This window comes from Schistocerca americana, chromosome 1 (assembly GCF_021461395.2).
Source record: "Schistocerca americana isolate TAMUIC-IGC-003095 chromosome 1, iqSchAmer2.1, whole genome shotgun sequence".
NCBI lineage: Eukaryota > Metazoa > Arthropoda > Insecta > Orthoptera > Acrididae > Schistocerca > Schistocerca americana.
Genome location: NC_060119.1, coordinates 1,170,055,148 through 1,170,127,236, shown reverse-complemented (window position 1 = coordinate 1,170,127,236; position 72,089 = coordinate 1,170,055,148).

Genomic DNA, 72,089 nt, shown 5'->3' with positions numbered 1-72,089 from the left:
AACTCATATATGAAGGTCATCTAATTTCTGAGAACACAGTGCTTCGGAAAGGCTCAAAATTTTGCAAGTAAATAAGAACTGAATTCGCTGAAAGTGTTTGGTCATTAGACTGAAAAATGAGTTCCTTAATACGCTAGTACGCAGATGAAGCAGATTTATCACGAGAGAACATTGTCATGAGAAGTTGAAAAAATTAATACAACTGGATAATCACTAGGGGAGTTCACAAAGAATTCCACACTAAGGAGAAGGGAAAGAATACATTGTCCCAACGACTCAGATGAAAGTTTGTTAGGTTTTATAGAAAAACTGCATCAGGCAATGTGCTGTAGGGAGCTGGGGAAACAGAATCAAACTAACAGACAGAGAAATCAGCAACATAACAAAAATCATAGGAAATGGGGTAATAGTCAGCAGAATCGAAGTAGAATTGGGGATCAGGATGAGAATAAGAGAGTAAACAGAGGAAGATTTAATAATGTGAATCAAGACCAGAGGGACCTATGGGAGAATAATTAAGACCTATGCAAGACTCAGGGCAAGGATAGTGTAACTAAATAGAGGAGGAAAGCATGGACGTAATTTGGGAAACCAAAATATGTTGCAACTGCGTCCCATTTGGGACATAGTCGCAATAGCAGTGCGTTTTACAATAATAAGTTGAGAAGAAAGAAAATGTAGAATGGAGGCAAGTCTGGGGAATAACCATTTATAGGGAAGCTGATTTAAGGAGCATGGTAGGACGAAATTAAATGAGGGAAAATGTTATGAAGAAACAAAGCATCTTGGGGAGGAAATGAATATGGGCGTTTATTTGATGCAGATGATGGCATTGTTAGTAAAGTTTGGTATCTTTGATAAATAATGAGTCAGCATCAGTATCAACTATGGAGCATGAGAGAACAAATATGTGCTGTAGTGGTGTAAGTAAGAGTGTGAATAGGAACAGTAATGATAATGAATCAGGTGATATGAAAGCTACCTTAGTGTAATTTGATGTGAAACATGTCCATGCAGTAATGCCTGAATCTAGTATTTTCATTGGTGGAGAGGTTATGAGAAGGTACAAGCTCCAGTAATGTGGGTGAGATTAATTGTGAGAAGGCAGTTGTTCCTGTGACAGGTGTTATAGGTGATAGGAACATTCAGAATGTAGATGGAGTTGATGTTTTTTAGTAGAAGCTGCGAATACTAATGAAGTGAGTAAACGAATGAGTGAAGAAGTTGTGTGGGCACATTTCTTGGGCCTTGATGATCACCACATGGTTGATGGTAAGGATGATAGCAGTGAACCTTACTAGGACAATATAGAGAGTGATTTTGATGCTAGTAACTGGGCTGCCAGGATTAAATAGTTTCAGAAATGAACAACTGGCGAATGGAAGTTTATTAAGATCAGTATCAGGTTATATAATTTAGTTAAGTACTTTCAAGCCCATATGCAAGTCAATATTACTAATAACTGCTCTCCAGGTACGCCACCTTTTTGTATTTTAGGCAGACCAATATATATATATATATATATATATATATATATAGTTAGTCTGTTTCCTCTTGGTCAGCGCATATACATCGAGAACATGCATGACAGGCACTCACATGCCACGCTGAAATTCACCTGTATAACACCACTGGAGAACAAAAACAAAGGCCCAATTCCTCTATAACTGAGATGCTCCATTTTGTTTGGGGGTCCTCTATGTGTACCACGGCTGCAGACAAATACCTGGAAACAAAAAAGATGCATTAAGAAAGTTTATTTTATCAAATTAATAATTAATACTCTCTGAATACCCTCTTAGATTAAGTAATGGAATCATTATTCTTAAGTAATTTTCATTTGCCCCTCAATCTTTCGCCACGCTGTTGCCAGTTCTATCAAAAGTCTATTTTTCAGTGTACCGTCCTCAGAAGTTCAGAAAACAATTTGAGCTTTGATCCCAGTTTCGCTATATCAAAATATTTCTTTAATAATTGAAAAGACTCTCAAGCATTTTTCCAAGTCAAGAAAATAGTTTCTAATAGCTTTATTTATATAAACTAGGATATAAATATGTGTGTAAGTCCTGCATCTCCTTCTAAACCAGAGGGACAACTTCAACCAAGTTTGGGACACGTATTGCTCGATATATGAGTGTCAGCATTTTGGGAGTCAGAACCTCCTAGCTTCGATGAAAGCAGTAAATTGTTTTCTGCCCCTGACATGGGCTGGCTTAAATGACAGATGTGTTGTGTGAGTAGTATTAGCATACCTTTCAGGGGTTCGTGTGCAGATGGGGACAACTGAGGAGCCGGTCTCTGTAGCCGAGTGGTTCTAGGCGCTTCAGTCAGGAAAAATGCTGCTGCTACAGTCGCATGTTCGAATCCTGCCTCAGGTATGGATGTGTGTGATGTCCTCAGGTTAGTTAGGTTTAAGTAGTTCTAAGTCTAGGAAAGTGATGAACTCAGATATTAAGTCCCATAGTGCTTAGAGCCATTTGAATCATTTGAACAACTGAGTAAAGAGAGAGGAAGGAGAGAAGGTAGACAGTAAATAAAGGGGAGGATGAGATGGTCATGGAAATAGGGGAAGTAGATGAACAGAGAAGGTGGTGAAAGGGATGGAAAGAGAGAGAGAGAGCAGCATGAATACCTTATGCAGCAAACAACATTGATGACCACCTGATTGAAAAACTTAAAGGTAATGGGATTTCGCTATTCAGTTGGATGAAGCTACAGACAACCACAGTGATATTTATCTAATTTGTTACATGTGATTTATACATGATAACAAATTTATTGAAGAACTTTTCTGCAAAATAATAATAGCTGGAACAAAAACAGACGTTTCTGAAATATTACAGTCTTTTATGGAACCAAACCACATTAAATGGTACAATTTGTAAGTAGGCTGTTTATGTTTTCTTATTGGCAACGTTACGTAGCGCTCAATATGAAAATCACTGGCTGTGCTGTGTGCAGTCTGTCGCTAGTTTGCATTGTTGTCTGCCATTGTAGTGTTGGGCAGCGGCAGCTGGAGGTGAACAGCGCGTAGCGTTGCGCAGTTGGAGGTGAGCCGCCAGCAGTGGTGGATGTGGGGAGAGAGATGGCGGAGTTTTGTAATTTTTCATGAACTGATATATTTACATATGATGATATCAAGGTAAATACATTGTTTGTTCTCTATTAATATCTTTCATTTGCTAACTATCCCTATCAGTAGTTAGTGCCTTCAGTAGTTTGAATCTTTTATTTAGCTGGCAGTAGTGGCGCTCGCTGTATTGCAGTAGCTTGAGCAGCGAAGATTTTGTGAGGTAAGTGATTTGTGAAAGGTATAGTTTAATGCTAGTCAGGGCCATTCTTTTGTAGGGAATTTTGAAAGTCAGATTGCGTTGCGCTAACAAAATATTGTGTGTCAGTTTAAGGTCAGTCGTGTATAATTGTTCAAAGGGGACGTTTCATATGTCGACCCTTAGCCTAGGATACCTCACTGGAATCTTCTGATTTTTTCTTGTAGTTTGTGTGCAGTCTTTCATTGTTGTATAGTAAAACAGTTGTGGCATGCATGTAGATTTGCACCAAGTATTTCGCAGCTGCGATTGCAATTAACTAGATATTATTTTCAGTGCTATGTTAATGTGTTCTTTTATTTTTGATCTTCAAATTGTGTTTTTCTGTGTTGTCGTGTGAAATACTGTGACAATAATGGCGTGTGAAAAACGTAACACTAGGCTCCAAACTAAACTGAGAAATAATAGTGATGACGAGCGTAGCTTATCAGCGCCGCCGAGTAATGAATTTACTAATGTTCAAAGTAGTAATTTGGTAACTGTGCACAGGGAAATGGAGCGGGCGTCAAACAATGGCGTGGACAGTGAAACAATTAGTGAAGAGGGAAGTATTATCGATCGACCGGTCGGCAATAGCTCGCCTCAGGAAGCCGAAATGACACGACACGATCTCGCAAATACTGTAGATTCAGGTTTTGGATCCTCACCGTTTTCTCAAATAAGTCAAGACACATTTTCTGCTTGTCAAAATGTGAATGTTTCCGGTGTAAATTCACTGCCGAAAAGCACTGAGGAACATGTTTCAGACACCAATGCATTGTTATTACAATTAATACAACAAATGGGACAGACACAGCAAAAGCTTCAAAAGTTAGACACAGTGGAACAAAATCTTAAAAAGTTAGACACAATGGAACAACACCAGAGACAAACACAGCAACAGTTAGACACAGTGGAACAAAATCTCAAAAAGTTAGACACAATGGAACAAAATCTTCAAAAGTTAGACACTACACTTAAACAAACACGTGAAGATTTAACCACTGAGTTACATAACATTGAATCGAAATGTCAAAAAGTCTGTAATGACGTAAAAACACAAATTTGTGAGCATTTTCAACCTATTTTTTCGCGGCATGAAAATGCATTACAGAATCACGAAGCAGCCATAAAAGAACTGCAAGCCATTGTTCATGAAAATCATGAGACCTTGTGGGCTAAAATTGACTCAGTTGCATCTACCGATTCGGTTACGCAACTTGCAAAAACTCAGGAAAACTTAAAGGACACAGTAGATACTCTGAAACTTGGTTCAGAAAAACACACTGAGGAAATGTGTTCACTATCGGAGAAAGTAGCCGAACTTTCGGATCAGGTCACTAACTTATCTACAAAGGTAGATGATGATCTGAATGACACAAGACCTGTAGCCTTCACTGACACTGAAGAGTGCGAACAAATTAGGAAATTCAAACAAAATCAGAATCAGATTAATACGCAACACCAAAGAGAAATCCGGGAAGTACAAGATCAGCTGACACAGTTAATACAAGAATTACGTATTTCAGAGGATACTCGTGCCCCAACTTGGGAAGAGGGACTTAGAAACACGGAAAAGCCGCAAAATAATAACACAGGGCATTTCGGAAGTTATGAAAGAAATTGGCAATGTGCACCGAATTTTGAGATGGAACGGCCGACACGACCTAACAATGACCGATATGCGACTCGCCGACATGATGATTTTGACTATAAGCTGTTCATTACTACGCGTAAATTCAAAACGTTTAAGAATTCTGCCAACGACATTCATCCACAAGCGTGGCACCATCAATTCTCTCATTGTTTCCCTCCCAACTGGTCATTGGAGCACAGGTTAGAATTTATGTGTGGCTACTTAGAGAATGAACCAGCTGTAAGAATGCGATCGGTCATTCACGATTGCCACAGTGAAGGAGAATTTTACCATGCCTTCCTCTCAGCATATTGGTCTCAAGCCACACAAGACCGGGTAAAACATGGTATCATAATGATGAAACATTTCGAACAATCTGAATTTTCCAGTCTTGTGAAATATTTTGAAGACATGTTGCACAAGAATCAATACCTGTCAAACCCATACAGCCCCTCAGAACTCATCCGCATTTGCTTAATCAAACTGCCTAAACATTTACGACATATTATTTTAGCAGGACGTTGCAAAGACGACATTGAAGCTTTTCAGGGACTGTTACAAGAATTAGAAATTGACACTGACAATCGCGGAACGCGAAACCAGGAACACAACAATTACAGGTCACATCCGTCGCAAATCCGCGATGAAAGAAGTAATAACTGGACACGACAAGGCTATTCTCACAACACAAATCGTGACCAAAATAGACACCACCCGTATGACAACCGTTGGCAGAGTAGTAATAACTACAGGGAAAGATCACCTCTCCGTGGTAATGACTATCACAGAGACAATCAGAGAAACAGACAATATGGGAATCAAAACAAGTATTATCAAGGGAGGCAGAATAACTTCAGACGCAACAGTTCGGCGCAGAGTTACGATTCAGGGAGAAATTCTCCACCACATGACCGACAAACAAGAAACTATGTAAACTACCGACAAAACGACAGACGTCAATTGCATCAGAACTGGCGGGATTCAAACAGAGCAGGGCACTTTCGACAACGTGAATTTGTAGAAGCTAGGTCTCCTAATCCCAATAACGACGCGCGCCAACAAAGGGACAGACAATGACTTGCACCGCAGGCAGCCACGTTCGCCGGCTGGCTGGGAGAAAAATAACATAGTTAACCTTGAGAAAAATTCCAGTATTCTTTACCGATGTATACGACATGATAATTCCGTTGAAGCTCGAGCTTTGCATAGTAGGAAGAGTAAAGGCTTGCACCACATTTCACATGTAAAACCGTTTATCGAAAGATAATCTGCTTTTTAGCTTTGTCATTGCCATAAAACTTTTCACTTTACATTACTAATATGCTTTGTCAGACTTAGAATCTGTTAACATACAACAATGTTTGAAGTTAAATATCCAATCAAGAACCAAGAGAACTTATTTAAACAGAAATGACGAATGCATTGTTATAGTGAACAGACGTCACAGTGTTATTGTGTGTGTACATTCTTGCTTGTTTGTTGCACGATTACGTAACGACTATAAGGCTCACATACTTAGAACATTTACCAGTACTGCTAATGAGATTTTAATGCAACATTTTGGTTTATTTGAAAATACATTCTGAATTTAAAGTGCTTTCTGAGAGATACCAGATGACACAGAGGTTAGTTTATGTGACAGCTACACGATTTTATCACGACGCTACTAATGAGTGACAATTTACAATGTTGATTTTGCGGTGTTTCTGTTTTATATCTGCACAGTTTTCTGAATTCTTCTGGAAAGAAAAACATGTTTTAGTAGTAACTTTTGTGGTATAGCAACAATGAGACAGCCTTGTTCGTGGCACAACATTACGTTACTGTACAGTGCTTTCTTCATCACGCCAATAAGTATAATAACTACGATATCTATACGCAAAGCATTTCACTTTTATTTATCATGAGGTAAGTACATTGGCTTCTGCAGAACTTAGCTTTCGGAGGAAAATAACTACGACACTTCCACAGAGATTATCTTACAACAAGATGCACATTTAGCGCTACAGGACACGCATTTCAGTGATCAATTTTATACTTAAAACATTTATTTTTAAAGATTTTTGAATTACAAAGAAAGTTTTCCGTGATATATTTCATTCCATTGGTGTAATCTGTAACACCTGAGGGGATAATTACATTAATCCTCAGGGGGGTACACGCCTACTTTGTGTACCATGTGTGTGGCAACCACAAGGAACCCTAGCTAATATGGTATTTGCTTATACAACTTTACACATCGGTACCATATTTCTCTAACACACAAATTACACAGCTATCTGATCATTTAACTGAGAGATAAACATTTTTTTACTACGTCAGTGACAGATATTTACGTAATTACACAGTTGGATAACTTCACACTTATGAAACTGTATTTTGTCTGTACTTTGTAAACTGTTCATATTTTTTCGGAATCACTGTGATACTATGAGAGCTTTGAATGATATATTTGGTATGAGATCATGATTTTTAAAGTACGTTTGAGGTAGATGACACTATTTAAATGAGCAGAGAATTCTTTTTAGGCTTAGAAATTATTGGAGGAAGCTACGACGATTTTGAGATTTGACTGAGGTGTTATGATGTTATTATTACGACGACGATGTGTATTATGTTGTTGAGGAATGTTTATTATGCTACGTATTTCTTATGATGAAATACTGAAGAAGTGTCGACGAATAAGGTAAGGAATAATGAGTAGTGTTTAGGGACTCTGATTTGTGGAAAAGGTTGTTGGAAACCAAGAATCGTACTTTAAGAGTTATGAAATGTGTGTGTATATTCGTGAATGTATTACAATGCAGACGAAAATTTTTTTGGACACTGTTATATCAATAGCATTTTGTTTCTACAGATTTGCAACGCTAATTCTTGACCTGTGAAATATTTCTATGTGAGACGGTAGCAGAAACTGCTGTCGTAAATATTTCCGTACGAAAGTTAAGTGACCACCTGCACGTAATGCGTCGTGGGCACGCAGCTGTGTCAGACGCCGGGAGAACAAGTCATTAGTGAGTGCCTCATCAGAAGCACAGGTAGAAAAAAAAAGGAAAGGGAAGGCCATTGTCCGCGCTACTGACATCTCCTTGTTGAAAGCATACTGTGGAGCTCGTAATTTATGATATTTTACTGAAATGCCTAATGAAACGATGAGAAACATTTCACAGCTATTGTCTTGCTAGTTAAGAAAAATGCCATATGGCTTGCTTTATGTATTTATTTACACATTTTGTTTAATATCAAGTTTCTAGCTGCACTGCAGCATTGGTTAAAATAAAATTTAATATATGTACTAATATAGTTATTTTATGCCTACAGATCCAGTCAATAAGAAATTTATGATCTACTTACAAGAAAACGAGGGCACATAAATAGACATTTCCCTTCACAGGAATTGCATAAATAATTTCTGTACGATTTGGTAACTTATCTGCTAGTGTAAGTTCTCGTGATGCATCACTCTAGTGTTAAGATGTGACATAGGTTTTAGACATGGCCATTTTAGTGTAATATTTTTTCTGCTTGAGCTATGTCATGTCTAGGTATAAGTTGCTGCTGTTTGCCAGGCGTAGTGCTACTGAATTTTAATTTGTGTTACTCTGCTAAGCCAGGTTTAATGCTGCTTGCTTTGCAAATTTGAATTTTTTTCGTCATTGATGTTTGTGTTAATTGTTTTGTGCTGCTGCATTGCCTCGTCCCTTAGTTTAGCATCTGAGCTCAGTAGATTTAAGTTAGCTTAAGAGGGGGTAGACTATAGAAGAGAATGAGTTGCGATGAATTGGAAGAAATGCATTGAGAATCTATACGAAAAACGTACAGAAAGCAGGTATAGGTAGGATTTTCTAGGAAATAAATGATGAGGTAAGATAATGGAAAATAAAAATGAGGTAAGAAATGTGTGAACATATAAATACAGAAAGCATGCTTAGATCGAATTTTTTTGGTGGAAACAAAGGATGAAATAAGAGGAAAGATATATGAAGTTTTGGGTTGGACTGCAGTACCAAATGTTACACTGAAAACGAACCCTGTCCTTTCCTATTGGTGTTATCCCACTATATGTTTGTGTACCCTTGTGTATTTGTTTTCTTCCTGTCTCTGTGTAGTTTCATAGAATTTTTTTCTTCTTTTAATATTAAGCTACATTCACTATGATGAGGAATACTGTTATCCTCAAATATAATTGGCATTAATAATATGTTATTTACCTTATAAATATGCTTACACATTATTTATTCTGTTTAATGCTCATGTGTAAAGTTGATGTTTCAAAAGTTATTGTGATCTTTTATGTATGTACTCATGTCATAATTCCACTGATGTATATGTTAGTTCGATTCTTTTGTAAAGCCTGTACTACAAATGTTATCTGTATTATTATGTTCTTTAATGATGTATTTTGTACCTTTGTAATTGTATTCTTATGTTATAAAATTGTAATTGTCACCAGTTCATGATATTATTAACTTGTAAGTTACATTTCACTGCACACGTTTCTGTTGGTCATAGTATATGGACAATATGTGAGAAGTAGGGACTGTCAGTGTTTGCAAGTGTATTAATAATTCAGCAAGGGACTGGATAACAGCATTGCTGGTTCTAAGGACAATTCCAGAAACTTTGTGAGTGCACAAGTGGTGGTTTATGGACTTGCTACATTATCCGCAAGACTCTTCAGTGGTGATTGTGCACCTGCACAGTCGCAACGGATGGCTGCTGGCCATCTCTACAAGGACTACAGTGGGTCTACATCTTTGATGATCCATCAATACCATTATTTCTACAAGGACTGCAGTGGGTCTGCACCTCTGGTGGCCCACCAGTATCGTAATCTCTACCAGGACTACGGTGGGTCTGCTCTGTGATGACCTACCTCCAATGTTCTTCAAAACGTCGAATGACTCTGCTGTGGGTTTGCTATATTGTGGCCCATTACCTGTCAGCATGTCAAGAGTCAGCACTGTCTTTCCGTTGGAAGGACAACACTGCTTCTTCAAGACTCCATGGAAATCCACTACTTCCGTGTGCATTTTCTTTTACTGCTCAGACTTTGAGAAAAACACTGAAATTTTACAGTGATGAACAATCTGGACTGTCTTTATGGACTGTGACAAAAATTTTAGCTTTTGACCAGAATTGTATAAATAAGTGTGTGCATTTGATATCTTTGTTATTGTAATTATGAAAAATTTTTTCAAATCGTTATTGGCCACTGCCCAAAAAAAATTTGTAAAATTTTTGTGGGGAGCATGGGGGCTATGTAAGTAGGCTGTTTATGTTTTCTTATTGGCAACGTTACGTAGCGCTCAATATGAAAATCACTGGCTGTGCTGTGTGCAGTCTGTCGCTAGTTTGCATTGTTGTCTGCCATTGTAGTGTTGGGCAGCGGCAGCTGGAGGTGAACAGCGCGTAGCGTTGCGCAGTTGGAGGTGAGCCGCCAGCAGTGGTGGATGTGGGGAGAGAGATGGCGGAGTTTTGTAATTTTTCATGAACTGATATATTTACATATGATGATATCAAGGTAAATACATTGTTTGTTCTCTATTAATATCTTTCATTTGCTAACTATCCCTATCAGTAGTTAGTGCCTTCAGTAGTTTGAATCTTTTATTTAGCTGGCAGTAGTGGCGCTCGCTGTATTGCAGTAGCTTGAGCAGCGAAGATTTTGTGAGGTAAGTGATTTGTGAAAGGTATAGTTTAATGCTAGTCAGGGCCATTCTTTTGTAGGGAATTTTGAAAGTCAGATTGCGTTGCGCTAACAAAATATTGTGTGTCAGTTTAAGGTCAGTCGTGTATAATTGTTCAAAGGGGACGTTTCAAATTCTGCAGGTGTGTGTCTGTGTGTGTGTGTGTGTGTGTGTGTGTGTGTGTGTGTGTGTGTGTGTGCTGCAAAATGTTTGTGGTGCTATAGGGACACACTGTTTTATTCACTAAGAATCACTAACATCAAAACACTCAAAACATATGAGCCCTTTCCCTCATAAAACTCCTCAATCAGTGATCGAAGTGGTAATGTTCTTTAATAGTCACTAAAGTCGAGATGTTTTCAACAAATGCATGCCAATATAAGAGGTAGCATATTTCCTTAATTTATTACGGTGACCCTCGCGAGCTTACACGTAGGACTATCTTGAAGAGGATATGAATTCGAAAATGGACTTTACTCTTACCCATTGAAGAGAAACATTCGAGTTCTGAGGGTGTTCGTAGACACTGACTTTGAATTGAAACTAACGTATCTTTCTGACATCTTTGAACAACTCTACTAATCGAAAGTGTCTCTTCAAATTCAAGGAACAACATTCTGCAACGGGCAGACGATATTTCAGCCTTCAGAAAAAAAATATACTATGTGAAAGAGAAAGTTGGATGATAAAGATACACAGGACATAAAAGTTTTTCCTATTCTATGCACGGTTTTAGAAGCCAATGACTTTCCGTCGAATGAAGAAATAAAGTCTGTATTTGTCGATCAATTAACTACAATTAGTGACTGGTGATGCAGGAATGTCTGCCATTAGGCAACAAGATCCCACGAGTTTGTTAGCTTTTGCAACATCCTACATAAGTGAGGTAGGTTTTCCAGAATTGGCAGGCATCAATACGAAATATTTAATTTTTTCTTATTTATTTAGCCTAATCAAATAAGAGCTTTTTGTTTCCTATATCGGACCAGAATTTTACTCATACACTATTCTTTACATTATAAATGCCTAAGAAAAAACAATTTAATATGGCAAATACTAGTAAAATATCATTAAGAGATTTAAAATTGATCGGAATTTATGCAGAAGCAATTTGAATCGACAGTACTGTTTAGGAACTAATAAATTTGATGTTAGAAGTACTTCTTCTACTAATACTATTACTGCTGCTGCGACTTATAGTAATAATAGTACTATTGCTACGACTACTACTAACTATAATAATAATGGCGATAGTGGCGATATAGAGCACGAGTAAAAGTGGAGAGACAGATGCCATTTGCAATTTCCGATCTTGTACCGAGATTTGAAAGGCTAGTGATGAAGAATCAAGGTCATCTTTCATACTAACTTCGTCGCTAGAATAAGATGTAATAGCAAATGAAAAGTGGTATATTGCCCAAGTTCTACAGGGTTAATTTATTGCGTAATCCCGTTTTTAGCAGTTAAAGTCTGATGATGGCCTTGTACACCGAAAACCGGTTAACGCAATAAATTAACCCTGTAGAATTTCAGCATCGTAGTACTTTTAATTTATTATAATATTGTTCTAGCAAGAACCGACGGAAGAAAATGAGCCATGTCTGGTGAGATTCAGGTCATAGGGGCCAAGGGACCCCAAATGTTTGAACACTACTGCTATAAAGGCGTAGTGTGGAAATCTACGTATAAAGGGTAAGTGCCGAAAGAATAAGTCCGAGTTATTCAGTTTTTTTCGACAAAAATATGTTAATGAAAAAACTTTAACAATATTTTATTTTTATTTATTGTGTACAGGTAGAATCACACATTCGTTGCTAACTTTTTTAAGTTAGCTTCTTTTTATGAATCAAAATAAATATTTTATTTTCAAAAACGTAGAGCATGCTAAATGCCTCACAGGTATCAGCAGAATGCCAATGAAAGATATCTCAAGCATTTATCAGTTCTGTTAATAAAAAACATTTCATACAGACACTATCCTGTGATTATATTATTTTTAACCGTTCTTTTAATTTTATAGAGCTAATTTTAATTGATTACCTGTTCGAAATATGATGCACCATATGTTGCAGATCCTTTTGCTTTGCCGGCGATTGTGGCAGTGCGGTTCTAGGCGCTTCAGTCTGGAACCGCGTGACCGCTACTGTCGCAGGTTCGAATCCTGCCTCGGGCATGGATGTGTGTGGTGTCCTTAGGTTAGTTAGGTTTAAGTAGTTCTAAGTTCCAGGGGAGTGATGACCGCAGATGTTAAGTCCCATAGTGCTCAGAGCCATTTGAACCATTTGAACCTTTTGCTTTTCAGTTGACAGAAGTTTTTGTATTGTTGTGGCGGTAAAACAAAGTTCTTTATTATGTCAGTTGTAGTCCCTTTCTTGAAAATCTTGTAGACGCTTCTGTCTTCATGTCTTCTCTGATCTTGACGACACCAGGTGCAATGCTTTTCACTGGAATCCAACTACGTTTGGAAATATTTACTTTCGATGTGATAATATGTGTATCGGCTGCTTTTTTTCTTTTTTTAAAAAAAATGTAGTCAGGTAGAAGCAAGTTTCAACTTAAGCATAGTCTCAGTCACGTTGCAAACAATTACAAAGGTTTGTGGCACTTAGCCCGTCTTAGCCTAACCAGTGAGTGGGCACATACTGCTCATGTTATCTTTCGGGCCCAACATCCACTAGTAGGCATGACTGTAGCGTCTTGCCTGCTTTTCAGTTTGTTAGCAACGTCTCTTTGCTTGATTTTTCGCATCTGGGTATTAAAAAAAAAATTGGCACTTAGCCCATTATTGATTTGCACTCTACAGATATTATTCACATTGGCAGTAGCCGTGGAAACCTACACATTTAAAATATGTAGGTGCAATTATAGCTAAGCTACAGGTAAGAAATAAGTGTACATAGAAGTAGTTCGTCACTACAAGACATTGGTTGTTAAAAACTAAAATGGCAATAAGTAGTTAAGACGTGTTACTCCAATAAAAAGTATTCCAATTTTAGATTTCAGAGACACAACAGTTCATTTTTCTTATAGCGCTCTCTCTGCCAGCGTAAACTACATACATTTGAAGTAGAGCGACCGATGCTCGTTGCTGCATCAGAAAATAAAATTCATTTAATGCATATCGGATTTAATTACCTCCTCTCCTAACGTATTACCATTTACGTCCTCTTTGAAATGAGAGCTCGAGGAGGGAAGCCTTATGTAGCCTTTATGTGACGAATCCTGCAGTCTTATTATCTTTTCTTTGTTATTTATTAGAGGGCTTCCTCATTGTCCGCTGATTAAAGTACTTTTCCACCTACCATCTACCAGGAGCCTCAAAAAATTTCTGCTTAATTTATGACCTCTTCTGTTCAGATTATCTTCTGGTACGTTCATTACCTCCTCTGTTGCTGCCTGTTAAAATAACTTAACGTTTATAAAGGAAAGCACAAAAATTTAGATTAAATAATTTAGTTAATCGGCCATCAACAGGCATCAAAGAGGCTGCAGTACTGAAGAACATCTTTAAAATCTTATTCCTCATGGATAGTGAGGTGCAGTAAGAGAGCAAATGGCATGTCTGACAGTGCAATTGTGACATAAGTATCAATGTTTAAAATAAACAATAAATGAGAACAATATGTATGGGAATACATTAAAGCTAAACATTGAAAAAACGGTATATATGTAAGAGTGAAGGGGAAGAGGGCAATACGAGCAAAAATAAATCATGGAACACCTGAATCTAAAATTGCAGTTGCTATAAGTGCTACGTAAAAGGTACAGTCATATAAATGACTATAAAAAATTACACTCACAAAAATAATATGTACATCTAGTGGAACAAAAGCCTTTGCAGCAGAGTAATTTATACATTCACAGTAAAATACGATAAATACAAGTCAAAGGTATGGAAAAATAACTTGAAATGTTATTACAATTAGAATGTGATGCAGAAAAAGTGACAGTTACAACACAGTTGGACATGTTTATCCTAAACTGTGCATCAGTACATATGACGAATTACACTTTAATGCAGGGAAGAGGTATGCACAGGGTAGTCCATTGATAGTGACCGGGCCAAATATCTCACGAAATAAGCATTAAACGTAAAAACTACAAACAACGAAACTCGTCTAGTTTGAAGGTTGAAACCAGATGGCGTTATGGTGGATCCGCTAGATGGCGCTGCCATAGGTGAAACGGATATCAACTGAGTTTTTTTAAATAGAAATTCCCATTTTTATTACATATTCGTGTAGTACGTACAGAAAATTAATGTTTTAGTTGGACCGCATTTTCGCTTTATGATAGATAGCGCTGTAATAGTCACAAACGTGTAAGTACGTGGTATCACGTAACATTCCGCCAGTGCGGACGGTATTTGCTTCGTGATACATTACCCATTTTAAAATGGACCGTTTACCAATTGCGGAAAAGTTCGATATTGTGTTGATGTATGGTTATTGTGATCAAAATGCCCAACGGGCGTGTGCTATGTATGCGCTCGGTATCCTGGACGACATCATCCGAGTGTCCGGACCGTTCACCAGATAGTTACGTTATTTAAGGGAACAGGAAGTGCTCAGCCACATGTGAAACGTCAACCACGAATGCAACAAATGATGATGCCCAAGTACGTGTTTAAGCTGCTGTCGCGGCTAATCCGCACATCAGTAGCAGACAAATTGCGCGAGAATCGCGAATCTCAATAACGTCGGTGTTGAGAACGCTACATCAACATCGATTGCACCCGTACCATATTTCTATGCACCAGGAATTGCATGGCGACGACTTTGAACGTCGTGTACAATTCTGTCACTAGGCACAAGAGAAATTACGGGATGATGACAGATTTTTGCACGCGTTCTATTTAGCGATGAAGTGCAATTCACCAACAACGTTAACGTAAACCGGCATAATACGCGCTATTGAGCAACTAATAATCCACGATGGCTGCGACAAGTGGAAGATCAGCGACCTTGGCGGGTTAACGTATGGTGCGGCATTATGGGAGGAAGGATACTTGGCCCCCATTTTATCGATGGTTATCTAAATGGCGCAATGTATGCTGATTTCCTACATGTTACTACAAGATGTTTCACTGCATGACAGAATGGCGATGTACTTCCAACATGATGGATGTCCGGCACATAGCTCGCGTGTGGTTGAAGCGATATTGAATAGCATATTTCTTGACAGGTGGATTGGTGGTCGAAGCACCATACCATCATATTTGCTATCGTGATCCACCGACAACTCCTGATAACATGCGTCAGCACATTGTCAATGCATGTTCGAACATTACGGAAGGCGAACTACTCGCTGTTGAGAGAATGTCGTAACACGTATTGCCAAATGCATTGAGGTTGAAGGACATCATTTTGAGCATTTATTGCATTAATGTGGTATTTACAGGTAATCACGCTGTAACAGCATGCGTTCTCAGAAATGATAAGTTCTCAAAGGTACATGTATCACATTGTAACACCCGAAATAAAATGTTCAAACGTACCTACGCTCTGTATTTTAATTTAAAAAACCTACCTGTTGCCAACTGTTCGTCTAAAATTGTGAGCCATATGTTTGTGACTATTACAGCGCCATCTGTCACAAACCAAAAAAAGTGGTCCAACTAAAATATTCATATTTCTTTACGTACTACACGAATATGTAATAAAAATGAGGGTTCCTATTAAAAACAAAAAAGCAGTTGATATATGTTTGACCTATGCCAACGCCACCTAGCGTACCAACCACAGAGCCATCTGGTTTCCCCCCTTCAAGCTAGACAAGTTTCGTTCTTTGTAGTTTTTTCGTTTGACGGTTACTTCGTGAGATATTTGGCCCAGTCACGATCAATGGACCACCCTGTATCGTAAAACAACAGAACATATAACAATTTGGAATACTCTGACAATCACGATAAAAAATAAATACAAAGAAAAGTAGATATATAGAATGATACAGACAGTGTGGAAAGAAACGGAGACATCTGGGGCTAAAGTGATGTTTAGAATACAGGAAGTATGAAGCTTAGTTTGATCATTTCCTTTTAAGTGAGCACTGAGTGCCAGAAGGCGACATCTCCAGCGCCAACAACATTCAGTTTTTGCCCTATGAAGTACATGTGACTTTGGGACTGTGGCTGATAGCTGAGACCCTCTGTACGCTCTCAGTAAGTGTGGAATCAGGGAGAAACATGTTCACCCAGTGGGGTTTCTGTATAGCTGCCAACCTGATGAAGTTAAAAAATTATTACAGTCGAAACAAATATTTTTAAACATTTCAGTGTTATCTATTGTTGTAACTGGTCTTTCTTGTAGACAATATGCTGGTGTTTTCTACACATTGCAGGCAATTTTATAGTTAGACTTCAGTGTTTTTTCTACAGTCTGTGTAGCTAAGTATTTAAGTATACTGGTTTCTGGAAACATTGCAAGTCACAGTAGATAGTGTTCAAAGGAAGAATATGGTTTTCAGTTTTTGTTTCTGTTGTGCTTAGTGAGGATTGAGCTCTAGCCGCTAATGGAGCCAATCGCTTTTACGGTGTTTTGAGCCTGCTTCGAGATTTTCTTTGAACATTGGAACAAATATAAGACGAACCACATTGACTTTACAGCTATAGGTGTATTTGCTATTGGTTGTTGATGGGTGAAAGGTAATACCATGTCAGCAGCACTCTTTTCTATGATTATGTCACAATTTCACAGTCAAAGATATGTCCTCTGTTTTAACACCTCGCACTCTGTGTGTAATATCTTTTCAAAGTTGTTGACTATGTTCATATAAGACGAAAATCAGTTGCCTAAATACATTAATACTATAAAAGATTCATATTACTGCGCTTGTTGTTTATAAAAAATACATTGAATCCGTAATCGACCAATTTTATTTTTTAATTAACGTATGTTCTTAATTTTTGGAAGATCATATCCGACTACCCATTTTCTATTTTCTGGAAATGTGTGGAAGGTTCGTTCACTTATGGCCTAGATGTGAAATTCTGGACCGTCCTCAGTTGAAGACATTGAGCTCTTGGTATTTATAAAAGGTTTAACCCAATTTTCTTTTCAAAACCGAAAATTAGTTATGGCATAATATGATATCTGGGAAAGTATTCCGCACAGGAGTAACAAGTTGTTCTAGGCTTTCCTTTACAGTTCTTAAACTGCCATCTTCTTTGCTTCTCACGCTTCAGACTATGTGCAGTTTCTGGTCATGTCGCATGTCTGGTGTATTATTCCTGGTAAATGAGACGTATTTTTTGGCTCTTCCCTTTCTTGACCCCATTTCTGCAGGTATGTTCTGACAATCAATCTTCTGGATTCATTTACAGAAAGTGAAATATCTTTATTACACCTCTTGAATGCCGGATATGCATTTAAAACAGGCATATCTATCATCCTTGTAAAAAGGCACCAGTACTATTCTTATTGACAACGCAACTGTATGTTTATTAGCCTACCACGAGTATTGACGCCTCTCATTAAAACTTGTATGGCTTCAGTAAATGTGGTTGTGGAACACTAAACTTTTCTTTCTGGGATGAATTCTATAGTTGGACTTTGACGTCCGGCATGATGCCAATATCAGTTGCTTGGGCAACACAAGTGCTATCATTCCATTTTGGGACCAGAACTTCCTTCCCTCTGTCAAAGCTGAACTCAACATACCCCATCGCTTTCTTATTCATTACTCTATCTGGTGATAGGGGGATATTCCTTGTCCAGTTTCCTCTTATGGTTCCACTTGCATGGAATACTAGTTCTTTGAGTCCCACGATCAAGTCACGACTAGTAAAGTAACAATAAAAAAATACTTAGTAAGTGTTCAGCTCATCATTAATGGACATTTTAAATACTAGTTTGGAACTCAGTGGTAGATCCTCATTGTCATCCTTCTAATCGTTCCCACAATGTAGCCTCAGTAACACATAAGGCACATAGTTTATACCCAAAGCACACGGGCATGAGTTTGATAAACTGCTTTATAGGTTGATGTCCATAGTATCTCACAATCATTTTATCAACTGCTAATAGTTGTTTTTTTGGAGATTTGCCACTTTTGCTTTCATTGGCTTTTTTATTATCTTTCAAATTTAATATATATTTCAATTCAAGATACCTCTAATGACTCATTGCATCTTTCGCTATTTCAACATCAAGATCATCATCTTCGCATCGAAAAATCTCTTTTGCCAGACAGTTTACAAAAGCCAGTAAAGATCAACCTCCACCTTCAGAAGACAGGCGAGATATCTACTAAACTAGCTACGAGGATTACCATTGTCCCTCTTGGCACTCGTTATCCTTGTACATCCTCCTTTCCAACCAGATCTTCGTCTACTCCAAGTATTCTTAGCTGATGATGTCTCCTAAAGTTTCCTTTCCCCAGAACTCGCTATATCAGAAACCCTCTCTCGACACTTATAAATTCTTCATATATCTACCACTATCATTATTGTTATTACACTGAAGCGCCAAAGACACTGGTATAGGAATACATATTCAAATGCAGAGATATATAAACAGGCAGAATACGGCGCTGCGGTCGGCAACGCCTATATGCAAGTGCCTGGCGCAGTTGTTAGATCGCTTACTGGTGCTCCAAGGCAGGTTATCAAGATTTAAGTCAGTGGCGATGAAGAGAGGATTTTCCCGTATGACCATTTCACGAGTGAACTGTGAATATCAGGAATCAGGTAAAACATCCAATCTTCGACATCGCTGTGGCCGGAAAAAGATCCTGCTAGAAGGGGACCAACGGCGAGTGAAGAGCATCGATCAACGTGACAGAAGAGTAATCCTTGGGGAAACTGCTGCTCGGCCATCAATAAGCGTCAGCGCACGAACCATTCAACAAAACATCATCGGTATGGGCTTTCAGAGCCAAAGGTCCACTCGTGTACCCTTGATGAGTGCACGACACAAAGCTTTACGCCTCGCCTGGGCCCGTCAACACTGGCATTGGACTGTTGATACTGGAAACATGTTGCCTGGTGGACCAGTCTCGTTTGAAATTGTATCGAGCGGATGGACGTGTACAGATATGGAGATATCCGCATGGATCCTTGGACCCAGCATGCCAGCATGGAACTGTTCAAGCTGGTGCAAACTCTGTGTTGGTATGAGGTGTGTGGATTTGGAGTGACATGGGACCCCTGATACGTTTAGATACGACTCTGGCAGGTGACACGTACGTAAGCATCCTGTCTGATCACCTACATCCATTCATGTCCATTGTGCAGTGTGACGGAGTTGAGCAATTCCAGCAGGACAATGTGACAGTCCAGAAGTGCTACAGGGTGGCTCCACGAACACTCTTCTAAGTTGTAACTTTTCCGTTTATTTCGTGTTGCGGCGATTCTGCCTGCTCGCGGGGGCCCTACACAATATTAGGCAGGTGGACCAGTTTCTTTGGCTCTTCAGTGTATTATTATCACTATTAGTGGTAGCAGCTGCAGTGGTAAAAGTACTGTGAGTATTAAGTTTATTAGTTCATACTCAGTATTATCTACTCACATTGACACTCGGATCATTTGGATAGTGTTTGTCATATTAGAATTGTTACTTCTTAGGAAAATATGTAAGTTTTCTTTGTAGTTTATCTACAAATGAAGTACTGAATATTTTCAAAAACTTTCTGCTCGCATAATGTGTACTTAAAATACCGTATTCAACGGCTGACCAATGCTAACTCTTGGTCGGCCTTGAAGTACGCTTGTCAACTGTGCCGTCAAGCAAAACTTTAGTCATAGTGAAATTCCGAATTTGAAATAATGAAAATGAATCAATTAAATCTCGAAAGAAATTCATTGCGTATTCAGTTAGAACTATGTAACTGAAACTCAATACTGAAACACGTTATAAAAGTTACGGAACACGAATTCGGGAGAACGACGGTTCAATCCCGACTCCGGCCATCCTGATTTAGGTTTCCTGTGATTTCCCTAAATCGCTTCAGGCAAATGCCGGGATGGTTCCTTTGAAAGGGCAAGGCCGATTTCCTTCTCCATCCTTCCCTCACCCGAGCTTGCGCTCCATCTCTAATGACCTCGTTGTCGACGGGACGTTAAACACTAATCTCCATCCTCCTCCTCCACGGAACACGAGGGGCAACGTTCGACTTGAAATATCCAGAAAATAAAATACTGTTTGAAAATACCTTCACTGTTCACTGTAAATTAATCTGTTTACTTAACATAACACCTGAAAATGCTAACTACATACTGTTTGCTCACAAGAATGCAAACTTGAGATGTGTTTTGAATGAAAAGTAACTTACTTATTGTTCAGCATGCTATTTTGTGTCCTGTGTACTGATGTTCTCGAAAGCAAACTGGAATCAGCAAATGTAGCAGTTAATGAAAAATAGTCTAGTCACTGCCTTTTTTTTTTTTTTGCTTCATACACGACAAAATATTTTACCTTAGAGAATAGCATTCTTGAAAACTCGACTCTAGTCATTGTCAAAAAGGACTGTACAACATAAGAAGATTCTAACAATTATAAAACTCACTCAATACAAAAATTACGGTCGTTTATCTCAATTGTATTATTTGTGAAAACGAATAGATCAAATTAACACTAATCATGAATATTATTAGTTAGCTAAGGGACCAAGATTTCCTTCAGTTAATATTTGTGACAAGCATTTCATTCTTATTTGTGCATTGGTTACTTTTAAATGTTCCTTTAAAATTTTCTCCATCCATACAGTAAAGAAAATATCTTTACGAACAAGTTGTCATCTCCACAATAAAATATTTCAGATTCACAACTATCAGATCTCCTTCTCTAAAATTCAACAGATCACTACTATACCTCTAACAAGAATGCCCCAACGCTGCACAGCTGACTCTCGACCTAGGCCACCACAGATTACATTCAATACAGAGTCAAAGATCTTATTCACTATTCGTGCAGTGCTCTCACGCATCTTAGTCGGAGTACAGTAAAGGCGAAATATTTATAACGGCAGAAAACATATGAAAACCTTACAATTGTATTGTAAAAAAGTAATGTATGTGTGAAAACCTGTTCTGAAGTAAGAGAGAGCCTGATGGCCCTAATCAATCGGATCAGGTTAAATAAATGAAATAAATAAATATATACTTCTAGATACGATTGTAGCTGAGTCATGGTGGGCTATCTGGTGACTGATCTGACGTATGCAAGTAATTTTTAATACTTACCTGATTATACCACTGGAAACTACTTTGCCTCTTCAGATCACCGAAGTTAACCAACGTCGGTCGTGCCCAGTACTTGGACAGCTGACCACTTGGGCACGCCATATCCTGTTGGCTTCGGGGTGTGGCGTCAAGTCCCTGATCAAGAGACGCTGCACCAATTACCTTGATCAAACTTTAAACCCCTCCACAGTGTCTCATGGAGTACGGGAATGTGCCTCTGTTGATAGTGATCCATCCCTCAGATGGGGACGTTAACATCGGCGGCCCCCTTGATTCTGTTCGAGAAAAGCACTCCGTCTTCAGGCCACAAGTGGCCCATAGGGACCATCCGACCGCCGTATCAATCTCAATTGAGGATGTGGATAGGAGGGGCACGTTGTCAGCAAACCGCTCTCCCTGTCGTTATTATGGTTTTCTTTGACCGGAGTCGCTACTATTCGGTCGAGTAGCTCCCCAGTTCGCATCACGAGGCTGAGTGCACCCCGAAAAATGGCAGCAGTGCATGGCGGCCCGGATGGTCACCCATCCAAGTGCCGGCCACGCCCGACAGCGCTTAACTTCGGTGATCTGACAGGAACCGGTGTATCCAGTGCGGCAAGGCCGTTTCCTGATCCTGTTCGAGAGGAGTAGCCGAAAACACATTTCACCCTAAAACTTTGAACATAGCTGCTAAGGTTTAGTGACCGTGTCACAATTATATTAGAACAAATTAAGGTTTAGTGACCGTGTCACAATTATATTAGAACAAATGAGCCCTCGGTCACAAATATTAAGTCAAAATTTACCACGTTTGGACGCTACTATGAGCGTCGTCTTCAGAATTAGACTAACTGTTCTAAAGCATATTAAGTATATAATACATTAATAAAATTAAAGTTTGTACTGACTGGAAAAAGATGCAGTACTTACAAGTCACATATTAAAAAAGATCTAAGCCGGAAAGGCGACGTCATGAATAGTTGTAAGTAAGATGGCGAGCCGCTAGGGACTGCTCCTACTTTAGTGAACAAGGGTTGCAACAAGACTGAGGTGCCCGCGTTAGAAAATGTGGGCAAGTAAACATGGTGTTGCTACGAGCCGCAGAAACAACTAGGCTACTGTTCAAAATTAGGCATATGAAATTGTGATGCAGCTGATTCAGGTATAACGTAAGCACTAATAATAATAGGATGAAGTTACATATTTATCTGCTTTAAGCAGAGATACATTTTGTAACGTAAAAAGACGTTAGTTATGACATACAAGAAAACAGCAAAGATCTAACAGGAAAATAACATTTCGGTAAATTGCATGAGGAAATCTGAATCACTGGCCAAGCAATGGCTTTATACAGTCGAAAAAGTTTTTATTTCGCAGCTGCAGCTGTTCGTTGAGAATGAGGCCATCATTGACGAGAGAGATGTTTGAAAATCTCCAATTCCTCTAAAACATCTAACCTGCGCCCCTTCTTTTCGGTATTCAGAATATTGTTATCGCCTATGCTTTAAGCACGTGTTCAGTAATTAAGAGATGATCGGCAAAGGATGAATTTAGGGGACTGGTGCCGTTCTTTCTCAAAAGATGTTCTTTATATCTGATGGTGAAAGCACGTCCAGTTTGCCCTATATAATAGGAGGAGCAGGTATCGCAGATGATCTTATAAACGCCAGAACTTTCTGTAGTGGAGCGAATGGATTTCAAATTATGAATGAAGTTTCTCTTTAGATTATTATTAGTAGAGAAGGCAACATTGCAGTTGTATCTGTTGCGAAGCATGCGCTGAATCTGATAGGAAATGGGTCCTATGAAAGGAATAGAAAAACGTTTTTTTGGGTTAATTCCAGTGCATGAGGTGTTGAGCGTGGTAGTTCTTGCAGTTTTCTTTTTTAGGATATCGTCCATTATTTTAGGCGTAAATTCATTATTGACTGCTATGGTTTTAAGTAAATTAATCTCCTCATTAAACTTTTCTGTTGAAAGTGATATAGAGGTGGCTCGGTGGACGGCAGAGCGAAAAAAGGTCATTTTTTGAGACTGGATGAAAAGAGGAGGCAGGCACGATTTGGTCAGTATACGTTTCTTTTCGAAAAATATTGAAAGTGATGTTATTGTCTTCTATTGTAAGCGTCAAGCCTACATAATGTAACTGGCGGTTTTCGTTTTCGAGTTCGATAGTGAAAGAAATTTCTTCGTGGAGGTCTTTAAAAAGTTTAAATATATGATCAGTTCTATCGGCGGGTCCGTTATAGATGACTAGAATATCATCAGCGTATCTTGTGTAAGAAAGGATACCTAGTGAAGCGGCTGAGACACGGTTAAACAGCTTTTTTTCCAAGGAATTGATAAAGATGTCGGCAAGGATGCCGGCTAAAGGGTTGCCCATAGCGAGCCCATTGCCCATCAGACTGCTGCTACAGTTGTCCGTTGCATTCAGAGTAGTTGTACTTGACAACGACATTAATGAGATTCATAAAATCGGTAATCTGTTCATCTGATAGATCTTTTTTTAAATTGACGTAAATTTTCTTCGACAATGATGAGCGTCTCATGTACCGGGACATTGGTATAAAGATTTTAATATCTAAGGAAAAGAGCTTGGTGTCTGAACTGCATGCTAAGTTTTTAATATTTTGGACCAAAACGTGACTGTTAAGAACGGAATAATTATTTTCGAAAGAGAAAGATTTTTTCAAAGTTTCGTGTAGAAATCGGGCCAAATCGTGATATGCGCTATTCAAGCTGTTGGAGATTGGACGTATTGGCTGATTAGGTTTATGAATTTTGAACTGGGACCGAAGTTTAGGGGCCTGAGGGTTCATATTGATGAGTAGTTTCTTTTGGAAAGGTTTTATAAGAAATTTTGCATTGTTAATGGCTGACCTCACTTCTTTCTGTAATTTAGGAGTCGAATCATCATGCAGCTCCGATATGTTGTTTTCACTGAAGAAATTTTCAGTTTTAGAAATTTTGACTTAATATTTGACTTAATATTTGTGACCGAGGGCTTATTTGTTCTAATACATTTGACCCTCTTCCAGCACAGACATGAAAGGACACTACACACGCCAGTTACAGTCATCTACACTTACCAGATGCGCTTTAACACACAACTCTCGGACTTTACGAAGCAAAGTTGCCGTTGTGCGCAAAGGACAGCAAAGAAACTTGCCGATTAGGTAGCTAATCCCGCCTTTCAGGGTCTCCAAGCCATTATTCCCACACGACTTTACATGTTTTTACTACACCACTGACTGTTTATCTTACTACAGGATTGGAAAGAACCTTTGAAGAGGACTTGAAAGAGCGAGCGGTTGTTGCATCTAAACGACTGTCTTCTGGTACGGTCGTTGTGCAGTAGTTGAACTGCCTCCTATTGTCGTTTCTACTCCGGCGAAAGATCCTGATGTAAAGTATGGAAGAGTCGCTCATCATATGCTCTTCGATTCACAACAATAGTTTCTTCAAGTTATTTGTATAATGTTAAGATACTCAGTCCTGTTGAATATACTGTAAAACTCCTGAAATAGTATAGTACTAATAACATTTTTTATTTAGATCCCTTTTACTAACTGTCATTGATCCTAAAATTTAAAAAAAAAACGGAGAAGGAAACATTTGAGTTCTTCGCTAGGTGTAGCTGACTATCAAATTTCATAACTCCAAAGATGGTATGCTACAAGTATGTGATCCCATTGCGTCTCCTCGTTAACGGGAGAAACACCAACGCCCTACATACAGATGAGTCACGATTTTATTTCTCATTAGAGGTTCAGTAGAGTCATGTCTCGTCCTTCTTGGCTTTACCAGCAAGCGCTAAGTTTTTTTCTTCAGTTCCAGCCTTTCGTTCTCGTGTTAGTGCACGATCCCTAACCTAAAAAGAAAGAAAGTAATAAAACTTGCAAGAAGATGACGCAGTCAGCTGCAGTACGGCGCAGATGCGCCTTCTTTGCTGTTGCTTCGCCTACGTCTTTTCTTTCGAGTACTTCTGCCCAGATAGTCCGACGAATAATTTCGTCTTGCCGCGATTCCCCGCAGATGGAGGGCATCCTAGATTGCACGAACTGCTTTATATGCCGGTACACTTGTCGAAGTTCTTCAAAAGCAGTAAGTGGATCGGAACACGCAGAGAGATTCCAATCGCTGTGAAGTCTCGTCTGCTCCAGTGCTTTCAGAACTTGAGAGTACCGCAGTGTTACACATCAAAAGGTCACTCATTAAATGAATTTTAAAAACCAGTCGGATTTCTCTCTCACAAAAGAAATCAGTGAACGAAAGAGTGTATTTGCTCTGCGCATCTGAAGAGAAATAATGCGTTTTACAGTCACGTGGTATGGTGTCAATCTTGCTGATCATTAACAGTGCCCCATAAGTGTTAATCATTTTCTTATTCTGAAATGACAGAAATTACTACTCTAGGTCCATCAGAGAAATCGAATACGAGATGACAATTGGCGCGAGGTAATGAGCAACCAGAAAGCAAGACAGACAGCGAACCATTAGACGCTGAAGACCACTTAACAAGTAATGACTTAAGGGCAGACCAGTAATACGCTACATAATTCAGACAATCCTGGAAAGTTAAAAAGAATATGGAACGATATATTTAGAAAATGAGTATGGTAAGATTGACCCACAAAGGTAAAGTGCAGTCCATGCGGGCAGAAAATAGCATTTATAGGTTCAGAAATGTATATCAATTATTATTAACTAAATAGCGGATCTGTGGACTACAGTGTTCCCACTAATCAGTTAACGACACCGGCATAAGTCAGCCCTTTCAGGCTTTCACGTTTTCTGCTTTTGGTTTCCTTCTTATAGATTATTCCTAATGTTGATTATATCTATTTACAGCCAGAGCCATGATTTAAGCGCAGTGGGATTATAGATGCTGTGGGGACTGCTTCCATGAGATAATTCCATAAAGTCATGCATTATAGCACAAGCTGGTGTTGGACACACTTTAGAATCAGCCGTTTTGAAACAACTGAGTCACCTCCGTAGAAGAGCAGGGGGTCAAATGGTCTATTCGAACGGCTAATTTCCCGCACAACACGATACTGTAATTAACACGAATTATTTAAAACAGCAGTAAAAAAGTTCCGTTACTTTTCAAATCATTGCTACGCAACATCTGATTCGAGACTCATATTAATGCGTAATTTCCATTCATCTTCCTTTTTTTTTTAATGTTATGCTACTTTTTAAAATGTTTTTGTAGCTCTTCTATCTTCACGACCACCTTATGCCATCGCTGGCTACAAAAATAATTTTTATCTACACGGACCGGATATTGGTGGAGACTCCTATTTTCTTGTGATGAACTTAGCCAAACAAAAAAATTGATTTTCCCTCTCTATCCCACACATAATACAAATGCGAAAGTTTGTATGTATGTTTGTGACTTCTTCACGCTGAAACAGCTGGACGGATTTGGAAGAAATTTGGAGTGTAATCAGCTTATTCCCTGAATTAAGACATAGGCTACTTTTAAATGTGTTATGCAAACTATGGAAGAATAATTACTTTCAGAAAAGGCTATTGACTCTTTTTCTTTTAAACTGTGTCTTATTTGCGAAAATGCTCTTTTGTTTAATACGTTCTATATAATATTATTCAACGTAACGAATGAAATCTTCAAAGTACTAAATTCATACTTCCATACAAGCCCGTTACATTTTAGCCGCCGGAAGGCAGACTTATCCTACAGTTTCTGAGACGTCTAAAAACTTAAAACGACGGTGTCATTTAAATACTCTACCCAGAGAGATGTCGTGCCTTTACACGCAGAATGTGGTTGGCTCTTAGTGAACCTGGATCAGACTATGATATACGAATGTATCCTCTGGTAACAGGCACACATGCGAGGGCAGATGCCGCTGTTGCACGTACAAATATTATAAAATTTGCTCTGTGCACTAGTAAAAAGTCCTTATTTTCTTTCTTCATCGAGTTAGTATGTTTGATATTCCTTCACACTTAACTTGCTAGACGGATTTTGTTGTACTTTAGAATAGAGGTAGCCCATACCCTGAAATTAATACAGAGGCTAGCTTTTATTCCGGTAAAAACTGTTGCCAAGGGATGGTTAACGCGATTATGCTTCTGTGAGATGGATAATGTGATCAAAAAGTCATCCATGAAAATTAACTGTCAAATGAATTCATTAAGTTAAAAAAAAATGGCTCTGAGCACTATGGGACATAACTTCTGAGGTCATCAGACCCCTAGAACTTAGAACTACTTAAATCTAACCTAAGGACATCACACACATCCATGCCCGAGGCAGGATTCGAACCTGCGACCGTAGCGGTCGCGCGGCTCCAGACTGTAGCGCCTAGAACCGCTCGGCCACCCCGGCCGGCATTTAAGTTAACATACAGATATGTTAGTAACTGTTTTGACAAATGGCATAAGTACATATATAAATCTAGGACAGGAGAAATAGCCCTGTAGGATTAAATCAACACTAAACTCCACAACAATGTAACGTGCACGCATGAAAATATTTAGCAGCATGTCGATGTTTGGGATGTGTACTGCATTGTGAACAATTAAGTCTCGGAGTGTTGCATACTGATCCGTATTAGAGCAGATTTCTGAATCTCCATTCACACTAAGCCAAGTGTTATCTTTCCATGCTAAGCATGTTGCAAACAGTTCTGAAATTATTTACTCCATTTCCTGATACATTTTGTAATTCGCTACTCAGTCACTTTTTTCCATAAGTGAACGAGTGAGTTTTGGGCGACCAGTATTTTGCCAGCTCTCCCATAATCTCAAAATTTGATGTTTTTCTACGGCTCGCGCCTCAATACCTCCGATAGATAGCTTTTGTGAAGGCACCAACGTGTGGATAGTGAGTTTCGACATTACAATTTCTTTATAAATATGTATTTAACCAACGCAACACTGTAGGGCGTAGCTAGTTAACAATAATATCCTGAACATCAGCTAAAGTACCATTACTAAGATGCATTGCTCGTTTCATGCTTAATTTTTTTTTCATCAGTCTACTGACTGGTTTGATGCGGCCCGCCACGAATTCCTTTCCTGTGCTAACCTCTTCATCTCAGAGTAGCACTTGCAAACTACGTCCTCAATTATTTGCTTGACGTATTCCAATCTCTGTCTTCCTCTACAGTTTTTGCCCTCTACAGCTCCCTGTAGTACCATGGAAGACATTCCCTTATGTCTTAGCAGATGTCCTATCATCCTGTCCCTTCTCCTTATCAATGTTTTCCACATATTCCTTTCCTCTCCGATTCTGCGTAGAACCTCCTCATTCCTTACCTTATCAGTCCACCTAATTTTCAACATTCGTCTATAGCACCACATCTCAAATGCTTCGACTCTCTTCTGTTCCGGTTTTCCCACAGTCCATGTTTCACTACCATACAATGCTGTACTCCAGACGTACATCCTCAGAAATTTCTTCCTCAAATTAAGGCCGGTATTTGATATTAGTAGACTTCTCTTGGCCAGAAATGCCTTTTTTGCCATAGCGAGTCTGCTTTTGATGTCCTCCTTGCTCCGTCCGTCATTGGTTATTTTACTGCCTAGGTATCAGAATTCCTTAACTTCATTGACTTCGTGACCATCAATCCTGATGTTAAGTTTCTCGCTGTTCTCATTTCTACTGCTTCTAATTACCTTCGTCTTTCTCCGATTTACTCTCAAACCATACTGTGTACTCATTAGACTGTTCATTCCGTTCAGCAGATCATTTAATTCTTCTTCACTTTCACTCAGGATAGCAATGTCATCAGCAAATCGTATCACTGATATCCTTTCACCTTGTATTTTAATTCCACTCCTGAACCTTTCTTTTATTTCCATCATTGCTTCCTCGATGTACAGATTGAAGAGTAGAGGCGAAAGGCTACAGCCTTGTCTTACCCCCTTCTTAATACGAGCACTTCGTTCTTGATCGTCCACTCTTATTATCCCCTCTTGGTTGTTGTACATATTGTATATGACCTGTCTCTCCCTATAGCTTACCCCTAGTTTTTTCAGAATCTCGAACAGCTTGCACCATTTTATATTTTCGAACGCTTTTTCCAGGTCGACAAATCCTATGAAAGTGTCTTGATTTTTCTTTAGCCTTACTTCCATTATTAGCCGTAACGTCAGAATTGCCTCTCTCGTCCCTTTACTTTTCCTAAAGCCAAACTGATCGTCACCTAGCGCATTCTCAATTTTCTTTTCCATTCTTCTGTATATTATTCTTGTAAGCAGCTGCGATGCATGAGCTGTTAAGCTGATTGTGCGATAATTCTCGCACTTGTCAGCTCTTGCCATCTTCGGAATTGTGTGCTTAATAATGACCGCATAATCCACTAACTTAAAAGAAGTTTCCTCACTTGGAGTAAGGCGGTGTGTGAAGGTTAGTGTGAATCATATGGAGATGCACACATGAAGACTAACGTGTTCACATGACATAAGTTGATGATTGTGCCTGCCGGTGTGGCCGAGCGGTTCTAGGCGCTTCAGTCTGGAACCACATGACGGCTACTGTCGCAGGTCGGGCATGGATGTGTGTGACGTCCGTAGGTTAGTTAGGTTTAAGTAGTTGTAAGTTCTAGGGGACTGATGACCTCAGATGTTCAGTCCCATAGTGCTCAGAGCCATTTGAACCATTTCTTGATGATTGTAGAGCGAATTTCACCAGCTTGAATTTTCAGCCTTTGTCATTGTTAGCATTTCTAATGTCATCCATTTAGGGTACGGTGGTAACAGTTGTAAATATTATCGTTATAATTACTTTAGCACACATCAACTAATGTTAGGAACATAATCCTTAAGAACATGTTTCATAAGCAAGCTCTTGTCATCTGGCTGTCTGTGTCGACCCTACAAAAGCATGCACTTACATAGTACCAGTGTCAAAATTAGAAACATGAAGACCTCATCTTACTTTAGAAACTGGCATCACCAGATTCTCTGCTCCATTTATCCATGTCATATTCTATTCAGCAAACGTTCCTTCCACATGATGGTGAACACCAGTCACATAAAATACAAGTTCTATCAACTGCATCACTGTCCACTGGCTAAAAATGTTCACTGAACTAGCTGTTGTGTTTTTAATCCTGGGTTAACATAGGGAGCCAGATGATGGGAGATATACTGTCGAAGTGCACTGCCAAGTATTATGTTCTTAACAGTAGTGGTTGTACACTAAAGTTGCTACAACAATAAATAATCAGCATACAATTAATTTCATAGGTGGGACATTAAATGCTAAGCCTACTTCTCTTTCCAGATGTTTAGAGGATAAAGCTATCTGTGAAAATTGTCGATTAGAAGATCTACAGTTTCTTTCTTTTTTTCTTTATTGTAATTTGAGACCCCTGCTGCATATGGGCAGTGCAGGGCTAGCAGCGGCACAGTCCGCCGTTCTTCAGATGAGTGGCTTTACGCAAAATATAAAAACTCATACATATAAAGGGGGAAAAAGGGGGATATAAAAACACAGTAAATGGAGATAACAGAAGTTAAAATATACACTAACATGGGGACTTTTACTGGGGGACAGTTAATAAAGTAGACATAAAGTTGAAAGAACACAGTTGGCAATTCGTGGGGCACTTAAAACACACTGGAGTCACACACAAGTTAAAAGACGGCCACAGTATAAAAACACACAATGCAAGAGACACTTAAAAAGCCACTGTAAACGACGGAGTAATAAAAACTGCTGGTAGGGACCTGCGGAGGGACAGGAGACCTGGGAGGAGGGAAAAAGGGGGGAAGGTGCAGTGGGGGGGGGGGTGCACTGGAAGGGATGGGAGGAAGAGAAAAAGGGGGGCAGGGGCGCACCACAAGGCAGGAGATGGATGGGGTGGGAGATGAAGAGGGAAGACAAGGCAGGAGGGGGCACACAGACACAGAAGGGGGGCACAGGAGAGGGAGAGGGGTGTATGAGGGGGCTCAGGGGAATGGAACGGGAGGGGAGAGGGAACCCTGAGGAGTAGGGGGGAAGGTGGTTCAAATGGCTCTGAGCACTATGGGACTTAACTTTTGAGGTCATCAGTCCGCTAGAACTTACAACTACTTAAACGTAACTAACCAAAGGACATCACACGCATCCATGCCCGAGGCAGGAGTCGAACCTGCGATGTAGTGGTCACATTGTTCCGGACTGAAGCGCCTAGAACCGCTCGGCCACACTGGCCGGCGAGCAGATTCTTCCTGAATGCAAGTGATGGTCATGTGCGAGTGTGATGTAGACCTGGTGAATGCTGTTTGGTAGAGTGAATTCGTCTAAAACACACAGTCCCCATTCCAGGCCTTATGGACTGGGGTGTGATGAACTAAAACTCGTGTTCACCTTTGGTGTTTCTGGAGGGGACTGTAACCAGTGCTCGATACATGCTGAGTGTTGGGCCTGTTCTTTTGGCGTTGTTGCAACAGAAAGGTGATGTGTTGTTCGAAATGTTTGCCCACACACTGCCCATGAAACACAGCGTGCTCTGCAAGACGAGCAGCAAATTTCCAGTCGACACTATGTGGGACGAGAAGTAACTCGCACTACGCTTCAACCAACAACTCTTACAGAACCATATGAACACATCGAGCAGACGTGGCATAACGCAGCCCAGGACAGTATTCACCATCTGAACGGTCGACTTCATACCTGAGACAGCGACTGCATGCTACACCATAAATTGAGTGTTTTAGCACTGATCGATACCCAGTACATCAGAACCGCTTGTGCTGTTGATCTGTAAATGTAATAATTTCATATACTCCATATGCACTGTTGCCACACAAACCTTGAGTGACCTGGATTCCTCTAAAACGGTGTACTAATTATTCCGGCATTGTTTATGTTGTTTGCAAATATACACTGTGTGATCAAAAGTATCCGGACACCTGGCTGAAAATGTCTTACAAGTACGTTGCACCATCCATCGGTAATGCTGGAATTCAGTATGGTGTTGACCCCTCCTTAGCCTTGATGATAAATTCCACTCTCGTAGGCATACGTTCAATCAGGTGCTGGAAGGTTTCTTGGGGAATGGCAGACCATTCTTCACGGTGTGCTGCACTGAGGTGAGGTATCGACGTCGGCCTGTGAGGCTTGGCAGGAAGTCGGCGTTCCAAATCATCCCAAAGATGTTCTATAGGATTCAGGTCAGGATTCTGCTCAGGCCAGTATATTACAGGGATATTATACTGTAGCGAAATACAGGAAGATCTGCAGCGGATAGGCACTTGGTGCAGGGAGTGGCAACTGACCCTTAACATAGACAAATGTAATGTATTGCGAATACATAGAAAGAAGGATCCTTTATTGTATGATTATATGATAGCGGAACAAACACTGGTAGCAGTTACTTCTGTAAAATATCTGGGAGTATGCGTACGGAACGATTTGAAGTGGAATGATCATATAAAATTAATTGTTGGTAAGGCGGGTACCAGGTTGAGATTCATTGGGAGAGTGCTTAGAAAATGTAGTCCATCAACAAAGGAGGTGGCTTACAAAACACTCGTTCGACCTATACTTGAGTATTGCTCATCAGTGTGGGATCCGTACCAGGTTGGGTTGACGGAGGAGATAGAGAAGATCCAAAGAAGAGCGGCGCGTTTCGTCACCGGGTTATTTGGTAACCGTGATAGCGTTACGGAGATGTTTAATAAACTCAAGTGGCAGACTCTGCAAGAGAGGCGCTCTGCATCGCGGTGTAGCTTGCTCGCCAGGTTTCGAGAGGGTGCGTTTCTGGATGAGGTATCGAATATATTGCTTCACCCTACTTATACTTCCCGAGGAGATCACGAATGTAAAATTAGAGAGGTTAGAGCGCGCACGGAGGCTTTCAGACAGTCGCTCTTCCCGCGAACCATACGCGACTGGAACAGGAAAGGGAGGTAATGACAGTGGCACGTAAAGTGCCCTCCGCCACACACCGTTGGGTGGCTTGCGGAGTATCAATGTAGATGTAGATGTAGATATTATTGTCCTGTAACCACTCTGCCACAGGCCGTGTAATTTGAACAGGTGCTCGATCGTGTTGAAAAATGCAGTCGCCATCTCCAAATTGCTCTTCAACAGTGGCAAGCAAGAAGGTGCTTAAAACATCGGTGTAGATCTGTGATGCGATAGAGCCACGCAAAATAACAAGGGGTGCAAGCCCCCTCCATGAAAAACACACCACCGCCTCCGAAATTTACTGTTGGTACTACACGCGGTGGAAAATGACGTTCACCGGGCATTCGCCATACCCACACCCTGCCATCGGATCGCCACATTGTGTACCTTGATTCGTCACTCCACACAACGTTTTTCCACTGTTCAATCGTCCACTGTTTACGGTCCTTAGACATTTTTTTTTTACTACAGTAAGGTTATGTGCTGTTCCAGCAGCGTAATGCTCATCCACACGTTGTCTGTGAACCTCGACGTGCCCTGCAAGACGATCAGCAACTTTCTTGGGCAACAAACAAACAAACAAATCGAAATAACGCTCACTCTATTGTACTGGCTTAGAGCCCATGGAGCAGAAGTAAAAACTTTGAGGTTCGCCGATGACATTGTAATTCTGTCAGAGATAGCAAAGGACTTGGAAGAGCAGTTGAACGGAATGGACAGTGTCTTGAAAGGAGGATATAAGATGAACATCAACAAAAGCAAAACGAGGATAATGGAATGTAGTCAAATTAAATAGGGTGATGCTGAGGGGATTAGATTAGGAAATGAGACACTTAAAGTAGTAAAGGAGTTTTGCTATTTAGGGAGTAAAATAACTGATGATGGTCGAAGTAGAGAGGATATAAAATGTAGACTGGCAATGGCAAGGAAATCGTTTCTGAAGAAGAGAAATCTGTTAACATCGAGTATAGATTTAAGTGTCAGGAAGTCGTTTCTGAAAGTATTTGTATGGAGTGTAGCCATGTATGGAAGTGAAAAATGGACGATAACCAGTCTGGACAAGAAGAGAATAGAAGCTTTCGAAATGTGGTGCCACAGAAGAATGCTGAAGATAAGGTGGGTAGATCACGTAACTAATGAGGAGGTATTGAATAGGATTGGGGAGAAGAGAAGTTTGTGGCACAACTTGACTAGAAGAAGGGATCGGTTGGTAGGACATGGTTTGAGGCATCAAGGGATCACAAATTTAGCATTGGAGGGCAGCGTGGAGGGTAAAAATCGTAGAGGGAGACCAAGAGATCAATACACTAAGCAGATTCAGAAGGATGTAGGTTGCAGTAGGTACTGGGAGATGAAGAAGCTTGCACAGGATAGAGTAGCATGGAGAGCTGCATCAAACCAGTCTCAGGACTGAAGACCACAACAACAACAATAGAGCCCACTCGCTCACTTGCGTTTGGGTATTAATTTCAACAGAAGTATTTTTATAAACATTCACTAATGGAAACAAACCACAACACCAAGAAGGAGTTGTGCTACATAAACATAAATTGGTAGGCATGTTTGTTCATCTGGGAGATGATATCTATTCAGATTCAGCGCCTGTCCCACAAGCGTAGCATTAGCCCCTGGCAAGGTTCAGTAACTGTCTCTTTGGCGTTCTATGCAGCACTTTCATATTATTCTCTATGTTTCCTACCGAATCTTTTTCTCTAAATGTGTACCGAAAGCGCTCTTATTTTGGATATATGTATGCTCTCTAAAACGAATTCTGAAATTCCTTCCTTGCGAGGCTAGAAGCTTCACATTATTAATATTTGCAGTTTTTATGTGGATTTTAAGTATGGATCCAATTCCACGGCGAGTATGTCAGTACATGTTTTATTATCAGACGCTAGTAAGTTTAATTAATGACTACGAATACCACATTTTAACCATTACAATTGCGGTACTGGTTAAACATGTAGCCTAGCTATAGTGCCCTCTGCTGGCCTTAGTTTCCTTCCATAAATACCAGACGCATTCTGATCATCACCAGTACTTATTAGGTACCTACATGTTTAGTTTGACGCTGAGCACTATGCGACTTAACTTCTGAGGTCACCAGTCGCCTAGAACTTAGAACTAATTAAACCTAACTAACCTAAGGATATCACACACATCCATGCCCGAGGCAGGATTCGAACCTGAGACCGTAGCGGTCGCTCGGCTCCAGACTGTAGCGCCTAGAACCGCACGGCCACTCCGCCGGCCTACATGTTTAGTTTGACGTTGATACCACATCAGAATATTTTATGGTATGTATGGCTGGTATACATGGCTGTTAATCATGTAAACATGTTATTTTTCTCCTGTAGCACCAGGACTTTTATAGATTTGGTTACTCACTGTTTATGTTTTTGAAACAGATCTGAATATGGCAGTAGCCGAACCCTGTCACAGTGAAATTTAAAACAAAAAACATATGTGATCAAGAGGGACCTGTAAAATGAAGTGCCAAAAATATGGTCACGGACTCATTTTCGGACTTTATGTCTTCAATTGATTTTCTCCAAAGACGACTTTAATGTTTCTTTAGGCTGTATCTATGTTTCCCCTAGCGGTATATGGTTCCAAAATTCTTGAACTACAATAAAACAGTTCTTCGAAATAAACGCTCCTTCAATGGGAACATGTAAATCTCAGCTTGGTAGTTCTGTGACAAATGAATGAATATATATCTAAAAAAAATTCTGTTTGCATTAAACGCTTAACCAGGGTGTATACGGCCCGGGACATCCGGGAGATCCGGGAAAAACCCGGGAATTCTTTCATCCGGGACAAATCCGGGAAAAACCCGGGAATTTCTTAGAATTACGGGATTTTTCATTGTTTTAGATTTCAGTTAAAGTTTTGTAGGTTTGACATGTAAGATCTGATACTCTGACAAAGAACTTTAGTCCACTACTGCTGAATAATACTGCAGTAATGAAACAGAAATCAGGGAATAACACCAAAATAAAAGTTTAGTTGCATAGAAAATGGGTAATTTACACAATGCACAGACCAGTTTGCCGACACCGTAAAGTGTCAAAGGCTTTCGGTCGAAGATTATGCAGTACGTCCGTAACAACTAACGTGCATTCAATGCGCGTGACGTTACAATTGTTTACATTTCTAACAGATCACCGGTAAATATTACGAATAGTGGCTTGAGATGCGTTACTTTCAAAGGAAATTTCCACGCAAGATGATTTATGTTACGTGTGAGAATGTGCAGTGAATTTCTTAAATCACAGGACGTTATAACTCTCATTCAAAACGTAACACTTTGAAGATCAGCCATTTGAAAAATGTCGGGCCCAGAAGATAAGTCATTTATGCCAATATTTAAAATTTTACCGGCACATTTGTATTTGATATGACTTAACGTGTAGCACACGCTAAAAAAAGACCGAGCTTCAAGGTAGTTTTCATATTTAATGTTGTTCTTACATAGATGAAAAATTATGCGATCGATGGCAAAAAGTGGAATTGACCTTCACAAAAATGTGCGTAATGTGTTACTGAGTAATGTCACAAGTCTTTTCATACCAGAACACCTCGACTTTTCTACGCAACTGATAATCATTTTGGCACGATTTTAATTGTCAAATTAGAGCCTGTTAGTAGGCCTACGGACTTCCTATCATTGTAGGACTAATAACAGTGGATGCCAATAGACGATGCAATTCTCGTTCGTACATACACATCTACTTACTAGTTAACCGCTATAGAAAGGCACTTTGTTGAGTTGAGCGAGCTCGGCCTACCTTCGTAACGTAAGCGCCGCGGCCTGTCTTTCTCGTAGGCCTCGTGCTCTGAATAACTGCCGTCATTCGCTAGCGAGATCACGTGACATGAGCTATGACTGGCTGACAAAAGTGCATCGCTCAACGCAATCTCTATTTTAGAGTTTCGGAAGCTACCGTGCTGGAATTTGTGTATATACTTTCGCAATACGAAAATAAACTCTGTGCATATTGTCTCGGATCAAACAAATTTCCAAACGCATTGTTTTTCCTGGATTTCGTTTCCTAAAGCGCTGGGACGTCCTCCGCCGGTATAAGACCTTTACGATTCAAAGGACTGATAGATTTTACAGCTCCGAGGGAAAGCATACTGTTACTTAACACGGATGTATTTTCACCCGCTTTATACGTAATTTTATCTGGGAGAAATTGTGTTTCTAACGGGGAAATCCGGGAAAAATCTGGGAATTTTTTTTTTCTTGTCCACGTAGACACCCTGAATCTGTGGCTATCGCCTAACGGCCGATGTGCTTTCTCGACCTGTCGCTAAGATCCATAGAATTTTCTCGAACACCCCTGCAGGTAGCGCCACTTGCGTAGGTTATTCGATATTCTGCCATCGGACACGTCCTCCTTCCCGATTACTCGTCACATGCAAATATATACCAGAAGATGCTAAGCAGTAGTGTTCTTCTAAATATTAAATTATTGTGTTTTGTAATTCGTGAGCGTCATTCGTCGGAAAGACATAGGGTTACACGTCACAGCTCTTGGGTGATATGTTACAATGCAACATCCTGATGCACCAAGGAGTAATTAGTTTGTTCGGGAAGCAGAAGAGGTGGGGCGGCGTGGATGGGGTGCAGAGGGTGGCAGCAAAATTTGTAGTGGGAGACCGATTATTGTCTACAATAAGAAGGTACAAGTAGATATAGATACCAATAGTTATGCAGAGATCAAAGATTTGTACGGGATAGCGTGGTATGGAGAGCTGCATCAAACCAGACCAGTCCGCAGCTCGTGGTCGTGGGGTAGCGTTCTCGCTTCCCACGGCCGGGTTCCCGGGTTCGATTCCCGGCGGGGTCAGGGATTTTCTCTGCTTCGTGATGACTGGGTGTTGTGTGATGTCCTTAGGTTAGTTAGGTTTAAGTAGTTCTAAGTTCTAGGGGACTGATGACCATAGGTGTTAAGTCCCATAGTGCTCAGAGCCAAACCAGACCGAAAAAATATGGAAGTCACGACGTAGATAAAAATCCTTCCGCGGTACCTAACACGGGAAAACTTTAACTTACATTGGTACAAATTTCATACAGTATTCCTCTGCAACACAGTGACATTTTCAATGTATCAGAACATGAAGAAGCAGTACATTTATGCATTTATATAGCTACATTGAGCAGCTAATAAGAGTAGAGAAATACATATACCCTACATCTATTGGTGACTTTATTAACCTGGAAACGAAGTAAGGTCCAAATGTACTGCCTTTCGTGAGGTGCGTTTCGGTGTTCCGACATCCCCGACCACTATCCATCGGCATTTGGCCGCCAGCCAGTCTCCAACGCACCCCTCTCTCCCCAAACACTCTCCCCTTTCCACTCTTGCCAGGCGCCCCATCGGGTGGCCTTCTGAATCCAGTCAATTCTCTCTCCTCTTGCTGCGCGATGAAACTGTGTTCTTCAAAACTTCGCGAGACAAGGATTGTGATCTTTCCGCCCGCATGTATGTCGTTGATCTCCGAGAGAAATCCAGTGAAAAGTGATCGACGATTTTTCTGCAAGGATAATACATCGTGCGTCGTTCGTTGTTGCCGTGCCTTACTGCTCCGCAGACTACGCAAGATATATATATACAGATTAATGAGGGGATCTGTCAGCCGAAAGTAAAAAACGGGAAGAGGTCTCGCTCTTATTCAAGCAGTAATAAAAAAAGTGACAAGGCCCCTTCAATATTTTATTCGTTCCCTCAATAGAAACACATCTGTTATTGAATTAACACTCCGCAACGTTGTCCTCTTCGTTCCTTTTTTCTTCAAGAAATTAACCGCTAGGATGAATACTTGTCAATGTAAGAAATTAATTAATATAGCAAATTACACATTTAATATGAGTGTAAAAATCTTATCCTGCGTAGACAAAGTATATTACGAAGGTGGTACACGATGAAAAGACCAATACAGGATACCGTTTAACATGGCGAAGTATTTTGAACGTTAATTGAAACAAGACATACCATCTGGCGGGAAAAGAATTTATACACGCGGTGGCCATTTTGGTATCGGGAGGTCTTGAATTACACCTGGTGTTTGATCGAGAGTTGATCTCGTACCTTCCCGAAACTGGATGCTCTAAAGTTCTCAGACCGACCCAGATGCAAATGTCAACAGAAGAGACATAAATTAAATTCCCTAATAATGCTATATTCAATAACTTATAAGACCTGACAATTTTGCTCGCATCTATTACGTGAGGACTGAGGTTCGCACCTGCAACCGACTGCTAAAATTTCAGCATCCACGGAACTTTATAAAAGTCCCAAGGATGAGTAATGAATCACTTTTCGTGAAATTTAATCACACGAAGTAACTTGCCTCTCGTTGATCATCAGTACGTTAACCACCTCACTATAATCAAATCGCACCCAAACATTCTGGCTACAAGACGAACTATAAGTTCTCTGCTGTAGCGTAAAACTGCGCCGTATTTCCCTGTCTACCTTTATGTTTTGACTTTAAGTAACAAAATATAACTAAAGCTTTGGTCTGGCTTGTAGAACCGTTCATTACACAGCTGGATCAATACTGAAAATACAGCCTCATTTAAAGGAATCTGACTCTCTTTAATCGAGGCAGCATTCTTTGGTTGATAGCGGCTTGCCTCCTCGTTGTTGTGGCGCACGCTTTAGAGCAGGGGTACTCTGTCTTATTTACCTACCACTCACTTTTGTACCTCTGATAGTAATAACATATTCTATTTGGCCACTAGTTCCACAGTAATGGTGATTCATAAACTATGGAAGAAACTTTACATCATAAAATTTACAACGCACAGATACAGCAAGTTAAAGTACATAATAATAATAAAAACTTAGATCATCCTTTATGTCAACATTTTATGAAAGCTAATGATAATGTCTTTAAAATCTCTACCGCCAAGTGAACACCAATAAAGCTGGAAAGACCACTAGTGGGTGGTGGGTACTGAGGTCCATTACCACTGCTGTAGAGGGCCAGTGATTGTACACTTATGTTCAAAATTAAAACAATAAAGCGCTATTTCCCCATCCTGGGTCTCATTCACGATATAATCGCACAAACTGTTAACAGGTGTCCTCACTATGTGCTCTACATGAAAGATGGCTTTCTGATCAACGACCAACCACGTCACCGATGACGTCAGGGCACCTATCAAACGAGATAGTGTTTGGCGATTAGTGTACACAGTCGCTGTGTGTGCAGTCACAGACGGTACAGTATGGCACAGAAAAGACCCCTACCAGACTCTCTGTGGTGAGCGGCCATAGGAAAAACGGAAGCAGACAGTTGCAAAATGATATCGTCCGATGGCTGAATGCGAAGCGTTCTGTTGTTTGTCGGATGAGGCGACAGCTTACAGAGATGCAAAATGTATACCCAAGACCAGGGCAGGCCCGACAACGTGTGACATTGGAAAGAGAGTACCTTTGTGTAACTGTAAGGGCACGACGGTACCGCCTTAGTACTCAATGGCAAGTGGCGTTTGACGTCGCAGCATCAATCGCATGTATTGTATCGTGACAATAGGTGTAGAGAAGGCTTCAGCATAATGGCCATTATTGTCGTTGACCCGCAGTATGTGTGCCTCTGACCTGTCTTTACAGAAGGGAAGTCTAGTGTGGAGTCGTCAACATGCCATCTGGATTGTCGAATAATAAGCCAATGCTCTTTCCACAGATGAGTGCAGATTTGGTATGGAGATTCATTCTCGACGGATTTGCATCGGGAGGGAACGGCAAACACGATTTCGGGACCCAAACATTATGGAAAGAGACCTGTACTGAGGAGGATCCCTAAAAGTGGGGCAGGGATTATGTTGACCATTCGGATACCTCTTCATGTAATTGTGAGAGTGCTGTCAAGCATCGTGAAGAGATCTTGGAATCTCATTTGCGGGGTGCTAAGGGCCCAGACCTCTTATTGATGAGCTATGATGCTCGATCTCATGGAGCACAGTGGTTGATGTTCTCTTGGAAACGGAAGATACTGCATTCATGGCGTGGGCTGTTCGCTCTCCCGTTTTGAATCCCATAGAACACGTGTGGTATGCATTTGGGGACCGGTTGCATTTCGTCAGCATACAGAGTGACTCTGCTAAGCTGTTTACCTCGGATATTTCCTAAACCCAGCACATTGTTACCGACTGGAAACATGACGCAAATGATAGTATGGGCCATCAGAGCGTAAGTGATAAATAGGACAGTGGAGTCTGGGCAGCAATAACAACAACAAGAACAATAGGCGACAGCATGTCCCTCCTCTCATTGCGATCTTTGTCAGAAAAACAGTTGACGAAGCTAATTTTCCATTCTTTCAAAGCAAGCTGAAATTTAATTTGAATATATTTCGGTGTAACTTACAAACTGTATGAGAATGCGATCTCTCGGTGACATCATTAGTGAAGTCTTCTGATTTTAAGTTGAGAAGCAGATTCGTCTTGAAGACCAGTTTCGTCAATTTTCTTGGTCGTAATTTGCTATTGTAGATGAATGGCACGAAATTGGTTTGTTATTTTCCATTCATGTGACGCTGTTACTAAATTGATAATCAGTTGAAACCTTTATAAAGAATCATCTGAAAGAGAGAGAAAAAAGGTACACCGCGGCTCTGCGAGATATCTCATCTTCATATACGCTGCCTGAGATCCTTGGAGCAAGCAGCAGACTGTTGGACTTTCTTACTCTCTACATTTACCCGACATTACCTGGCGAGAAAAACGTGGTGTTTTTTCAACAGTTACAACTTAATAAGAGCCCCAAACTCTGGACCAGGTAGAAATGATCGCCCTAGTGTGTTGATTGTAGTTTCCTCAACTCACTTTCCCAAAACCCGTCCAACAATTTAAGTCCTCCATTCGCCATCCCTACTACGAATTTCAACTGTTCGTCGCATTCCATATCGTTTCGTATTACCCCCACACCCCCTAGATATTCTGATAAGCAAAGGCTCAATCTAGATATAGTAGGGGTCAGTGAAGTGAAGTGGAAGGAAGGCAAGGATTTCTGGTCAGATGAGTATCGGGTAATATCAACAGCAGCAGAAAATGGTATAACAGGTGTAGGATTCGTTATGAATAGGAAGGTAGGGCAGAGGGTGTGTTACTGTGAACAGTTCAGTGACCGGGTTGTTCTAATCAGAATCGACAGCAGACCAACACCGACAACGATAGTTCAGGTATACATGCCGACGTCGCAAGCTGAAGATGAACAGATAGAGAACGTGTATGAGGATATTGAGAGGGTAATGCAGTTTGTAAAGGGGGACGAAAATCTAATAGTCATGGGCGACTGGAATGCAGTTGTAGGGGAAGGAATAGACGAAAAGTTTACAGGAGAATATGGGCTTGGGACAAGGAATGAAAGAGGACAAAGACTAATTGAGTTCTGTAATGTTTCAGCTAGTAATAGCGAATACCCTGTTCAAGAATCACAAGAGAAGGAGGTATACTTGGAAAAGGCCGGGAGATAAGGGAAGATTTCAATTAGATTACATCATGGTCAGACAGAGATTCTGAAATCAGATACTGGATTGTAAGGCGTACCCAGGAGCAGATATAGACTCAGATCACAATATAGTAGTGATGAAGAGTAGGCTGAAGTTCAAGACATTAGTCAGGAAGAATCAATACGCAAAGAAGTGGGATACGGAAGTACTAAGGACTGACGAGATACGTTTGAAGTTCTCTACCGCTATAGATACAGCAATAAGGAATAGCGCAGTAGGCAGTACAGTTGAAGAGGAATGGACATCTCTAAAAAGGGCCATCACAGAAGTTGGGAAGGAAAACATAGGTACAAAAAAGGTAGCTGCGATGAAACCATGGGTAACAGAAGAAATACTTCAGTTGATTGATGAAAGGAGGAAGTACAAACATGTTCCGGGAAAATCAGGAATACAGAAATACAAGTCGCTGAGGAATGAAATAAATAGGAAGTGCAGGGAAGTTAAGACGAAATGGCTGCAGGAAAAATGTGAAGATATCGAAAAAGATATGATTGTAGGAAGGACAGACTCAGCATACAGGAAAGTCAAAACAACGTTTGGTGACATTAAAAGCAACGGTGGTAACATTAAGAGTGCAACGGGAATTCCACTGTTAAATGCAGAGGAGGGAGCAGATAGGTGGAAAGAATACATTCAAAGGTTCTATGAGGGTGAAGATTTGTCTGATGTGATAGAAGAAGAAACAGGAGTCGATTTAGAAGAGATAGGGGATCCAGTATTAGAATCGGAATTTAAAAGAGCTTTGGAGGACTTACGGTCAAATAAGGCGGAAGGGATAGATAACATTCCATCAGAATTTCTAAAATCATTGGGGGAAGTGGCAACAAAACGACTATTCACGTTGGTGTGTAGAATATATGAGTCTAGCGATATACCATCTGACTTTCGGAAAAGCATCATCCACACAATTCCGAAGACGGCAAGAGCTGACAAGTGCGAGAATTATCGCACAATCAGCTTAACAGCTCATGCATTGCAGCTGCTTACAAGAATAATATACAGAAGAATGGAAAAAAAAATTGAGAATGCGCTAGGTGACGATCAGTTTGGCTTTAGGAAAAGTAAAGGGACGAGAGAGGCAATTCTGACGTTACGGCTAATAATGGAAGCAAGGCTAAAGAAAAATTAAGACACTTTCATAGGATTTGTCGACCTGGAAAAAGCGTTCGAAAATATAAAATGGTGCAAGCTGTTCGAGATTCTGAAAAAACTAGGGGTAAGCTATAGGGAGAGACGTGTCGTATACAATATGTACAACAACCAAGAGGGAATAATAAGAGTGGACGATCAAGAACGAAGTGCTCGTATTAAGAAGGGTGTAAGACAAGGCTGTAGCCTTTCGCCCCTACTCTTCAATCTGTACATCGAGGAAGCAATGATGGAAATAAAAGAAAGGTTGAGGAGTGGAATAAAAATACAAGGTGAAAGGATATCAATGATAAGATTCGCTGATGACATTGCTATCCTGAGTGAAAGTGAAGAAGAATTAAATGATCTGCTGAACGGAATGAACAGTCTAATGAGTACACAGTATGGTTTGAGAGTAAATCGGAGAAAGACGAAGGTAATGAGAAGTAGTAGAAATGAGAACAGCGAGAAACTTAACATCAGGATTGATGGTCACGAAGTCAATGAAGTTAAGGAATTCTGATACCTAGGCAGTAAAATAACCAATGACGGACGGAGCAAGGAGGACATCAAAAGCAGACTCGCTATGGCTAAAAAGGCATTTCTGGCCAAGAGAAGTCTACTAATATCAAATACCGGCCTTAATTTGAGGAAGAAATTTCTGAGGATGTACGTCTGGAGTAAAGCATTGTATGGTAGTGAAACATGGACTGTGGGAAAACCGGAAGAGAAGAGAATCGAAGCATTTGAGATGTGGTACTATAGACGAATGCTAAAAATTAGGTGGACTGATAAGGTAAGGAATGAGGAGGTTCTACGCAGAATCGGAGAGGAAAGGAATATGTGGAAAACACTGATAAGTAGAAGGGACAGGATGATAGGACATCTGCTAAGACATGAGGGAATGACTTCCATGGTACTAGAGGGAGCTGTAGAGGGCAAAAACTGTAGAGGAAGACAGAGATTGGAATATGTCAAGCAAATAATTGAGGACGTAAGTTGCGAGTGCTACTCTGAGATGAAGAGGTTAGCACAGGAAAGGAATTCGTGGCGGGCCGCATCAAACCAGTCAGTAGACTGATGACCAAATAAAAAATTCTGATAAGCAACAGGCTCCATCAACGTAACAGTGGTCTTGTACCTGGTGATTAAGACGGTGGTGATGACGATGATGATGGTAGAATTGTTCGGGTGCACGACATGGAAGTTGTTAGCACCCAAATGCAAGATGGTGAGAAGATAGAGATTAATATGAGTAAATAAAACAAACACACACAATCACATAATAAATGCTTACTATCAGTCGGTTCTCAAAATAATTGTCATGAAAGGAAAAAGGCAGTTCAGTGAGAACGCAATTCCACTACAGCAGATAAATGTGGCTGGTTGATCGCCAAAGCAAAAAATCGACGTGTCAGCCACTCCGAAACTCACTGCACCCTAAAGTCTGGCAGTTTTGAGTAGGGTCTGGACAATCCACAAAATTTTAACGCATGTACCACAGGATTCTCGTCATCAGCTGAAATAGGGGGCAGACCCCCACTTAAATTTAATGCTGCCCCTTCGCAAGGACGCAGCTTTTGTTGTCATTAAATACCTCATTTTGTTAGGGAATAGCTTTCAAATGCTCTCGTGCGACACACATAGCAATAAAATTCTATTTTAGCAGTTTTACAATAAATATGTTTCTGTATGTGTTAGCCATTGCAACCTCGTGTCGGCCTGGCGCAATAAATGTTATAAACATGATCTGCATGCAAACAGAACAGGCACCAATTCAAAAGAAGTTTCCGCACCTTAATGGGGCAGCGTGAGCCGGACATTGTCGAGGGGAGGTTGAAACACGGTATGTGTCATTCGGTTCGATCAGTATTTTCATTTGAAATAACTGTATAATCAAAATACTGATTTCACAAATAGCTACCGCTGTTGCTATTAGAGATTCTTTTATAGTGAGGCCATTTTCAAGTGGAATCCGTAAGTGACAATTTAAATGCAACTTAACGTTGGACATAATGATTTAATGAATATATAAATAATTTATATAACAGGATCGTAGCGGCTGTGACCTGAAAATCTTATGTTTACACCAACAGTATAAGTACAAGAAAAAGAGAAATATAGCTGACATTGTGCTGCGGTGAAGCAAAATGTAAAATGTAAAATTTACATGTAAAATGTAAATGAAACATGTAAATGTAAATGTAAATGAAAATGTAAAAAACGGGTGTATTTAAAAATGTGTGGGCCATACATTATAAGTCGTCTTTCAAATCACTTACTTTTACGCGAGTAAAAATCACTTAAATAGTGCAAAGATAATTTGTATGCAAGTTCTTCACTGCTAAACATGCTACAACCTGGCGAAGTGGAGGTATAGCAATATATTTATACTGGATACCTCTGCAGGAATACTTGACTGAGCGATCATTTGGCAGTGCGGCCGGATTCGGACGTTGCATGCCCCTGTAAACACTCTGTTTCCCGATGTCCGTAGTGCCGGTTACAAGGCCTGCTCTGGCATAGCTTGTTTCCGGAGTCTCTGGGGCCACATGCGTCGTGAAGATGATGTCCGTACCAAGTCGACATTACATTTCGATGGCCAGTCCTATGCGGTAACATACAAGAATTCATGGTGAGGCTGTTCCAGTGCCAACGCTGCTTGGCGTAATATTTTGTGCGCAACGCTTTCAGTGTTATACACTGAAGAGCCAAAGAAACAGGTACACCTGCATAATGTCGTGTAGGGCCCCTGCGAGTATGTGTAAGTGCCGCAACACGGCGTGGCATGCACCCGACTAATATCCGAATAGTGCTGGACGGAACCGACACCATGAATCCTGCAGGGTTGTCCATAAATCCGTAAGAGTACGAGACGTTCGAGATCAGAACAGATTCTGAACAGCACGTTGCAAGGCATTCCAGATATGCCTGATAATGTTCATGGCTGCGGAGTTTGGTGGCCAGCGGAAGAGTTTAAACTCAGAAGAGTGTTCCTGGTGCAACTCTAGAAATTCTTCTGGACGTGTGGGGAGTTGCATTGTCCTGCTAGAATTGCCCAAGTCTGTTGGAATGCACAATGGACATGAATGATGCAGCTGATCAGCCAGGACGCTTACGTATGTGTCGCCTGTCAGAGTCGTATCTAGAGGTATCAGGGGTTCCATGTCACTCCAATTGCACACACCCCACATCATTACAGAACCTCGCCAGCTTGAACAGTCTCATGCTAAAATGCAGGATCCATGGATTCATGAGGTTGTCTCCATACCCGTACACGTCCATCCACTCGATACAATTTTAAATGATGATGATGATGACGATATTTGGTTTGCGAGGCGCTCAACTGTGGTAGTTATCAGCACTCGTACGAATTCCCAATTGTTACACAGTCCAGACTCGCCACTTTCACGAATGATGATGAAATGATGCGGATAACACAAACATCCAGTCCCCGAGCAGAAAAAATCCCCGACCCGGCCGGGAACCGAACCAGGGATCGGGTGATCCAGAGGCGGCATCGCTAGCCATTAGACCACGAGCTGCGAACAATTTGAAATGAGACTCGTCAGACGTGTTGTCAGTACTCCAATGTCGGTATTGACGGGGATAGGTGAGGCGTAAACCTTTGTGTCGCGCATTCATCAAGGGTACACGAGTGGGCTTTCGGCTCCGAAAGAACACATCGATCATGGTTCAAATGGTTCACATGGCTCTGAGCACTGTGGGACTTAGATCTGAGGTCATCAGTCCCCTAGAACTTAGAACTACTTAAACCTACCTAACCTAAGGACACCACACACATCCATGCCAGAGGCAGGATTCAAACCTGCGGCCGTAGCGATCGCGCGGTTCCAGACTGAAGCGCCTAGAACCGCTCGGCCACACCGGCCGGCGCATATCGTTCATGTTTCATTGAATGGTCCGCACGCTGGTAGTTGTTGATGGCCCAGCATTGAAATCTGCAGTAATGTCGAGAAGCGTTGAACTTGCGTCACGCTTCAACGATTCTCTTCAGTCGTCATTTATCCTGTTCTTGCTTGATCTTTTACCGGCCGCAGCGTTGTCGGAGATTTGATGTTTTACCAGATTTCTGATACTCACGATATATTCGTGAAATGGTAGTACAGGAAAATCCCCACTTCATCGCTACTTCTGAGATGCTGTGTCCCATCGCTCGTGCGCCGACTATAACACCATGTTCAAACTCACTTAAATCTTGATAACCTGCTATTGTAGCAGCAGTAACCGATCTAACAACTGCGGCAGACACTTGTTACCTTATATAGGCGTTGCCGACCGCAGCGCCGTATTCTGCCTGTTTATATTGTATTTGAAAATTCATGCCTATACAAGATCTTTTGGCGCTTCATTGTATTCCTATATTTCCTTGCATCCGTGCTTAACATCCTTTGTTCGAAAAAAGAGGTTTTGTTCCTTGTTCACAAAAAACCATCGCTATCCAACTGTGAGTTTAAAGCGTTTATTCACTACCTTCCCGCTTGTTTAATAGTGGCTTAGAGTTCGCTGCTCTGTTCGCACCGACTGTGTGGCCTACAGTGATTTTTTTATTTTATTTAATCTAATTTTGGTGTTGTTCACAAACTACAACACCTTTAAGCTTTTCACGCTAATTAAGCCCATATAAGTATGGTCTTTACCGAATGTACTTCTTCCCAAAAGCCGATTGTTGTAGCAGGAGTTCAAAGGTTTTTTTTAATCATGCCTTTTGAATTTTTGTGGAATTATCTCCACAGCAAAGTTCATCCCCTAACAAATATATCTTTATATCTAACCGCGAAGTGCAATACCAATTTCCATTAATTTAGATTTAAATTTTTTTGTTGTAAACGAAATATCTCCCTAAATACTTTCATGTGCTTTTGCACTCCCTTATAGTTTGAATATCCAGATACACGTTTTTTTAAATTCCTGTCTGAGAAATAAATCTAAATTATCATAGATATGGCTTCAAAATGTTTTCACAATGAAACATGTCCATAAAAAATTGCATCCTCCGTTTCAGTCCCAAAGGGGTTGAATTTCCAAAAAACAGTGAAACATTTTTTTTAAATTTCTAACTGAGAAACCGAATTTAAATTTACATAGATTTTGCTTTGAAAATGCTTTCGTAATAAAATATATTCATAAAAAAATCTCGTCCTCTGTTTCACCCCCGTAGGGGTTCACTTTCCAAAACATTTAAACGCGTATATTTTTACTTGTAACCTGGAAGTCAAATACCAATGTTAATAGATGTAGTTTTTAAGGAACTTTAGTAGTTCTTGCATAATGATACCTTTTCAAAAAAAGTGCTTTCACCCATTATTTCACCCACATTGGGTTAAATTTCCAAAAATGTTTTAACACTTATCTCTTTATTTCTGACCGAGAAACCAGTACCAATTTTCGTTGATCCAGCTTCAAAACATTGCGACATTTTTCTAAAAAAAAATCCATCATACATTATTCCGCCCCTTGGAGTTGGAATTTCGAAAACTCTCTTCTTAAACGACGCCTGCAGTATAAGGCCCAGATCTTCTCCAAATTTCACGTTTCTCTCCTTAGCGGGTCTGATTTTTATCTTTTGTGAAACTGTACTGCACGTGGTCCGTCAAAGGGTGTATCTAATTTTGTTGCCCCACTGCTCCTTGAATTAATCAATAATAACACGTACTTATTCTAAAATGCTTTCTATTTATTCTTATCCCAGTCATTTATAAAATGCGTAAGGATTTCGGAGTTGTTAGCACGTGTTCTTAATTTTTACGTAAAGCAGTAATTTACCGGAGCACAAGCCATTAAACGCTTTCTGTTTGTGAAGGACTTATAATTCAAAACGAGGTGGCATCAGCTTAAATATTTTGAATTCCTTGCACTCACATTACAGCCGCGAGGGGAAACCTTTCCGCAGATTCTGAATATACCAGTACCATGCTCTTTTCACGTTCTTTTCCTAATAGACGTTAGGGTTATGAGGTAAGTAAGGCCAGAGTTACGAAGTAAGTAAGGTTTCACATCGTCACCGAACATGATCTGCCTGCAAGGGAAGTCACCATGGCATTTATAAGTAGACCCAGGAAACTAGAGTGTGGGATCGTAATGCTCCATTCACTAAAAAACTTCGTTGTGCCATGAAAGCATTTCCTACCTCTGATTACAATGTGGTACCAAATATTTGTATGCACTGTTTGATTACCTAGTTGACGGAAACATCTCATTTCTGGTCGTTTAATAGTTCATTGTTCTGGCGATCGCCACATAGGTGTTGTTTTGTTCTACTAAGTGATAGTCGTCACAAAACAGTTGCTTTGTTTTGTTACTCTCTAGTCGCCCCAGAAGCTTTTTTTGTTTTGTTACGTGATAGTCATCATATAAGTGTTGTTTTGTTTTCACTTATCTGAGTAAATGTATGAAATGTATGACATACCGTGTTTTTTTTTATTTCGTATTTATTCTGACCCGTTTCGATCTTCAAGCATCACTAATGAAAAAATAAAAATGGTTCAAATGGCTCTGAGCACTATGGGACTTAACATCTATGGTCATCAGTCCCCTAGAACTTAGAACTACTTAAACCTAACTAACCTAAGGACATCACACAACACCCAGCCATCACGAGGCAGAGAAAATCCCTGACCCCGCCGGGAATCGAACCCGGGAACCCGGGCGTGGGAAGCGAGAACGCTACTGCACGACCACGAGATGCGGGCTGAAAAAAATAAAATACATAAAAATAAGGATGTGACATATGAGAACCTTTTTATTTTTCTCTGGATGATGGTTTAAGGCTGAAGTTGGTCTGAATAAATTCGAATTTAAAAAACAGCACTGTGTCATGCACAGTTTGGGACGCAGCCATCGGAAGGTTGAAGCGCCCACGGTGGTCTTGCAACCAAAACCTGACCTCATATGGCGCTAGGCTGAGCAAGAGTGACATCACAGCCGGTAGCGCCGCGAGTTGACGGTAGCAACAACCACGTGACATTCGCCACTTGACAACGGTCGTCCAGCACCCAGTCCAAAGCTTGTGGATTTATACCGCCTGGAGCGGTTTACTTGCCATAAATACTTAAGTTGTAACATAAAATCGCGAAATAGTTCTGGGATCTTGATGGGAAATTGGAAGCACACTTTTTGTCAGTGCTAAATGGGTCAACTGAAATAAGCTGCTCACTTTTTGTTCAAAAATTTTATGTTGACGCGTTTCGGACGCAACTCATATTCGGCATGTCAAACAGAGCTGCCTTCAATCGAAGCACGGCGTCACATGCTCAGCTGAGCACTGATGGTGAGGACGTGTGGTGAAGGCAATTTCTTATCACATTCTGAAGATGGACTACACCAAATGCGCCAGTATAAAATTTTTCAACAAGTGATCATTCTGTTTCAAGTGACCCATTTAGCACTGACATAAGAAGTGTTCTCAATTTACCTAAACTAAGTTTTAGATAGAGCTAAAGTTGTCCTCCAGAAAAACTACAGTTCTGTGGTTTTGGTACAGTATGTAAATGACGCAGAAAATGGTAAGATTACCTGTAGTATTGGTAGCACTGGTAAAGACAGAAACATAAATGAAGGTGTAAGAGAAAAACTGGGAGCCGACGCATTCTCTTTGTTTTTTGTTTGTTTCATTGTTTGTTGTGCAAATAATTCAGCGTTATTCGTGAGGGCATTTTTTTCTGTCGTTGCAGCTACAAAAATGCGTGATTTTTTTCACCAGATGCCTTTCGCTTTATTGAAGCAAAATATCATCAGTGGTCTGTAATTAAGTTATTTATATTTTGATTTGTTTTTAGATCAAAAACAGTTCGCTAAGAATAAATTGATTTTTACTTACGGCGATTTTCGGTTGATTTCTCGCTTACCTCAAGATATGCCGTCTGCTAGCACCGTAAGTACAAATCAATTTATTCTCAACGAACTGTTTTTCAGTCTAAAAGCACATCAAAATGTAAATAACTTAATTACAGACCGCTGATGATGCTTTACATCAATAAAGCAGAACGCGTCTAGTGAAAAAAATCATGCATTATTGTAGTTGCAACGACAGAAAAAAAATACCTTCAAGAATTATAAAGCATCTACGGGCGCTAAGGCCACACAAATAAAGGATTCAGTGTTAGTCCATTGTGAATTTTATATCTTCATAGAATATAAATTGTGTTTTATAAGTAATAAAAATTTTTTCATCACGTAACTTCTGCGCTTTTGTGTAACCAAAACAATTACTTTTGATGCAAGTAAAATTTACATGCGCCAACATAAAAAATATATATTATTATCGGTGTTAAGTTGTACTTCATAGAACGTTCTTCATCACGATCAAATGCAAGTGGTTCATGTTATTATCGATAAATGCGAACGTTGTTTATGAATTAAAAAACTATGTTTTATATAAGTTGGACTAAGTAAACATAAACAGCCTACTTACATAGGTATGTAACACAGCTAACGTACAAGCAGTGCGGGTACGACCTTAATTGACCCAAGTACTAGTGAAACTACAGTAGTCCACCCTTGTTTACGATAGCCTACGGTTGTTTTATAACTCTAGGTAAATCTCATCCTCTGACGAGGAAGCTGCGAAATGTGCCGGCAGAGTGCTCTGTGAGTAGGATGGTTCGCCATTTGTCGACCGCCCGGTAACCGGGTTACAGCTCTTGTTTACATGCGCGGTCAAACCACGGGCCGAGCGGAACCAACACACGAGAGGTGCGACCTTCTGTCTGTGTTGTGTGGCTCCGCCAGGCCTCCGACGCAGTGCAGTGCTGTACTGTGACCAGTTCTCGGGCACACAGAGCGAGCAGACGTGTTGACATTTGGGAGCCACTCACTTCGAGAAATGTTTACGACGCAAATCACGCCGCTTTGCTGTTTCACGCAACAGCGCGGACGTGTAATTCCCTGGTGAGGGTCACCGAGGGCAGAGAGAACAAACCTTTGTTTTCGCAAACGCTGTGTGGCTACGCAGTTGTGCTTCTAGCTCAAGCGCGATTACAGCTGAGTAATGGGTGCTTCACGTGAAACTGCGGTCAATATTCGCAACACCAAGATCAATGTGTTTTGTTAAATGATTTATCTTGAAGTCCACATAATATAATCTGACAATCCTCATCAAATAAAGTATAGTGAAGTGCCAAAGAAACTGGTACAGGCAAGCGTATTCAAATACAAAGTTATGTAAATAGGCAGAATATGGCGCTGCGGTCGGCAACGCCTGTATAAGACAACAAGTGTCTGACGCAGTTGTTAGATCGGTTACTGCTGCTACAATGGCACGTTATCAAGATTGAAGTGAGTCTAAAAGTGGTGTTATAGTCGGCGCACGAGCAATGGGGCACAGCATCTCAGAGGTAGCGATGAAGTGGGGATTTTCCAATATGACCATTTCACGAGTGTAGCGTGAATATCATAAATCCAGTAAAACATCGCTGCGACCGGGAAAAGACCCTGCAAGAACAGGACCAACGACGACTGAAGAGAATCGTTCAATGTGACAGAAGTGCAAACTTTCCGAAAATGCTGCAAATTTCAGTGCTGTCAGCGTGCGAACCATTCAATAAAACATAATCGACATGGGCTTTCGGAGCCGAAGGCCCACTCGTGTACCCTTGATGACTTCCAGACACAAAGCTTTACGCCTCACCTGGACCCGTCAACACCGACACTGGACTGTTGATGACTGGAAACATGGTGCCTGGTCGAACGAGTCTTGTTTCAGGTTGAATCGAGGGGATGGACGTGTACAGGTATGGAGACAACCTCATGAATCCGTGGACCCTGCATGTCAGCAGCGGACTGTTCAGGCTGCGGACGCTCTATAATGGTGTAGGGCCTGTGCGGTTGGAGCGATATGGGACCCCTGATACGTCTAGATACGACTCTGACTGGTGACACGTACGTAAGTATCCTGCTTGATCACCCGTATCCACTCATGTCCGCCGGCCGGAGTGGCCGAGCGGTTCTAGGCGCTACAGTCTGGAACCGCGCGACCGCTACGGTCGCAGGTTCGAATCCTGCCTCGGGCATGGATGTGTGTGATGTCCATAGGTTAGCTAGGTTTACGTAGTTCTAAGTTCTAGGGAGCTGATGACCTCAGAAGTTAAGTCCCATACTGCTCAGAGCCATTTGAACCATTCATGTCCATTGTGCATTCCGACGAACTTGGGTAATTCCAGCAGGACGCTGGCCACCAAACTCCCCAGACACGAACATTATTGAGCATTTCTGTGGTGCCTTGCAACGTGCTGTTCAGAAGAGATCTCCACCTCATCGTAGTCTTAGGGATTTATGGACAGCCCTTCAGGATTCATGGTGTCAGTTGCCTCCAACACTACTTCAGATATTAGTCGAGTCCATGGCACGTCGTGTTGCGGCACATCTGCCTGCTCGCGGAGACCCTACACGATATGAGATAGGTGTACCAGTTAAACCTTCTTAACCAGTTAAACTCTCTTAACTAGGTGCTCCTGAACACGAAACTGACGCTAAAATTTGCATATTATCTCTACTTTTCGAAGTGCGGTGTTTATCTGTTTTTATGCATTTTTTAATAAATATCGTTCCTCATGTACAAGAAGTTGCAGGGCTGCGTGAGCATGTAATCGTCGCAACGTCGGCTCGCCACGTGGTCATGTATGGCTCATCCATGTGTTCATCACGTGAACAGTAGTGTTGTGGTCAGATGTGGTCTTCCACTTCTTAAGAACTGTCATGACAAAGTGGTTGTATTTTGATTCTTCTCTAATAGTTTTCAAAACAATTCTGCAGAAAACAAACTCAATGAAAAATGTAAAATTCCTGATCTACTAGACAAGACACCAGAGGGAAGTTTGCGAGGATGTAAAGTTGTTGCCTTGTTAGTGGGACTGCAATTCGGTTCATCAGATGCTGTTGTTTCCAGTACGAGTGGGATAGTCCAGCAAAGGTAAACACCATTCACAGAGAAGCTGGGGAAAGGTACAGTCATTAACTACAGTATTGGAAAATACTGTGAACTGGCTGTTACCCACGGCTGCACTTGCATCAAGAGTGGTGATATGTAAGTCTGCTACGGGATCTGCAAATAAAATCAGCTGCCCTCAGGTATTTGCCTGTCTCCATCTCTAATAACCTCGATTTCACCTGGAGTTTAAACCCAATTTTTCTTCGTCCTTTTTTGTGTCTGCCTGTTTGGGTAAGCGTATCTTGTGATGTGCTCCCCGCTCTTCCACATCCCAAGCTGTCCCTGCACAAGATGCACTGCCATATGCAATGTCGTTGCTGAGCAGTGCGTACAAGAGGGGCGTGGCCAGGAACATGTATCTGTCCATCATGTTGCTGAAGTAACTATACACAGACCGTCCGTTATGCAACGAAGAGTGTGCAATCTTGATTAAATACACTGAACATTATGAAATCACTGTACCCATCACCTTGAATCGTATCATGTAACACATATCAACCAGTAAAAACATTGTCACATATGCGGTAAAGTCCAAATGTCAGAAAATAAATAGCTTTTTCAAAGACAAAGTATTTTTCCGCAATTCGCATAATATTCTTCAAATCAATAAGTACCTTGTACTATTATTTTCTAAGGTAGCCTGTATTCTTCCTCAGGGTTCGAGCTACTCCTTGCCAAATTTCATCAAAATTGGTTCAGCGGCTTAGTGATAATAAATTTAGATGTTATTCATGATGCGGCAGTTTTTCTCACATGTTTAATTTTGCCGTTACATTCAGCTTTCTTTTTTTTTCAATCAGTCTTCCGAATGGCCTGATGCGGCCCGCCACGAATTCCTCTCCTGAGTCAATCTAGCAACATACGTCTTCAGTTATTTGCTAGATGTATTCCATTATCTTCTTCTGCAGTATGTAGCCTCTGTTTCGCCCTGTTGTACCATGGAAGCTATTCCCTGATGTTATAACAGATGTACTATTATTCTTTCCTTCTTCTTGTCAATGTTTTCCATATTTTCCTTTCCTCGCCGATTCTGTGGAGAACTTCTCATTCCTTACTTTACCAGTCCACGTTATTTTCAACATTCTTCTGTAGCACCACACCTAATTTGCTTCGATTCTCTTCCGTTTGTCCTATAGTCCATGGTTCACTACTATACAATGCTGCACCCAAACGTATACTCTCAGAAATTTCTTTCTCAAGCTAAGGCCAAAGTCAGATGCTAGTAGACTTGTCTTAGCTAGGATGCTCTTTTTGCCCGTGACACGCTGTTTTTTTATGTCTTTCTTGCTCCGTCCGTGAACAGTCATTTTACTGCCTATGTAGCAGACTTCTGTAACTTCGTCTATTTCTTAATCCCCAATTGTAATGATGGGTTTCAAGCTGTTCTCATTACTTTTGTCTTTCTTAGATTTACTCTCAATTCATTTTCTGTATTCATTAGGATGTTCATTCCGATTAACAGATTGTGTAAGCCTTCACTTTCACTGGGATGGCAATGCCATCCTTTCACCTTGAATTTTAATCCTACTCTTCAACATTTCTTTTATTTGCGTCATTCCTTCTTCAATGTTTATACCGAACAATTGGGGTGGAAGACTACATTACTGTGGTGTCACCGCCAGACAACACACTTGCTAGGTGGTAGCTTAAATCGGCCGCGGTCCATTTAGTACATGTCGGACCCGCGTGTCGCCACTGTGTGATCGCAGACCGAGCGCCACCACAAGGCAGGTCTCGAGATACGGACTAGCACTCGCCCCAGTTGTACGACGACTTTGCTAGCGACTACACTGACGAAGCCTTTCTCTCATTTGCCGAGAGACAGTTGGAATAGCCTTCAGCTAAGTCCATGACTACGACCTAGCAAGGCGCCATTAACCGTATCTGAAGATAGTCTTATTTGTATTATCAAGAGCGATGTACCACAAGGATCAAATAAAGTTAAGTATTCGAGGAGCTGCATACTTTTCTTATTAGCATTCAATACTTATCCTGTTCCAGAATTCACGCCCGTCTGCGTTAGATAGCTTCCATTTCGACCTCCTCTGTCTACAAGGTGTTGCACATTTGCCAACACATCAATTACTGTCCTATACCCATTTAAATCCGACCATTTTCTTCTTTGTCTGCCACGCTTTTTGCTCCCTCTTGCCTCTCGCATTTATTGTATATTACCCGTCTTTTCCTACAGCTTACCCTGATGTTTTAGAACTTTAAAAATTTCGCACCTTTTCAGAGATGTGAAAAATAAAAACTTTAAGCCTGGTACAATATTTTTCTCGCATGAGCAGCGAAAATATAGTGAGCGATGAATTGTTTTCGTTTCATCATATTTTCGGATTGTAAGGGAAGAAATGTTTTCTAATGTTTTGAAATTATGCGTCAAGTTTGTTGCAGTTGACTAAGTGCTCTCATTGTGAAATAGTAGACGAATGAGATATGGGTATTCGCTCGTCGTTGCCTACATTTCTCTTTACACACGCCCCTTTAACAGGTAGGTGGTTCTTACCCACACAGCGATTCTTTCCAGACAGTAATTGATAAGTGTAGAAGTTTGGTTGAAATTGATCTAGTGATTTCGGAGGAGATGTGGAGCAAACAAACATACATTCACATACACATACGTGAGTATGTACATCCATTTTACAATAAGAATGTATATCTTTTTTTTAATCAGATTTTCATGAAATAAAGCCTGTATGGTATCCTAAGCTATACTGAAGTACTTGCGAAACCCCATGGAAATTCGTCTAGTACAGTAGTTTGGAGATTAGTGCATTCAGACAGACCAGATTGTTTTAGTAACACTTGTAATCACGATTTTTTTTCGCCATCTGGTTTTGGTGAACTAAAGCCTATACCGTCCCCGAAGTTACGTTCAAGTTAGTTTCGAAAAACCCCTGAAAATTCGTCTAAGAGTTTTGGAGAAGCGTGTTCGAACGGGCAAAGAGACAACAGTTTTGCATATTTATTATTAATATAGATATAGATGAACCATGGACAGAGTTAAGTCAACTTTTTGCTTAGGTCAGTCACTACACCCAAATTTGGGTCTTAGGGAAGAATTATGTGCTTTTTTAAATACAGCACATACATACCTACAAATCGACCACCGAATATCTTGAATATCATGCGCCGATCTTACAATGTCCTTCCACTAATGGCGACAGTGTGCACTTTGCATCCAGCTCTCATTGACACTCAGCTGCTGAGTTCCTCCTGCATTTCATCCTTCCATCCCTTCCTCACTCTTCCAGTTGGACGGGTTGCATCAGCGTTTCCCGTTAGCGTAGATTTGTCTCAGCTCGTGTCCGGCCTACTGGCAATTTTCCCTATCAGGCTTTGTTTCCGCGCTTTCATTTTCTGCGTGCCGTTTGCTTGTTTCATCAGCACGTTCAGCTCCTGGTTCTTTATATATGTATTCAAGAGATCTCTTTGAGTATTCGAAATAGCCGATTGCAAATAGCGTTTTCAGTTTTGTGGGATATTGTTGAACGATTCCATGTTGTCGAAAATAATTTACACTACTGGCCATTAAAATTGCTACACAACGAAGATGACGTGCTACAGACACGAAATTTAAGCGACAGGAAGAAGATACTGTGATATGCAAATGATTAGCTTTTCAGAGCATTCACACAAGGTTGACGCCAGTGGCGACACCTACAACGTGCTAACATGAGGAAAGTTTCCAACTGATTTCTCATACACAAACAGGAGTTGACCGGCCTTGCCTGGTGAAACGTTGTTGTGATGCCTCATGTTAGGACGAGAAATGCGTACCAACACGTATCCGACTTTGATAAAGGTCGGATTGTAGCCTATCGCGATTCTGGTTTATCGTATCGCGACATTGCTGCTCGCATTGGTCGGGATCCAATGACTGTTAGCAGAATATGAAATCGGTGGGTTCAAGAGGGTAATACGGAATGCCGTGCTGGACCCCAACGGCCTCGTATCACTAGCAGTCGAGATGACAGGCTCCTCATCCGCATGGCTGTAACGGATCGTGCAGCCACGTCTCGATCCCTGAGTCAACAGATGGGGACGTTTGCAAGACCAGAACCATCTGAACGAACAGTTCGACGACGTTTGCAGCACCATGGACTGTCAGCTCGGAGACCATGGCTGCGGTTATCCTTGACGCTGCATCACAGACAGGAGTGCCTGCGATGGTGTACTCAACGACGAACCTGAGTGCACGAATGGCAAAACGTCATTTTTTCGGATGAATCCAGGTTCTGTTTACAGCAGCATGATGGTCGCATCCGTGTTTGGCAACATCGCGGTGAACACACATTGGAAGCGTGTAATCGTCATCGCCATACTGCGTGATGTTATGGGGTGCCATTGGTTACACGTCTCGGTCACCTCTTGTTCGCATTGACGGCACTTTGAACAGTGGACGTTACATTTCAGATGTGTTACGACCCGTGGCTCTACCCTTCATTCGATCCCTGCGAAACCCTACATTTCATCAGGATAATGCACGACCGCATGTTGCAGATCCTGTACGGCCTTTCTGGATACAGAAAATGTTCGACTGCTGCCCTGGCCAGCACATTCTCCAGATCTCTCACCAACTGAAAACGTCTGGTCAATGGTGGCAGAGCAACTAGCTCGTCACAATACACCAGTCACTATTCTTGATGAACTGTGGTATCGTGTTGAAGCCGCATGGGCAGCTGTACCTGTACACGCGATCCAAGGCCGTTATTACTGCCAGAGGTGGTTGTTCTGGGTACTGATTTCTAAGGATCTATGCACCCAAATTGAGTGAAAATGTAATCAGATGTCACTTCTAGTTAAATATATTTGTCCAATGAATACCCGTTTATCATCTGCATTTCGTCTTGGTGTAGCAATTTTAATGGCCAGTAGTGTATTATCGTTTTCGCTATACAGTGCATATGTTACTTGCGTTAACTGAAGCTTTCCCCCACGAGCAATAGATCTGGCAGTGGTGAGTAACCTTGCATGCTTCAAGTATGCAGTTAACTATACCGCTATTCGCACAGCTACAGCGAAATAGGACCTATGAAGAGATCAGACAAACATATGGTTCTTTATCAGGAACGTTTGCAATGACTGACTGTTCTGACCTTGCAATATAAACCAATATGACATTGCTATGCTGGTACTGCAGCACAGCTGAAAGCAATGGGAAACTACGGTTATTATTTGCAGAGTGAGTCGTATTAACGTTTAATCTACATCCATACTCCGCAAACCACCTGACGGTGTGTGGCGGAGGGTACCTTGAGTGCCTCAATCGGTTTTCACTTCTATTCCAGTCTCGTATTGTTCGTGGAAAGAAAGATTGTCGGTATGCCTCTGTGTGGGCTCTAATCTCTCTTATTTTATCCTCATGGTCTCTTCGCGAGATATACGTAGGAGGGAGCAATATACTGCTTGACACCTCAGTGAAGGTATGCTCTGGAAACTTCAACAAAAGCCCGTACGGAGCTACTGAGCGTCTCTCTTGCAAAGTCTTCCATTGGAGTTTATCTATCATCCTCGTAACGCTTTCGCGATTACTAAATGATCCCGTAACAAAGCGCGCTGCTCTCCGTTGGGTCATTTCTCTCCCTTCTATCAACCCTATCTGGTGCGGATCCCACACCGATGAGCGGTGTTCAAGCAGCGTGCGAACGAGTGTACTGTAAAATACTTCCTTTGTTTTCGGACTGCATTTCTTTAGGATTCTTCCAATGAATCTCAGTCTGGCATCTGCTTTACCGACAATTAACCTTATATGGTCATTTCACTTTAAATCACTCCTAATGCCTACTCCCAGATAATTTACGGAATTAATAGCTTCCAGTTGCTGACCTACTACGAAGCGATGTAAATGACTCTAAGACAAGCGATTTAATATGAGACACATGGGAGGGGGGGGGGGGGAATATGGGGGGGGGGGGGCAAATGTCGGGCAAATGTTGAGCATGTGACGTTACCAGTGACATTCACTCTTTGGCATAAGACTCGACCGGCGGCCGGCCGCTCCAGAGTCCGCGCCGATCGCGACATGGGACAAATAAACTGGCCAACTCGCTAATTCTCTAAGTCCGGCAGTCTTTTGTAAATGTGATATGTTGTAAACGTAAGAGTTACAAACGACTGTCCGCTACAACCAAGTAAAAAACTGTTCTTATTTTGTGTTTCTTTCCGGATTTAGTGTAGAAAACGCTTGTAATTTACTGGTAATGACTTAATTTGGAAGCTTACACTCATTGACTTGTGACGCAATAGTGTAGTTTTCTGTTGTACTGTACTTTGCAATAATCCAGCGAAGACTGCAAGACCGGCAAATAAGATGGTAAACCGTACTTCAATGTAAACACGTGATTGTCCGACGCACATGTGAGCCCAGAGTCACACCGACTTGGTTTGGGACTATCAAATGCGACAGACCGAGTAGCTCAACCGCTGCATATGCGGCTACGTACACTCTTTGACATAAAATTCGACCGGCGGCCGGCCGCTCCAGAGGCTAAGTCCGCGCCGATCGCGACATGGGACAAATAAACTGGCCAACTCGCTAATTCTCTAAGTCCAGCAATCTGCACAATCTGGCAACACTGTAGACGGCGGCACTTCCAGGAGGAAGTCTTAACCCATACAAGACAAACCGTACAATGTTTACGCCCCTGGTATAGCGGTATCGTGCGTTGTTTCTGTCTACAATGTCCATGGATCGAAGCTAGCTGGCGCAAAAGTTTTTTATAGCCTCTTCCAACTGAATGCTGAAGACATGAATGTAATGGTAATGCAGATTCAATCTATTTCACTTTCTACCACTCCGATAACAAACTCTTATCCAGTAACCATTTTGCGGCAGATTTCTTGCAGTGTCCTCCTCTGACTGCCGCATGCAGCAAAGCTCCGGGATCCATTTGCTGGCTACTGGCAGCGGCCATGGCGACAGCAGCGGCGCAGCACTCCCCCGTTCTTTATCGAAAGCTTTTGATAATTTAAAACGCTTTATTATTATTAAATGTTGCTCCATAGAAGATTTCTACGATTTCCATTCACACTCGAAAGCAACATAGATCGACGCCCTGGTTAGTAGATGGGTACTGTATTACTTTCAAAAATGTTCAAATGTGTGTGAAATCTTATGAGACTTAGCTACTAACGTCATCAGTCCCTAAGCTTACACACTATGTAACCTAAATTATCCGTAGGACAAACACACACACCCATGCCCGAGGGAAGGATTCGAACCTCCGCCAAGACCAGCCGCGCAGTCCATGACTGTATTATATTAATCGGCAAGAGCTGCGTATGGTCCGAAATTAATTTGACAGACTTAGGCGAAATTAAACCAACTCACTACATTCGATGAATTTCTAAATGCTTCATACCTCGTTTATTTTCCTTTCAAAGTCAATTATTTTTGCAACTTTTGGATAATATTCGGATACTTTCGTCAAGCAAGGGTGAGCGTCTGTGGTGTAAAGTTTTTGTTTCATTCCTTATGGTAAGTCTATGCGATAAACTTTGTGAATACCCTGCAATGCATGCCCTGTAGCAGTGCAGGAACACTGCAGATTTGGAGTTTCATGTATGGATTCAGGAAGTATTTAACGTTGATCGGATGTGATAGCTAAGGTCATCAGATTTAAACCAGAAAAGTTGCCGATTTTGAGGTTTTATAGAACGGAAAGGAATTGCTAACGCCGGTGTCAGCAAACGTATACAGTTAAATGCTATTGCAAAATTTAGAAGAGAGGAACTATATTTATCTACATGTTCACTTCATAAACAACCTCCTGACATGTTAGACCTGTATGACGAACAAAGCTCAAATTCGAATCGTTGACAGTAGGTTTGAATCTTTTCGGAAACTATTTTACAGTCAAGCACCTTGGCACTTGCAAAACAGACATTCATGATATTAACATAATTTACTAAGTCGAAATTGCAAAAAGATTTATGTGTAAAGGCATTCTTCAAATTTAGCAGTTTGCAACTCCACTAGTTAAAATGGAAAATAAAACGTTGTGTTCAGCGGCCTTCACCGAGGTTGGAACTGCCGTTTCATATAGCGCCAGCATCGCAACGCATAAGGGAATCGCTGACCTAACGACGCACTGGCGGCAACAGGCGAACTATAGTCATTGCGATATTGCCTGAGCCTCAAAACGCCACATTAAACACACAAACAGGTGTTACTTATGTGAAGAATGCCGCTCTTGGAGTCCAGAAATTAAAAATACTTTCTAATTGTCTCATCTTACAGTGGATTATATCGTATGAGTCTTGGATGTGAAAAACGAATTCCAAGTGAATTTAGCGACGTAGTGCCGGGCTACACCCGGAAGTAAATGCACTCTCACAGTGTTGACAAATACTTGCCACGACGCTGCCAGTTCTAAGCTCTCTCACGAGACAGCTCTTAAGCGAAATGCTTGTCGTGATTGTCCGATACGGTTCTTCAGAGGGGAGACGCGCGCGCACGTTTGGTTTTCATGCGGCGTTCTCCCCTGATAGTTTCTGACGTCGCCTTGTGGGCTATGTATACATTTGAGGCATTCAATTATCATTAATCCAGAATGAATTATGTTTCAGCTTCCGGCGTGGAGGATGGCTGTTGACGCCGGCATTATACCATTACAACGCAGGGAAAGAAAAACGGATGACTCAGTGGTTCTCATTCAGCATAAAGTATGTGAGATAATTTTCCGTAACGTTCATAATCATCTCAAAATACAAACGAAGTAAAAATACATCGAAAGCTTATTTTAATTGAATATAATGTAAGATATCAAACACTTTGCACCTCGATCTCGAATGTGTGCACGTGCTGTCTTTTGCAGCAAACATATAGAATGTCATGATTACCACGAGAATGAAGAAATATGTTAGTATGGATGGAAGTAAGAAGAGAAGCAATCAACAAATATTCGATTCCAGATGGCTTTCATTTCATTTGAGATTTAAGAAGAGTAAAGCAGCATATCACTTTCGTTAACACGAAAGATATGCCGCACATATGGAAAACGAGGAAGTCTGTGTCTTCATAAGTTTCCTCCTTGAAATGTGTATCCTCTATTATATACCAAGTAGCCTGATCATTGTTTCCGTGATGTTATCCTTTTGTTTGGCCCCTAAACGATGAACAGACTCCAAATGCATGTCTCTGCATGAAAGTAGTTGTTCGAACCCTTCCTGAGTTGTTTTTTGTGTATTTGTTTGGAATTCATGATGCAGACCGCTGAGCCTCCCCTCCTCGATGGTTAGGTCTCCAAACTAACCCGTTTTTTATCCACTGGCATAATTTATTCAGACAGCATCAGCACAAGTCTATCAAACAAAGGCTTCGTTTAATATCTTGCCTAATGACTGTCGTTTCTTTCTGAATAGTGGTCCTTGAGAAAGCCATTTAACTACATTTTAATTTGAGTGTGACAGATATTTGAAAAAAGGTATTCTTTTATTTTGTCAGTCTTCCTTTCTCCACTGAGTCGTAAATGGTTCTCCTTGTAAAACGCGTAGCAGCGTCACAAAGGCAACTGCCGCAATGCAGTCGCAGTGGAATCGAGAGAGTAGGCTGCGTGTGGTTGCACTGATTGAGCGCGGCAGCTATTCGGCATCAGAATCTGGAGAAAATTGTGGAGTACCGGCAAGAACAGCTGGACGCTGGTGGAAAGGGTACAAGGAAAGCAGTTATATTGGGCGGAAAAGAGGAAGTGGACGGCTCCATGTGTCTACCGCAGCAGATGATCAACGTGTTTTGGCGAATACACGTGCTAATCCATTCGTCAGTAGTCATGCCCTGAAAGAGCTCTCTGTTTCCCGGCAGCGGTAAGACTGTTATGAGGAGACTGAAAGATGTCGGATTATATTGTCGGAGAGCTGTTATAAAGCAGCATTTAACCGATCATCAGAGGGCTGACCGCATGGCTTTTTCAGCAGAATATATCAATTTTGACTGGAGTAGAGTAATATTTTCGGTAGATAAAATATTTTCTTCCTGTAGCGACGCCCCTGTTCAAGTGAGACACGAAATTTTCTTCATATAGTTATCAGTTTACGCCGATAGTGACTTTACATTTGTAGTAGGCACAAAATAATAAATATAAACAGTTCCCTATATCATTATTTTAGTAGTTCATCCCTCATCTGATAAATAAATGTGACCCTTGAATTTGTGAATATTTGCATTAACACGCCAGTGTTTCTAGCGCTTGGTATACCGCCCATGAGGATAATGCTTCCAGCCATTACATTTTCTCTTCTTAGGCTTCTCTCCACAGTTAATTCTTACACGATTCTGCGATTCGTTTTTGTCTCCTTCTACCTTGTTTTGTCCATTTTCCGCTACATTCAGTATCCTGTGACTTGTAGGCGGACCATACTTTATTTTTTCAGATCCCATCTTTCACTTCCAAAGAAAAGAGTATTCCACATCATCCATTTTGCAGTGTGTTTCTATATTTCTATCACTTGTATGTTTACTTCAAAGAATATTATTCGTAAACATAAATGGTTTGCTATCGCTGTTCTTCGCTTTACTTTAGTTAAGCATCTATTTCTCTCTCTTTCTGGTCCTGAAGTGCTGTACTTTTCATGCCATCAGTTTTTATTGCTGTGTTCATATGTTTATTACTTTATCTCATTGCCATTACCATTTGTTGTCCTCACATTCCAGTGTTATTCTTTCCTCGATTTTCGGATAATACCTGCAAAATGTTGTTTATTCTGTCTAAATCTGGAACTATTAGGAAATTGTTAACAAATGTGATGCAGCGTATTTTTTCACAACTGAATTTAACTGTTAATATTTCCTGTTCCGTTGCTTGTATTGCTTCTGTAAAATATATATATATATATATATATATATATATATACGGTGTTAAGGAAAGTGGTATTCCATACTTAGCGAGTCGGTAGTATGGGCTAGAAGAAGGCAACCTGGACATTGTAGGAGCTACATGCACTTCTTAAGTACAAGAGAGGTGTTTTAAGTTGAACAACAGATGTGTTTCACAGTAGTAAAAGTGAAGAAGTACTCATTGCTTTTAAGATATTGATTTCAGACTCATTTCTCTTGTTTAGTGGATATGTTTGTCTTGTTTATGTCCATCCTATCAGCTCTCGAAATGTGGATTACTTGTTTTTAATAACCTGTATTCGCAGCAGGTACGTAGACAAAGGACGTCCATACTCATTTCCAGACTTTATATTTCTATTTTATTCCATTTGTATTTGTTATTGGGCTCTAATGTATTCAAAAATTGGAACCAATCAACTCAGTTCAAAATGGTTCAAATGGCTCTGAGCACTATGGGGCTTAACATCTGAGGTCATCAATCCCCTAGAACTTGGAACTACTTAAACCTAACTAACCTAAGGACATCACAAACGTCCATGCCCGAGGCAGGATTCGAACCTGCGACCGTAGCGGTCGCGCGGTTCCAGACTGTAGGGCCTAGAACCGCTTGGCCACCCCAACCGGCATCAACTCAGTCCAGGCCAGTTTTTTGTAATAGTAAAATTATACCTTCCATTTCGAACCATTCCTATATCAATGAAGGAATTATTTCTTTATCGGTTCATTTCTTCTCTTTTAATTAGCAGCACATACAAACCTGTAACTGATTTAGTTATTCTTATTTTGTTCCCTAATAGGCCTGCCCCGATCTATATTTCCTTTTATTAAAATTGTACGATATTCGTATGTTTCTTGGAGGCATGCTGTACTTTTCACTGTTGAATGTCTTGGCTGATTTTTCTTTTTAAGTTAAGCATAAGATAAAATATACTTTACAGCACTTTACTAACATTACAATCATGAACTATAACATATCCCCAAGGTATACACTCTTTTTCTCCAGGTCACTTCTCGAAACTTAGAATATAATTCCGCAGTAATGTCCACATGTAAAATTAAAATGTGTTCAACGTTTCGTAAGTGTATTTCCTCACTTCCTGGCATGGGTAAATGATAACACATCTGTCAAACAGGAGAGGCGAGGTCTGTATCACCTAATCCCAGGTCGTTCGCGCTCGTCTCTGCCATCCACTTTGACATGAGAGGTGCCTGATAACGGGGCTGGGAATCGGAGAGTGAACGTACTGGTGACGTAGTTTGTGGTTCCTGGTGTCTCAACCTAAAGCAGTTCACCCTAGTGTGCTTTCTGTCAGGAAATATCGTCCTCGGAAAGCGGCCAGGATGGTTTTCTCTTCCCTTGGAATTGTGAGATAGCCGCATCAGATAGTACACAGTTATTCACGAGATTTGTTTCTCGTAAATCTTTTTCTTTATTCCTCCTTTACATTCAATTTTGATATCAGCTGACAGCTGCCTGCATTGCCTTGATTAAAAATTATATGACAAAGAAACAAATTGTTTTCATGTTTAATATTCCGTAGGCGCATGCAAATATATATGAATTTTTTATCTTAGTCATAACAGCAACGCTGCATACACGAATTGTTCTTGAGCAATGACCATTACATAAAGATACGTACTCGTAGTGGTATTTAGTTCTCACTAATATGAAGGAATGGCTTATTTCGCTAACATTCATGAAATCAGCTGTTAATTTCAACCGTAGGCGTTTACTCCGAGCGCGGGCCGCCTTGACACGAGGTGTGAACAGGCGACGCCAGCGGCCACGGTCTCCTTCAGTAAATGCAACACATTGAGCGAACGAGCACGTGTAAAGTCCGTAGAGAATAGCTCGCTATAAAACAGATTTCTTTTTTTTTTATATACATCTTCGTCAGTGGAAAGATAGAAAAACGAATTGTATAGTGAAGGCCAGCAATCGTTTTGAATAAGCGAAGCAGATTAGCTTTACAACTATGCAACAGAGTCCAACAGTTCAACAGGCTGCTGCACTGTATTGAACAATTTACACCCCACCTCATCATTACCAAAGCATAGGAGGACGGCATATTCTGAAAGATGTCCTACCTACGTCTTATAACTGACGCCTTAAACTATATTCTGATCCCTGTCTCAGCACCCTCCCCTTGTCAGTGTAGGTTTTTGTCAACAGCTATCAGCAAAGGATTTTGCAATATGGAATCCTTCGAATAATTCATAAATCTCTAGCTTAGACTACATAGCCAATGCAGTTGTCGAATTTTTTCATAGTATGGAAATTCATAGTATTAGAAGTATTTCATTTCTAAGTTAATGGATGATCATTTCTTTACAGAACCATAGCCCGATTCATTACAGCAGAGCCGTCCAGAACTGGTTCCAAGGTCAGCAGAGAATATAACTTCTTCCTTTCGTGCCAAAATCAACAGACCTCAACCCCACTGAATATATGTGGTTCAAAAATGGCTCTGAGCACTATTGGGCTTAACATCTGAGGTCATCAATCCCCTAGAACTTGGAACGTCTTAAACCTAACTAACCTAAGGACATCACAAACACCCATGCCCGAGGCAGGATTCGAACCTGCGACCGTAGCGGTCGCGCGGTTCCAGACTGAAGCGCCTAGAACCGCTCGGCCCCAACTGCCGACGGAATTCAGAAACTCTGTGGGAAAATACAGAAAATACATGGTGGGAAATAAACGATCATAATAATCTCTCGATGGATTTAGCCTTATCATTTGCCTGACGCCTTCGAGCAGTCATAGACAACGAGGGAGGATGGGTAGGGTACTGAAAGAAAAATAAAAGCCAAACAAGTTGCGAGGTCCTAAAGTGTTCCGGAAACCTATTAATGAGAAATGGTCGATGTGTATTCTCATTAAATGTGTCACTACGTGATTCTTACACTGCCGGCCGGAGTGGCCGTGCGGTTCTAGGCGCTACAGTCTGGAGCCGAGCGACCGCTCCGGTAGCAGGTTCGAATCCTGCTTCGGGCATAGATGTGTGTGATGTCCTTAGGTTACTTAGGTTTAATTAGTTCTAAGTTCTAGGCGACTAATGACCCCAGAAGTTAAGTCGCATAGTGCCCAGAGCCATTTGATTCTTACATATAACAACTACTAATTAAATTCTTTACTCAAAGAAATAAATAAACAAATGTACGCGCAACGGATAAATGTTTAATTTTGTAGTATTAACCCCCAATTTGGTACACTGTTAATCACCCGACTGTGTTTAAAGAAAATACGTAACAGAAATCGCAACTGGGCCTCCATAATAACTCCTTCTCCGTTCTGTAAGCTACACTCCTGGAAATTGAAATAAGAACACCGTGAATTCATTGTCCCAGGAAGCGGAAACTTTATTGACACATTCCTGGGGTCAGATACATCACATGATCACACTGACAGAACCACAGGCACATAGACACAGGCAACAGAGCATGCACAATGTCGGCACTAGTACAGTGTATATCCACCTTTCGCAGCAATTCAGGCTGCTATTCTCCCATGGAGACGATCGTAGAGATGCTGGATGTAGTCCTGTGGAACGGCTTGCCATGCCATTTCCACCTGGCGCCTCAGTTGGACCAGCGTTCGTGCTGGACGTGCAGTGAATTTATGCAGGAATTCCTTTGGCATCATAGTTGTAAAGTAGTGACTTTATAAAACGGTAGTTGTCTCCGAAAGCAGCTCCATGTTTGCAACAAGAGATGTGTCTTATCAATTCCTTTCGGTAAGTTTTAAATCAGGTGCTACCTGCCACATGTAAGTGTATCCTAGCAAACTGGCGGGAGTTGCCATGATCGTAGACCTCACTAATCTTAAGTCACATCAAAATTACTGAACAGATTCGAAGCATCTATGAGAGTCACGAATTTTACTTTGTTCATCAACTTGGTCTGAAATAAGAGGGCAAAAATTACAGGGACAATTACCAATTTTGTTAGTATGCATTATCTGTGGTAAATCTGGGTCCGCAGCTCGAGGTCGTGCGGTAGCGTTCTCGCTTCCCATTCTGATGGTACACCTGATAATATAGATGAGTATGACACAAAACAGAACGTAGATAATGTCCGTTTGACGTCAACATTGTGTAACATTTTACTTTTTTGAATAGGACAGTCATTTGAGGTTTAGTTAAAATAAGCTTACGCTGCAAGAGAATTTGCTTGTATTTTTCAATCTGTGGTCTGTTGTCAGTTTGAAGGCCTTCAATTACGTCGGCAACTTATTGCAGCTCCACCGAGGGCTGTCTGGAGTGGGGTGGAGATGGCGATGTGAAAGTGGCGAACTGTCGAAGACGATCTTCATATTATTAGTGCGATTGAGACTTCGTATATTCTTGACGACGTTTAGCACCTTTGTGGTCAGTCACCCAATTTCAGAATTCATGTTGAGTAATCCTGCTAAATTGTCATAATATTGTCTTTTTATATTGATGAGTCATCTGGTTAGTCGTCATGTTCAAGTGCCATCTACAACGCAAATTTAATATTACGATCCTAGGAAATAACCTGCAATATGTTTTGTATTTCATAATCAGAACTATCTACATTAACCGTCATCAGAACAACGTCAGGGAGCAAAATGCAGCAGTACCTTGGTAACTACTTGGGGACCTGCTTGAGTCGTGTTCTAAGAAAAGGGTAGTTGCTGGTTCACATTATATTACACTAGCGAGAAATACCGAATTTTCCTTTTTCTCTGGAAACACCCAGAACTAAATTCAGTAACAAAATGCTAAGAAGATATTTGCTTTGTGCCAGCTCAACGATCAGCCTATTTTTATAGATTTTTATTTTCACAGCTATTCTTGTTCTCCTGATTTAGGTTTTCCGTGATTTCCCTAAATCGCTCCAGGCAAATACCGGGATGCTTCCTTTCAAAAGGCATGGCCGACTTCCTTCCCCATCCTTCCCTAATTCGATGAGACTGATGACCTCGCTGTCTGGTCTCCTTCCCCAAAACAACCAACCAACCATTCAGTTGGAAGAGGCTATAAAAAATTTTTGCGCCAGCTAGTTTCGATCCACAGACATTGCAGACAGAAACAACGCACAGTACCGCTATACCACGGGCGTAAACAGTGTATGGTTTCTCTTATATGGGGCAAGACTTCCTCCAGGAAGTGCCGCCGTCTACAGTGTTGCCAGATTGTGCAGATTGCCGGACTTAGAGAATTAGCGAGTTGGCCAGTTTATTTGTCCCATGCCGCGATCGGCGCGGACTTAGCCTCTGGAGCGGCCGGCCGCCGGTCGAATTTTATGTCAAAGAGTGTACGTAGCCGCATATGCAGCGGTTGAGCTACTCGGTCTGTCGCATTTGATCGTCCCAAACCAAGTCGGTGTGACTCTGGGCTCACATGTGCGGCGGACAATCACGTGTTTACATTGAAGTACGGTTTACCATCTTATTTCCCGGTCTTGCAGTCTTCCCTGGTTTATTGAAAAGTACAGTACAACAGAAAACTACACTATTGCGTCAGAAGTCAATGAGTGTATGCTTCCGAATTAAGTCATTGCCAGTAAATTACATACGTTTTCTACACTAAATCCGGAAAGAAACACAAAATAAGAACAGTTTTTTACTTGGTTGTACCGGACAGTCATTTTGTAACTCCTACGTTTACAACATATCACATTTACAAAAGATGTTCGAAGTTTGCATAATCATCAATTCAGGTGCAAGCCCAACCGTGGACGTGCGGTAAGGTATGTCATCTGGTGACGTCACATGTTCAACATTTCTCGTCCATTTTTCAAGTATTTCTCGATTTCTCGATGTTTGTCTTACATTAAATTTCTTGTCTCAGCCTCATCTACGTCGCTTCGGGGATTTTTTAACGTTAATAAGAATCACCCTGTATATACGAGGATATGCAGTTCCACCACATACATTTATGATGATGACAGTCTCTTGGGTAAAATATTTCAGAGCTGAAATACTCCCCCACTCATGTCACTGGGCGAGTACT